Genomic DNA, 72,089 nt, shown 5'->3' with positions numbered 1-72,089 from the left:
ACATGCACACACATCACAGCACATAAAAACAGCATCACAGCACATAAAACAACATATAAAGGCAATAAATATGAAAATAAAATTTTCAACGATTATGGCCTCATCCAACGTTGTCCTCCAATATGCCGCCAATGGATCACTGTCCTCTAATATGTGGCCAATGGATCAAGCTGTCGCGTCTATCTCGCTTCCTTCTCCGCCGCGCCTTCGGTCCTCAAAATAGCATCACGCATAGCAAGGATACAAGCTGCAATAAAAAAAATAAAATTTATGTTTATCGATCCTATATTCCACAAAGGAATTTATATGTAATCTAGATCGAACAAAATGTAAAAAAAATAATACGACAACCGATCATATTTAATTATTACAATCATGCACACACAAACAACCTCGACATGCCCGAGGGTTCAAATTATACAAAAACACACAAAGCCATAATAGTTGGATCTAGGATGCCTGCAACCACAGAGTTAATCTTTCTTGCACATCCTACTATTATCCGGCCTAAACTTATATATGAGCAGTGCATAATTTAACCGAAAACCAATCACACCGAACCAGAAAACTTGCTCTGATACCACTTGAAGGGCGCTGAAATTCCGTTCTATTTAAATTTTCCTGTACAAAAATTGTACAAGTACAGAACTTTTCCTAGCAACCCGCATGTTTGATCAGATATGTGTTTGATCAATCAAGCAAGTTCTTGACGGATCAAAGCATACCTTGATCAAAGTACAAGATCGCTGGCCTCTTGTGTTGGTATTCCAAAAATAATACAAAGAAAGCTAACTAATTACGCTGCGGAATTAAAGAACTAGTTGTACCTTTTCTTTGTAGCTAAAGACCTCTTGATCTTCTGCTGTATTCCTCTCCTCTTCTTGGACATCGTGTGGGTGATGATCTACCAAGACAACATCACCCTCCTTCTCTTCTCGGTTTCCAAACTGCCGGCTACAAAAGGAGACTTTAGGATGGGCACCTTCTAATCTTCTTCCTTCTCTTCTTCTTCCTCTTCTTCAAGCTGCCACCCACCAAGGGAGAAGGGGCACTGGCCTTAAGCAAAGAGGAGGGGAGGGGCGTCAGCCCTAGGTAGAGAAGGGGCGCCGGCCACAGGCAAGGAGGAGGAAAAGGGGGGGGGGAAAGGGGGAGGTGCCGGCCCTAGGTGAAAGGGAGGGGCGCCAGCCCTGAGTAGGAGAAGAGAGAAATTGGAAAATTAGGTTTTAGGAGTCACCATCTACTCTTTTTTATAGATTTGCCGTCGGTTACAAAGAAAGAAAAAATAACAGAATTCTGTTAAGAAAAAATTTCTATTTCTATAACCAAGTTAAGTCAAACCAAGTTAAACCAAACCAAGTTAAGCCAAACCAAGTTAAGTTAAAGCAAACCAAGTTAAGGATGGGTGGATACGAGGCTTTATATAGAGGCTACAATAGGGACCTAGAGGAGGAATTGGTTTAGGCCTCCTAATGGGCTTGGGTTTCCTGTGTTCGGCCCGAACACCCAACCCAAGTTCATCAATAATAACTCATATCACTAAAGAGTTATTATTGAACTACCGCACCAATCCCATATTACAATATGGGCTCATTCTTATCATGAGCGTGTTAATCTCCCTGTGTTTAAGATATCGTATGTCCGTTAATTAATTGAGTTACTGACAACCCAATTAATTAACATCTGATTCCAAGAGTAGTACCACTCAATTTTATTATCATGCTAGACTAAGTCCACCTGCAGGGTTTACATAATAATCCTTATAAGCTCCTCAATGGGACATCATCAGCCTAAATAATTAGGACACGGATTCCTTCTATAATTAACAACACACCATATAAATAATACTATCTCCCAACTTATTGGGCCTATTGATTTAACTAATAAATCTCACCCATTGAAAAGTTAAAGAAATAAATACTAAGTATACGTGCTTGTTATTATATATGGATTAAGAGAGCGCACATCCATAATAACAGAGGTTCTATTCTTTTATGTAGTCAGTATAAATAGAACAACCTCAAATGGTCCTGCTCAATACACACATAGTATACTAGTGTAATTTTATAGTCAAGACAGACTAATACCAAATTACACTACAACAATTCTGATGGTTTGTCCCAATCCATCTTGGTTGTGAGCTACTATTTATAATTTATAAGGAACTGATAACATGATCTTTTGTGTGACACCACACACCATGTTATCTACAATATAAATTAAATGGGCAACTACATATATATAAATATAAAATGCAAACATTTGACCAAAATGATTCTCATTTCAAAAATATTTCAAAATAGATGTTCATACAAAAGCTAAGCTTATGGTATACATCCCAACATCAGCATTATAAAGCTCTATATGTGCCCGACCGGATAAATGACCAGCCGGGCCTAAATCAGTCAGCATCATAAATCTCTCCATGTGCGTCCGACCCAAATCTTTCCGTATATGTCCGAATGGATAAAAGGTCGGTCGGATTTGAGGCGGTTAATCTCATAAAGCTCTTCATGTATAGTCGATCATAAGGCCAACTAGAATTAAGAAACTTAGTTGCATACTTATTGTTGAATGGATTTTCAGTGCACACGGTTTATCAGAGGGTTACCTAAGCAGATTTCTAGCATGCTTAACGCATCATATGAATCTCTGACTAGATTTATGACAACATTCAATACATAATAGAGCAGTTTAATACAAAGATAAGCATAAGGACGGTCAACCTTAGCCTTGTTAGCTGGCCGAGAGATATCCAACAGACAAGTAGCAGACAACATTTTAATAATCTGTCAGAATTATCGGGGAATATTCCTTTGGGATCTCATTCGGAAGCTATCTTGTTTCCTATTGGGTAACTAGTTATAACATCATACTCTTGTAACGACTTCATCAAAGGTCTAAACCATAAGCGACAAAAGAGATACATATATGGGTAGATAAAAAATTCCTCGGATACTCATTATAAAATAAACTAATAAACTCCTATACACCATGTCACCTCATGTTTATAGAGGTTATAAGAGGTGGAATAAAAAGGAGATCCTCTCCATTGATGATGTACATAATCTACATATATTATTTAAGCTCTATTCTCACATAAGTATTCCTCTGTTTTTAATTTTTCTGTTTAAGACGTACTAACTTGAGCATCGGATAATCTTACCAAGATCTCTTTTTCTAATATTTGGTCATTAACTTTATGTTAAATCGTCGACGTGTATGTAACGTTACAAGAAAGTTTTGTAAAAAAAAAAAAAAAAAATCTTACTCCAGTTAAACATCTATTTATCGTCACTAGCACTTCACCTCTATGACTCTCATGGTGCTTACTGTGCACTTAGGCCGCCACCTCCATGAAATTATTAATCTCTTCCTAACCACGTTATACCTCGATTACTTCCCGTATCATCATTTTAAATTAATTTTGTTGAAAACGTTAGATTGCGCGCAAGCCAAAGATTGTCTTCTTCTTCCGGATTTTTCTGTCCATCAACATATTGCAACAGTTATATTTCTAATGTACAGATCTGTGAAACAGATTGAGGAAACACGATCTTAAACAAATCTAAGGCAAATATTAAGAAAACAGATTTAGCAGCGCGCAGTCTGTACGTAGAACAAACGCATATATAATTCGGGACTATATCTAGATTGTTGTTGCGGGATTTGCTGCTAATCTGGAGTAGAGAGCGGCGTCGAGCTGCTCCGCCGTGAATGGCCTGTTCGCCGCCATCTTCGCGGTGGTCTGCTGTATCATCAAGTCTTTCACCACCGACACACTCGAGGAGAGCACTTCCAGGTCCAGTTCCATCAGCGCCGCCGTCAGCCTCGCCGCTGGGTGGTTCCTCTTCTGGCACTGCATCCGGATCATCGCCTCCGAGCCTAGCACTTTCACCTCCAACTCCATGTCATAGCAGACGCCGTGCGTAAAGGCTGCAGAGTCGTACTTTTTTTTGGCGGTCGCCATCTGATCCCGGAGCGCCTCCTTCTCAGCCTCCGCCGACCGGAGCTTGGCGTGAAGCTCGTTGATGTATCCGATGGCGTCGCTGAGGAGGGACGTCTTGTCCATCTTCGACACGTTGGGCACCACCGAGCGCAGCGCGTAGAATCTCTGGTTCAGCTTCTGCCGCCTCTGCCGCTCGGCCTCCACGTGGTAATTGAACGGCTCCTCGCATCCTTTCACCGGCTTGTGCCCGCGCTTCCGCGGCGCCCGCTTCATCTCCCGAACTGAGTGCTCAAGCTGAGAATGGTCCGTGTTGGCCCTGCTGAGGAAGTCGCGACCGGAAGTCTTGCCCTGACGGCCGGCAGAAAGGGGAGCGGATGAGACTGAGAGCATCTTGTTGGTCGGGCGCGATGTGAACCCGCTGGACCTGTCGTCCTTCCTAGCGTCGTCGAGCGCCACGGCGGGGATCTCTATCAGGGACGGATCTTCTTCTCCCTGCTCCACAACCATCAACGGCGGCGAGAGCGAATATCCGGCACCGGAAGGAGCAGCCTGAGGCATCTCCACGGCCACGGGGTTAAGACCGAAGAGAACCTTAATTTTGGCCGTGATCTCGGTGTTGTGATAGATGAGCTGCGTGGATCCGAGCTCGACGACAGCAGATCCGACGGGGACGCAGGCCATGGTCCGGATGCCGAAGACCTTGGCCTGGCGAGCGCGGCTGCAGGGTGCGACCCCGAGGCTGTAGGCGCCGGTGAGCCAGGATACGTTTCCGGAGAACAGAGTTCGCCCCGGGAGCCCGGCGCCGTTCACGAAGGACTGCGTCATAGAAACTAAGAAAAACCACTCGGTGTCCCTCACCCCCACCTCCACCGTTTCGTCGGCGGAAGAGGACCCCTCTCCGCCGCCGGAGATGAGCGCGTTGAGCTCGTGGAGTACATGTTTGCGGAGCCCCTTCTCCTCCGGGGAGGCCGCCCGCTCTTTCCGCTTGTCCTCCTCGCAACCCTTGTAGTAGCCATCCCCCCATCTGAGGAGCGAGTCGCTGGTGTCGATGTCGATACACGATTGCCAAAAGATGGCATACGTCCAGCTCTCTAGCTGTGACCCCTCGATCAGCGCCTGCAGGCGCCGCTGCAGAGTGCCTTGGTTCGAGAAGTCCCCCGCCTGCAGCGTCGTCGGGGAGGAAGCAGCGGCGGGCGGCGGACTAGTCATCCAGGGGAAGGCCTCCATCATTCATGCAGATTGCAGAGGAGAGGAAGAAACAAAAAACAATTGCTGCCTTTATGGATAAGCCGAGTGAGTCGGATTATTAATTAGAGGAAGAACGTACAAGCCGCAGCTACCTACCTCTCTTCCCTCCCTCCTTACTGCCTTCCTTCCATTTACAATGAGTCGTCCGCATTTTGTCAGAACCATAACTGTCCTCGTCTGGTGATGTTTCAGTTTGGATTACTGATTGGACTTCCGATCAATCATTTTTCTTCTTTCCGTGCAAATTGCCGTTTGTTTCGGTAATGCATTTCAGCTTTAAATGGATTGAAACAAAACCAATCAGGCCAGTGATGCAATTTACATGTGTTGCAACAGTGTCGTGAAGGTCACCTTCACGTAGCATGTAGCGCACGCGATGCAATTTACATGTGTTGTAATATGATTTTATGAATTATTATTATTATTATTTTTATGTTAAAGTGAAATATATGACCGTTTGTCATTATCCATTTATCTCAATAATAAATCAGTACATATATGTATTATCAAAAATAAAATTATATATATATATATATATAATATTTTTAAATATTTTTTTTAAAGTTATATAGATAATTTAGTAAAATGTCGTGGTTTTACCTCCGGTTAATTGTAACATTACCAAAATTACTTTACGCCTATTTAAATTCTATCTATGTTATTGTAATATATTTATTGTTATGAACGGATCTGGTATAAAAGTTAAAAAAAATTTAATAGTTAAAGTTACGGTAAGATGACAGTTCAGTTTAGTTGCTCACATAGTGCTAAGACCCTCGCTCTGTACAAAGACGGCCAATCAAGAGGCCGGTTTGACCCCAAAGAGCCTAGTGTTTCCTGTCTATAGTAAGATACTGAGTATATACTCGACCAGCCATCATTCGTTTGAGTTAAAGAGAATCCTAACCGACCACAAGACCAACTTGAAGTAATATTCGGACAGGACCTACCATCCCTCTCTGGGCGACCGAATGTACAACTGACTAGAGTTACAAGGCTTAGTATTATTATCTTCGCCGAGCAAATATATAAGACAAATCTCAGAAGAAACCCGACTGGATATCACTTCAGGGACAAATCTCCTAATACAAGGATGATCGGCGAAAAGTACCGATCGGCTCTCTCGGGATTTATTTCTCCATTTTTTTAGAAACAAGTATTCCTGTGTATGATCGGTCAGTCATATAGCAGTCTAGACCTAGAGGGTTTGATTCTCTATTCATAATCAGAACTCTAACATTATGTAACATATATCCGAGCAGTCTGAAAGGTTGAACGTCCTACCATACTCAATACTCTGCTTTTATATATACACCTGGTCGGCTAAATATCCGGACGGGATACCTTCGGGATTATATTGTTAGAGAATCATAATAACCTGTCAGAAAATAATAACCGTTTGTTAGAGAATATCCTTTTGTTGTTACATGAGCATTCAATGGAACCTTCCTCGAAGGCGATTCTACACCTTCTATCAGCCGACACAGTGTGACAACATATTTCTTTAACCGCCACATTAAAGGCGTAAGTTATAAAAAAAAAAGTGCACAAGAGTAACAGAAGATTTCTCGGATAGTGACTATATGTCTTCTAGATTGTACATATTCCCTTACTCGACAGCTTCTGACACTCTCAACATTCTCTGCCACCTTATAATTGCGGAGGTTATTAAAGGTAGTATATAAAAGGGGATCCTCTTCATTGGCAAGGTATGCCTTTTACAGTAGTCTCATTTATATACACAGATTCTACGGTTCATCTCTCTAGTTTTCCACTCGGTCACTACACTGACTTTAGCATCGGAGGACCTTTGCCAAGGACCCCTTCCCTAGTTTTTTGCACTGACATTTTGTCTACTCATTTGAGTGTGTGCAGAGAGGATCTTCATTCCCGCTCGCAACCTTCTCTCTGATTAGAAGTCTTCCTCCAATCAATATTCCAGTCACTTACCTAGCGCGTCATCTCTCCAGCTTTCAGACAGAATCATATTTGGCTTCATCTGTGGGAATCTTCTCCTGAATCTGAAACGTAAGGATGGAAGAAACTGGATGACTCACCACTAATATCTTGATACAAGAAGAGTTAGAAATGTTGATCAATGCCCGAGCGCAGAAATTGATGCAGCAACAAGCAGTAGTAACCAGCGGTACTTTGTCGCATGACCCCACTACGTCAACAATAGTCCCTCATACTGAGCGAGGGGCCCTGGTGGGAGGTCTAATAGAGCGCCAGCGAATTCCTTCGGCGGTTGATTTGGTACCATCATATGTTCCACCAATCCATTCACTGTCCATGCCCCAATCACCTGCTATCATTGGGCGCTATTTCATATGCCACCTGAGTATATGGACCGAGAGGAATAACCCTAAGGATCACCTTCTGGGGATGCGCCCACTTAAGATTTACATAAAGGAAAACCCCCGATAGCTGGCGGCTCTCTCGAACATATTAGTACACCATTCTACCAGCGGGTGTTGGATGACAAACTACTCAAACACTACTATTCCCTAGTGATAGGGGAATATGTAGGGTCCACAGACCTAGAAGACCACCTCTTGAAATTTAAAAATGTCGCCCTCCTTCACCAATATACCGACGGTGTGAAATGTCGAGTGTTCCTCATGATCCTCTCAGGCTCGGTACAAAGGTGGTTCAAGCAATTGCTCGCTGAATCCATCTGTAACTTTAAGGATTTTCACAAGGCCTTTCTCCATCATTTCGTCAGCAATCGTCGTTACCATAAGACTCCCTTGAGTCTCCTTTCACTCAAGCAGGGGCCTAAGGAGACACTCAGAGCTTATATTAAAAAATTTTAATTAGGTGGTAATGGATATCCCCTCAGCCATCTCGGAAATTCTAGTGAGCGTCTTTTCCCAAAGGCTTATTAACAATGATTTCTTTCACTCTCTCATTAGGAGGCCTCCTAGAGATTTCGATCATCTACTTAGTCGAGCAACCGAATATATTAATGTGGAGGAAACACAGTTCGCTTAGAAGAAGGAAGTCTCTACGCCCGCTCCAGCCTCTACCACAGAGTGTCGAGCGCCTCTACCGCCTCTCCCGCATAAAGGCAGCTCTGTCAATATCATCTTCAAACAAGCATTTGAGCAGCTACTGATAGAGTCGAGTGAGCTTCGGCCTATGGTGATGCCCCTGAATGACTTCATAGGTAATGAAGTACAACCACTTAGCTAAATAAAGTTGATCATATCTCTAGTGGAGGAGCCCCTAATGAGGATGCATCAATCTACTTTTATAGTTGTGGGCGCGCCCTCTGTATACAACGTCATTTTAGGCCGACTGATTGCACCCTTGGACGACCAGGTCAGGAAAGTTAAAGGAAACCAACTGATTACACACAAGTACTATGTTGTCATAATAAAAATTGAAGCCAATACCACTCGGAAGATCTAGTAGAGGGAGGTCAATACCATATGTGAGGCGCCTCCTACACTTATTTATAAGGAGAAAGAGGAGGTATAGATTCAGCCCAGCCAGCCGGAAGTAACCACCCAGATAGTTGTCAACCTCACTCCAGAGCTTAAAACAAAGTTAGTCGCGTGTCTTACACACAATAATGATGTTTTTGTCTGGACGCCCAAGGAAATCAAAGGCATTTTACTAATAGTCATGGAGCATGCGCTCCACGTCTACCCAGCCTCTCGGCTAGTTAAGCAGAAGTAGAGGGACTTTGGAGCCTATCAAAATAAAATCATCTGGGCGAAAGTGGACATGTTAATGGAGGTCAGCTATGTTAGGACCAAAAGTAGCTAGGGGGGGTGAATAGCTCGTCGCGTGCCCGTTGTTTGGCGTTGATTGTTTCTTCGAAGATGTGCAGCGGAAAATACAGAAACAAATCACACAACGCTAACACGGTTGGTTTACTTGGTATCCACCTCACAAGAGGTGACTAGTCCAAGGATCCACACCAACACACACACCCTCCACTAAAGAAACTCTCCTTTATGGTAACTACCAAGGGCGGAGAAGCCCTACAAGACTCAATACAAAAAGAAGAAAGGGTAGTAAAGAAATACAAGCTTACAAGCTTACAATGAGTGCACAAACCCTAACCCTAGTTTCTTCTTCTTGCTTTGATCCGCCTCTTGACTTGGAAGAGCCTCCAAGAACCTTCAAGAACTGGCGATCTCGAGCTTGACAAGAGCTGTGGAGGAGCTAGTGAAGATCTGAGATGAATCTGAGAAGAGATTCCGAAGACAACGTTCGCCTGCGGCTATAAACACGACACAACGGTCGAATCCCGATCGATTCGAATGTTCCCAATCGATCGGGGAGGCTTTGGATTGATCCACGGATCGATCCAGAGCGCCTCTGTGCTCTGGGAAAAAAACGCCTGGATCGATCCACGGATCGATCCAGCGCTTATCGCGCGAAGCAGCCGCGTCCCAATCGATCCACTGATCGATTGGGACATCTGGATCGATCCACGGATCGATCCAGAGGCTCTCTATTCGCTGGGAAAGGCCTGGATCGATCCACTGATCGATCCAGCTCCTGGTTTTTGCCCAAAACCAAGTCCCAAGCCTCTCCAACCAACATCCGGTCAACCTTGACCTGTTGGTACATCATGCCTAGCATCTGGTCACTCCTTTGACCGGCTAGGTCTTCCCACCAAGTGTCTGGTCAGTCTCTTTGACCCACTTGGACTTTTCTTTTCGTGCCAAGTATCCGGTCACTCCCTTGACCTACTTGGACTTCCAAACACCAGATGTCCGATCATCCTTGATCCATCTGGATTTTCCCTTGCCTGGCTTCACTCACCAGGACTTTCACCTAACTTCACTCACTAGGGTTTTCTATCTGCCTAGCTTCACTCACTAGGACTTTCACCTGGCTTCACTCACCAGGATTTCCCATCTGCCTAACCTTCCAGTTAGGACTTCCCAGTCAGGTATCCGGTCACTCTTAACCTACTTGACTCCTCTTCATTCACACTGATCAGTCCCTGATCAGAATCTCCTCACATGACCAACTGCACCTGCATTGTCCATGTGTTTACCTATATTGTCAAACATCGAAACTATGACCAGGCTCAAGCTTGGTCAACTCAGTCAACCTTGACCTAAGGGATATTGCACCAACAATCTCCCCCTTTTTGATGTTTGACAATACCTTTAAGTTTGGCCCACTTTGAACCATTCTGAGTTAAGCTAATCCCATAGCCTTAACTCCATTCATGCCAAAGTATGAATGTTGGTTCCCTTCATTCTCCCCCTATGACCTCCCCCATAGGTAATGAAGGTCTAACTTAAACCACACATTCTCCCCCTATTGGCACACATCAAACCATCTTTGAGCACACATCAACCCGTGCCTCAATTTTGGGCACATTTCAACAAATGCCCCATTGTAGAAAACTTTCCCCCTGAAGAGTTGCTCATCGTTGTTCACAACTTCACTCGATGTGACCAACACGATAATGAAGATCCCATACCCTTCATTATCCCTAACCCTACATTCTCCCCCAATGTAGGCAAATGTCCATCCTTGAGCATTATCCACTTAACGGAAGGTTAACCACCTTCCAAGGTTTATGAAAAATAATTTTCATGCCTTTAAAGAGTCCCTCCCCCTAAAAACATGATGGTAACTTCTGTCATTGTACCAACAACGACTTGGAATCCCCAAAACTTTAGAAAACCCAATTTTAGAAGTTTTGAGGTTCAAATATTCAAAATTTGAAACAAACCTCAAACTAAACTTCAACTTAGCCTTCCTTAACCAATCCATCCTTGTTTTCCACACGAAAACACCCTTTTTATGTATACAAATGTATTTTCAGGGGTTTGGAAAAGTTACCTAGACTAAAATAGATTCAAAATGCTGAAAATAAGCTTTCCCAGCCAAAATCAGCATCTTCAATCGATTGGAGTTGGGTTCCAATCGATTGAACCCTGCTGAATCGATCCACTGATCGATTCAGTATTCTTGGATCGATCGGCTGATCGATCCAGCGAGCTTCTGCTCGCGAGAAATGCCTTCTCAATCGATCGGCTGATCGATTGAGGCACTCCAATCGATCCACTGATCGATTGGAGGCCTGAAATTGTTGAAATTCAATTTCAGCCAATTTCAGAAACCCCTAGAAAATTCTACAAAAATTCAAAAATCATGAAATTTCGTGTAGGCATTATTTAGGCCATATACTATCAAGGAAAAATAGTTTTCTATGAAAATACTTCATATTTTCAAAGATTGACACAAACTTGAAAACTTGCAAAAACTTTAGTGTTTTCTTCAAGATTGTGTCTAACTATTCAATGGTGATTACTATCAAAAGATAGCCTTCACCAAGATTCTCAAAAATCATTTTGAAATCATTTTCAAACCAATATCGCACCATGTTCCTTGGGCTTAATGCACATGACTTGTACATTAGCTTTCCCAATGATGGGAAAACAATAACTATGTGTTTTGATGAACTTAAAACTCAAGGAAATGCACTAACTCAGCATGTTGAGTTTTGTTCATCATCCTAACATCTCACTTGTATCTATTGTGCACAAAACACATACAAGTCATCTTATAGGTCTTTGTGAGATGTAAATTTTGGTTTTGCCATAATCTAGGGATCATGCATATCTATCTAGGCATTTTAGAGATATTAGACATCCACCTAGGATGTCACTTGTTAATAAGTGTTGTTAAATGTCATTTGTCCTTAATTACAAGGAATTAAACTTAATGCATGATTATGTTATGGCATACATCAAAATGAAATATTTTTCAAAAGAAAATATCCTATAACTACATGATGTATGAATGTCATGACATGGTATTTTTGGATTTTTCATAATAAAACATGAATGCAACAATAGACATGATGTCATGGCATATGATGGGCAAACAATAATGGCAAGATTTAGCATAAATAAAATATACCTAGATTATCTATCTAAGTATCCTTAACCACTTAGCTAACTCAAAATACCACTAGTTTTAACTTAAACCGTTAAACCTAGATTGCCCTAAATGCTTCAAAGAAATGCCAAAACCTAACTTGACATTTCTTTAATCTCTTGATTTGTTTATGCCACTTAAAAATTAAGCATATCCTCAAATGTTGGCATATTCCATTTTTCCTCAAGAGTAAAAAACGTAAATCAAGGCCCGGATTGCCTTAAATTTCTAAGAGAATACCAAAATCCCAACTTGGTATTTCTCTAGGTTCTTTCAATTTATGTCATTTAAGATAAAATCAATTTTTCCACCATTAGGCACATTTTACTCTTCCAAAGAGTAAATAATAATTCCATTTCATTTTCAAAGGTTAACAAAAACCTTGAAAATGCTCCTTGAGTGTTAATTTCCTCAAAGTTGGGTTAACTATCCTTCTAATCGGAGTTGACACTCTCTAACCCATCTATGGGGTAGAGAAGATGCTCCTAGGAACCCAAAACCTATTGGTGCTCCTTGGATGCTCTAGGTATTCACTAGGGATAACTTCCCTAGATACCTTCCTAGTGACCTTGTTTGGCTTCTTAGAGACCTTGGTTACCTTTTCTAGGTTAACTCTAGGGATTGCTTCCCTTGTAACCTTCTTTGTGACTTTCTTAGACTTCTTAGAAGTCTTAGTCACATTTGTTGCAAAAATACTCTTAGGGATAACTTTCCTTGTATTTTTGGCTTGACCACTAGACCTAGGGCTGGTTCCATAACTATATGGAACCCTATGGTAAGAGATTACATCCTTCTTAGCCTTTGGTTTGTATCCCAAACCCCTATGGCCAATAGATGACCTTTGTGCTCTTAGACCTAGGCTATGCTCATTTTGCCCTTTTAGGATATTTTCCATCCTTTTTAGGGTCTTTTCCATTTTATCAAGCCTTGACCTCAAGACTTGATTTTCTATCACTAAATCCTTAGTTTTTGGTTTTCCATTAAATTTATGAGCATTTTTATTTCTAGGCTTGTAGCTAAAGTCCTTAGTGTGATTGCCTAGATTTTTATCTACCTTCCTAATCCTAGGTGTGGTAGTTTTAGCATGGTAAGCTACATTATTTTCCTTAATTTTACCATGCTCTCTATTTTTATGGTAAATAGCATTAAAATGATAAAAATTAGACCTATCATGCTTTTTACCATAACTTAAAGGGATATGCTCAATAAAAGTTACCTTCCTTTTTACCTTAGAGGCTCCCCCTTGACTTGAGCTTCCTCCTTGAGCCTTGACCATCTTCTTCCCCTTAGGGCATTGACTCCGGTAATGCCCCTTTTGATTGCAAGAGAAGCACACAATGTGCTCCTTGCTCTTCTTTGTTCCGGGGATGGTCTCCTTTGGCTTCTCCTTGCCCTTAGGTGCCACTTGGCCCTTCTTCTTGGCCAATTTAGGGCACTTGCTTTTGTAGTGCCCATGTTCCCTACATTCAAAACATATAATATGATTCTTATTATTGATTGAACTATTTATACCTTCTTGTATAGGGGTGGCACTTGCTCCTCCATTTGATATGAATGTAGAGGCTTCCTCTTGATCCGAAATCGATTTCCCTCCAATTGATTTATCTTGACTTGTGGAGGTGGAAGCTTCTACATCCTCTTCTTCTCTTGACCCGGATGTGGAGGATTCTCCTTCTTCTTGATCCGGTGTCACCAAGAGTTGCTCCCCCTCAATCCTAGAGGTGGAGGCTTCACCTTCTTCTTCATCCTCTTGTACATGAAACAAGGAATATGCTACTTCCTTGCTCTTTTGATTGCACTCCTTTGAGGATGAAGCTTCCTCTTGGACTTCTTCTTCGGAAGTTGAGCATCTCTCAACTTCGGAGTCCTCCTCTTGATCTTGATCTATTGAGTCGCCCTCTTTGGATTCCTCTTGATTCGGTACAGTGGAGGGGATCTCATGGATTAATGCCAACTTGCTCCAAAGCTCCTTGGCATCCTTGAATTCTCCAACTTGAGCCAAAATATTGCTTGGCAATAAGTTGACCAAAAGCTTGGTCACTTTATCATTTGCCTTGCTCCTTTGAACTTGCTCTTGACTCCATTTGCTCTTCTTGAGAGGCTTGCCCTTGGAGTTTGTTGGAGCTTCAAATCCTTCCATGAGAGCAAACCATTGCTCTATCTCCATCATCAAGAAATTTTCGATTCTTAATCTCCAAGAATCGAAGCTTGTGGATGTGTATGGTGGAGCCACCCTTGTGTCAAATCCAAGTTCATCTTGGAATTGCATCTTAAAGTTGAGCCTTTTGATTTCTTTGACTTTGATGAATTTGCTCCAACTTCTTTGCCCTCTAGCTTTGCTTGTTTTGTTTGCCCCTTCCGGCGATGATTCCGGTGAAGAGCAGCCTTGCTCTGATACCACTTGTTAGAACCAAAAGTAGCTAAAGGGGGGTGAATAGCTCGTCGCGTGCTCGTTGTTCGGCGTTGCTTGTTTCTTCGAAGATGTGCAGCGGAAAATACAGAAACAAATCACACAACGCTAACACGGTTGGTTTACTTGGTATCCACCTCACAAGAGGTGACTAGTCCAAAGATCCACACCAACACACACACCCTCCACTAAAGAAACTCTCCTTTATGGTAACTACCAAGGGCGGAGAAGCCCTACAAGACTCAATACAAAAAGAAGAAAGGGTAGTAAAGAAATACAAGCTTACAAGCTTACAATGAGTGCACAAACCCTAACCCTAGTTTCTTCTTCTTGCTTTGATCCGCCTCTTGACTTGGAAGAGCCTCCAAGAACCTTCAAGAACTGGCGATCTCGAGCTTGACAAGAGATGTGGAGGAGCTAGTGAAGATCTGAGATGAATCTGAGAAGAGATTCCGAAGACAACGTTCGCCTGCGGCTATAAACACGACACAACGGTCGGATCCCGATCGATTCGAATGTTCCCAATCGATCGGGGAGGCTTTGGATCGATCCACGGATCGATCCAGAGCGCCTCTGTGCTCTGGGAAAAAAACGCCTGGATCGATCCACGGATCGATCCAGCGCTTATCGCGCGAAGCAGCCGCGTCCCAATCGATCCACTGATCGATTGGGACATTTGGATCGATCCACGGATCGATCCAGAGGCTCTCTATTCGCTGGGAAAGGCCTGGATCGATCCACTGATCGATCCAGCTCCTGGTTTTTGCCCAAAACCAAGTCCCAAGCCTCTCCAACCAACATCCGGTCAACCTTGACCTGTTGGTACATCATGCCTAGCATCTGGTCACTCCTTTGACCTGCTAGGTCTTCCCACCAAGTGTCTGGTCAGTCTCTTTGACCCACTTGGACTTTTCTCTTCGTGCCAAGTATCCGGTCACTCCCTTGACCTACTTGGACTTCCAAACACCAGATGTCCGATCATCCTTGATCCATCTGGATTTTCCCTTGCCTGGCTTCACTCACCAGGACTTTCACCTAGCTTCACTCACTAGGGTTTTCTATCTGCCTAGCTTCACTCACTAGGACTTTCACCTGGCTTCACTCACCAGGATTTCCGATCTGCCTAACCTTTCAGTTAGGACTTCCCAGTCAGGTATCCGGTCACTCTTGACCTACTTGACTCCTCTTCATTCACATTGATCAGTCCCTGATCAGAATCTCCTCACATGACCAACTGCACCTGCATTGTCCATGTGTCTACCTGTATTGTCAAACATCGAAACTATGACCAGGCTCAAGCTTGGTCAACTCAGTCAACCTTGACCTAAGGGATATTGCACCAACAAGCTACATCCATGAAATATAATTCCTGAGCTGGTTTGCTAATGTGGTCATGATGTTTAAGCTAGAGAACAAGTGACGAGTTTATATTGACTTCAAAGACCTCAACAAGGCGTGTCCTAATGATTATTATCCTTTGTCGCACATTGACTAGGTGTTGGACTTAACTTCCAGCTGTGAACTTATATGTATGTTGGATACATACCAGGGCTACCATCAGATCTTGCTTGTTAAAGATGATTAAAAAAAGATTAGCTTCATACTGCTGAAGGAATTTATTATTATAATGTCATGTCATTTGGACTAAAGAATATAGGAGTAACTTACCAATGGCTCATGAACAAAGTATTCCGAAAGAAAATTAGGCGGAACATGGAGGTATATGTCGACAACATTCTTATTAAGTCTCTCTGAGCGCCAAATTTAAGTGTCAATATAGAAGAAACATTCTCGACTTTAAGGCAGTATGGACTGAAGCTCAACCCCAGTAAATGTCTATTTAGAACAAATAGTGGGCATTTCCTGGGTTATATTGTGATCGAGTGAAGAATCGAAGCCAACCCTGGCAAAGTACAGGCTCTTCAACACATGGCTCCCCCACTCAATTTAAAGGAAGTGTAAAGATTGACCAGCCGGATCACAACATTATCTCGCTTCATTTCATGATCGGGCGACCGGAGCTTGCCCTTCTTCAAGATACTTCATCGGGCAACTAAGTTCCAATGGGATGTCGACTGCGACAAAGCCTTTGAAGAATTGAAGAGTTATTTATCCACCCTGCTCATACTTGCTAAACTAGTAGTAGGCGAGCCTATGTGGGTTTACTTGTCTACTAATGAACATGCAGTCGGATCAGTATTGGTATGACAAGGGAAGAAAGATCAACAACATGTATATTTTTAAGTCATTTATTGAAAGGTGCTGAGTGTCGCTACACTATACTTTAGAAGTTGGCATGTGGAATGGTTTTAGCTGCTCAGAGGTTATGCCCTTATTTTTTATCTCATCCAATCATCATACTAACCAATAGCACCTTTGATCGAGTGCTTATCAACTCGGAGGCTTCAAGTAGGTTGATTAAGTTGACCAAGAAGCTTCATGAGTATGATATATAGTATTAACCCCGAGTGGTGATCAAAACTCAAGCCTTAGCTTATTTTATAACGGAAATACAAAGCCTTGAGCAAGAAGAAACTTGAAAGATATATGTGGATGACTCATCTACCTGGCAAGGTAGTGGGATAGAAATTCTTATGATATCACCAAGGGAGGATAGGATCAATTGTTCGTCCGACTAAACTACCAGACTACTAATAACGGAGCTAAATATGAAGCACTGATAGCTGACCTGTAGGCCGCCCGGCATGTAGGGGCCGCTCGGGTTTTAATTTATTCAGATTTCTAGTTGGTCGCTCAACAATTATTAGGCAATTTCGAGATTAACAATGAATGGTTCAAACTTTATGCAGAAGCATTCGACAAATTGAAGGTCGAGTCCAAGAGGTAATTATGCAAAAGATTTCCCGATCGGAGAATCAAATAGTGGATGATCTAGCCAAATTGGCCTATGCTATAGTTCCATGGACCCTAGATAAGCCGGTAGAACAAACTCTGATGGTAGCTCACCTTGAAAGACAGACCGAGCTAGAGCTACAGACTGACTGGAGAACGTCGTTAATTATTTTTCTCCAGCAAGGTGTCTTGCAAGTCAACCGGGAACAAACACGTCTGATTAAGAAGAAGGCCGATCGATTTACTCTAATTAGAGACCATCTATAAAAAGGGATTTCTCCTAACCACTGCTCAAGTGCATCGGTCCTAAAGATGTGTAATACATCCTACAAGAGGTGCATTAAGGTTCTTATAGAAGCCACCCGATGACACCCACTCAGAAAAGATTTTTACTGGTAGCAATGGATTATTTTTCTAAATGGATGGAGACTGAGCTATTGGCTAAGAGTACCGAGCGGATGGTTATCAAATTCCTCTAGCAAATCACTGTGTGTCGATTTAGGATCCCATACAAGCTCATCTTAGATAATGAAAGATAATACCAGGGCAGAGAGATTAAAGAATGATGTTCAAGTTATGGTATTACGCAGACCTTTACCTCAGTAGCATATCCTCAAAACAATGACCAAGTTGAAGTCACTAATAGAGAAATTATTATAGGCTTCAAAACTAAGCTTGATTATGTCGGAGGAAGTTATGTTGATGAATTACTAAGTGTGCTATGGGCTTACCACACTACTCCCAGTGAAGCAACAGGTATAACACCTTTTCATCTTATTTATGGTGGTGAAGCAGTACTTGTCCCGATCGAAGTTGGTGTTAAATTGGATCGGAGAAAATTATATAATGAATATAACGACAGCTAGCACCTTATGGAGCTCAACTTGATAAAGGAAGTCAGAGACAAGGCCGCAATCCAGTTGATGACCTACTACCAAAAAATGAAGTAAAATTACAATAGAAAAGCTATTCCAAGGTTTTTTAAGGTAAGCCACCTAATCTGAAAGCTAATCAAGTCGGTCGGTGATGTTGCCAAATTGGAGTCACAATGAGACAGACCATACAAAATAGTGGAGAAGTTGGCCTCGAGCTCCTATTATCTTCAGGACACAAATGAAAAAAGGTTGGAATGGCCATATAGTGTGAATCATCTACAGCCCTACAGGGCTTGAGAGTACACTTGTAATGAATTAATGTAACATGTTAAATTTTTGCTCTTAATGAGAAATGCAGATGACTTTATCAAAAAATCTCTATATCCCAGACTCTTGAGTGCTATGTCGGGATATAAGCGAGTATGCTCTCATGCCAAGTCCCAGACTCCCGAGCGCTAAGCTAGGTTATAAGCAAATATGCTCTCGCGCCAAGTCCTAGACTCCTGAGCATTAGGTCGGGTTATGAGCGAGCATGCTCTCGCACCTCTATATATCCTAGACTTCCGAGCACTAGGTCGGGTTATAAGCGAGCATGCTCTTGCACCAAGTCCTAGAGTTCCCATCACTAGGTTGGATTATAAGTAAGCATGTTCTCATGCCATATCCCAACCTCCCGAGTTTCAAGCCGGGTTATAAGTGAACATGCTCTCGCGTCAAATCCCAGATTATCGAACACCAGGCAGGGTTATAAGTGAATATGCTCGCGCATCTCTATATATCCCAGACTCCCAAACACTAAGCTGAGTTATAAGGGATCATGCTCTCGCGCCAAGTCCTAAACTCCCGAGCTTTAAGCCGGGTTACAGGCGAGCATGCTCTCGCGCTAAGTCCCAGACTCCTGAGCACCAGGTTGGGTTATAAGCGAGCATACTCTCACGCCTCTATATATCCCACACCCCTAAGTACCAGACCTGGTTATAAGCGAGTTTATTCTCGTACATATATCTTTTCAGATGCTCGGATAGCCAATCAAAATATAAATGAGCTTGCCCTCATGTACATCTTATTCATATTTCACCCAGGTCGATTTCTCACTTGGCTTAATAGTGTCACTCGAGAGACAATAAATTTATTTCTCCTGGCTTACATTATTTGATAGAAATTACAAGAAGGCAGACTCATACAACTAAATATTGTTTGCGTGGTTCGCACTAACGGTCTAACCTAAGTTTTGATAAATGACAAGTAAATTAAATTAGGTTCCGTCATGATCTAACTACTTGATTGAATGTGCAGGAAATTCATCTAGGTCGACAGGCCGACCGGATAGCTAGTACAAAATTCAACTAAGTCGACGGACTAACCGGATAGCTGGTATAAAATCCAGCTAGGTCGACGAGCCGACCAAATAGCTGGTACAAAATCTAGCTAGGTTGACGGGTTGACCGGATAGCTGGTATAAAATCTAGCTAGGTTGACGGGTTGACCGGATAGCTGGTACGAAGTCCAGCTAGGTCAACGGGCCGACCAGATAGTTAGCACAAAGTCCAGACAGGTCGACGGGTTGACCAGATGTCTAACAAACTGGTAAGTTAAGGTAAGTCACTGGAGAAGAGTGACCAAGTGAGGACGCGTCCCGGTTGAAGGGACAGTAGGCGTTGGTCCTGTTTAGGTCCATTTGGGATCCCTAAGCTGAGACCTTGACCAGTTCCTGGTCCTTAAAGGATAGGAACTAATTACTACTCTATATTATTATTAAATTATCCTAATACTTATTTTGCAGGGTATTTCTGGACTAATATTGTTTTGCAGGGAAGAAAATTACTTTCGGATGAACAGTGTCCGAAGGCGCCTTCAAGCAATGAAGGTGCCTTCGTACTGTTTATAGAAGGTGGCTTCCATGACTATGGAAGACACCTTCCATAGGATAAACTTTTGGTGTCGCAGCAGATAAATGTCGGGTTGTTCGGGATCAAACTTGCCTCATTGGATGCGCCTTCCATGCCTTTTATAAGGTCATCTCGAGAAGGCATTGAATAACAACTCATATACAAGCTATCGCGCATCCGATTGAACTTCCGACTGCTCCAGGCTTCTGCTACGACTCTACTGTAAAGTTGTTGCTCCAGACGACTGCTCAAAGGACTTCCAATCGTGGTTGGCAGACCGATATTGACACGAGCACTCCCACTTCGATCTTTAATTTGTCGGTATTTTTTAATTAATTACTGCAAAAGGACAAGTGCTGTGTGTTGTACTTGTTCAATATTCTTTGTACTCGATTTTCTCTTCCGGAGGTACCGGAAGAGGTTTTTAGTAGATTACCATCGATAGGTCCATGAGACCTGGATCTTGGAGTAGAAGTCGCCGAAGGCTCCGAACCAAGTAAAACCGCCCGTGTTTTTCTTGTGTTCTTTATTTTCATTTTTTTTTTCCGCTGCATTCGTATACTTTGATTTTAAAATGACAAAATGAATTTTTAAAACCACATGATTCACACTCCCCCTCTCACGTGCGTCTCGATCCAATAAATATTACAATCCTGCCTTGATTGGAATAATTCTTCCACTCGGTCTTCTCAGTATTACTAGCCGGATTATTTCATTCGATGGCATTATTATTCCCGGATTATCATTTAGCTTGGCATGATTATAATGACACTTATATGTTTAATGCTTGGATTTCCGCATTATTGGCCCTTTCCTAAGAGGAGGTGCTTTTCCGAATTTCATCTCATGAGGGAAGTATTAACAAATGGCAAGAATGTACAAAAATAGATATGATTCCATAATGATCTACATGTTTTGCATTAAGCTCCATTATTTACAACAAGTAAAAGGTACCTAGATAAGTATAGCATACATTTAATAAAATTTCTCAAGAGATCTTTCAGGAACTCCTTGAGTAGTCAGTGATAATTTATGAATCATGGAAGAGGCTCCGTTGATAGGTAGTCATTTTTCCACAATTGTTGAAGCACCCCTTCAACTCCAAAAGTGAGCATCTGCACAATTTGATCGTCGAAACCACGCTGAATTCCCGAGATTCCAAATAATCTTTCCTCTTAAGCTCAAAACACTTGTCCGCCCTAGCCTTATAAGCAGCCAGCTCAAACTTAGTAGAATCGAGCTCGACCTACAAGGATTCCAGTCAGGCCTCCTATGTATCTAAGTTTTTTTGTTGTTCCAACATTAGTAGATTCTTGGATGATAGTTCCTTGACTTGCTCAATGGAACTGGAATGGGAAACTCTTAATTCCTCTAATAGGACGGTCTTCTATGCCAAGTCTGATAAGGCTTTCACTTTTATGACAACCTCCGCTCAAAGCTTGAACTCATTTGTGTTCAACAGAATTTCTAATTTCATTTTGTCCTCTTATTGTACTCCTTCTAGCCTCCTAGTACAAGGACAATTGGCGGAAAGTACTGGTCGGGCATCTCAAGGCGTATTTCTCCATTTTCCAAAAACAAATATCCCTACATATGGTCGGTCGGTCATATAGTTGTCCGGACCTAGGGAACTTGATTCTCTATTCACAATCAGAACTCCAATATTACATAATATATATTCGAATAGTCTTAAGGGCTGAACATCCTATCATACTCAATACTCTACTTTTATATATATATTCATTCGGATAAACATCCAGACAAGATACCTTGGGGGGAACAAATTATCAAAGAATCGTAACGGACTATCAGAGAATAATAATCGTTTGTTAGAGAATATCCTTTTGTTGTTACATGAGCATTCAATGGAACATTCCTGAAGGCGATTCTACACCTTCTATCAGTCGACACCATGTGACAACATATCCATTCAACTGTCACATTAATGACATAAATTATAAAAAGGGTGCACATGGGTAACGAAAGATTCCTCGGACTATGATTATATATTTTCTAGATTGTACATATTCCTTTACTTGACAGCTTCTGAGGTCTAACATTTTCTACCACCTCATAATTATAGAGATTATTAGAGATAGTATATAGAAGAGGGTCCTTTCTATTAACAAGATACACTTTTTACAATAGTCTTATTTACGTACATAAATTCTATGATTCATCTCTTCATTTCACTAATTTAAATATTGAAGGATCTTTACTAGAAACCTCTTCCTTCATTTTCGGACACTGACACTTGATCTACTCATTTGAATTTGTAGAGAGAAAATTTTCATCCCCGCTCATAGCTTTCTCTCTGATGAAAAGTTTTCCTCCGGTTAACATTCCAACAATTTATTCAAGGTACCATCTTTTCAACTTTTTAGACCGGATCAATTAGAAAATGTTATAAAATTTTGGAGTTATCTCCGATCAAATCCTATCCGATACCACAGATAAATCACTGATAGAAAGTCATAGAGAAATTAGACACCAACGTTGAAAATTTACTTATTTATTTATTTACGGATTAATTTTGATTATTGTTTCATGTCGAACACAATCAAAATAAGACAAAAAAAAAAAATATATTTGGACCTTCAAAATTTACAAATCAGGGAAAGCGCGTCATTTAAAAATAAATAAATAAACTCCCCTTCTTTATTCTAAAATTACCCTTTAACTTTCTAAACTCTAAACTTACCGAACATGAGCACAACACTCCTGGATCATTTTTTTTATGGTTCAGGAGATGTGCCACTCATATTTACGATCGGATCATGGTTACGATCCGATCTCAAATGATTGCGATTCCTTTTTGGGTTCATCGTCCCCATCAAATTATAATTTTTCTTCAAAACAGGCGGCCGGAGGTCGTCCGAAGGCCTCCGGTGGTGGATAAGTGGTCAGATTACTGGGCGTCGAGTGAGGGTGTCCTCCGGACGACCTCCGACCGCCCGTTCCGAACAAAAACTATAACCTGGTAGGGACAATAAACCCAGAAAGGGATCACAACCATCTGCAACCGGATCACGTCCGTGATCCGATCGCAAATACGAGTGACACATCCCCTGAACCACAAAAAATAATTCAAGAGATCCTGCCTCCCCTTAACATAGTGTAACAATTACTAAATAACAATTACTAAATATCAAATGCAGAAATTATCCGATAACTATTATACATTATAGAATTATACGGTAACTTTTACAACAACACTGAGTCAGAGAATAATTTTAAAATAAAATCATAAAAACATCATCCATTTTTTCAAAAAATTTTGCCAAAAAAATACATATTGAGCGATGTAACTCACTTAATTTGAAGTGTCCTTACAATTTTTACCCATAAAAATACATATTATGCGATGGATCTAAATATTGACCGAGCCGAGCTGATAGTGATCCATCATTGTTTTCGTTAGATTTCTTATTTCTAAATGCTGCTAGTCGGTAACGTTGACGTGCCCACTTTCTAATCAATTTATTATTATCAATAATTTGTCGTACATTGCTATTTCATAGGGAAATCATTATGTTCCCTACAAAGTAGTTAAATGTGATCTCAATGAGTTATTAAGCAATTGACAATTAATTAATTAATTAACTAATTGTCTCTCCCTCATAATAAATAGGTTCGTGAAAAGTTTAAGTTGTGCAATCGATAAGTAGTTATGAATTGATGAATAGTTCATGAAAATTTAATTAAGAATATTTTATGATTTTAGGAGTTCTAATCATTGCTTTTTGAGTTTTATAAAAAAATAAAAATAAAACATTTTAATTAAAATAGACTTAAATTTACAGTTTCCGAATAAAGGGAAAAAAAACTTATTTTTCATATTTTCTTACGAGTAAGTATCTTCTTTCCTTTATCTTCAGCTGCTGCCGTGGGCTAGGCCCAACACAACAATGGTTCCACCGTTTCCTTTGATCTTATGGCTCCAATTAAGGGCTACCCATCTAGGCCTCTTATACCATAAGGGATAGTACAGAGAAATATAAGAGAAAAAGAATTGACATATAGAAAATAATTTAAATTTTTAAGTATTATCTTTACTTTTATTTTTTTAATAAGGTAAAATTTGAATATTTTTATACACCACTTGGGGTACGTAAAAAAAATTAAAGTGGGATAATTACCTTACCAAAGTTATATGCGGCTCCGTCCCTCTATATATTAGATATTAAACTGATGAGAATAAATATTACATTTAATTTTAGCCAAAAGACCATCTAGACTCCTCTTATAAAAAATTAATTTAATATCATATTTTATCTTAGACAAAAAGTCGAGAAAAATATGTTTTTTAATATCATAAGGTATTTATAGAAACTTCTTTACTCGCAGTATTAGCAATTCTAAGATGTGGAACTAAAAAAAACTCTAAATTTCTAATTAATCAAATTTCTAATTGATTAATGAGAAAAATTCTCAATAATACGTCATAGCTGAGTCTTGAACTCTAGATCCTTGATTGATTCATGAGAAAATTTCCCAATAATATGTCGCAGTTGAGTCTCAAACTTTAGATCACTGATTGATTAATGAGAAAAATTTCTAAAAATACATTACAACTGAGTGTTGAACTCTAGATCGCTGATTGATAGGTTTGTGGAAATTATTAATAAATCTTGAAATTATTTTTGGTGCGAAAAGAAAAAAGAAAATAACGTAATTTTATTTTAGATTTTACCAAAATTAGTTAGTAAAGAGGACATATGCTATATTTACATTAAGTGACCCTGCATCCTTACTCTGCACACTCCTAGACGGCCCTCATAGGTTTGAACACCCGGATGCCTGCCTAGGCACCTGGACTCTCAAAAGTGAATCGAGATGCCCGGGGAGGATATCCAGGTGCCCGAACCTATGAGGGTCACCCAAGAATGTGTGGGGTAAGAATGTGCAGGGTATCATCTGGGAGAGAGAGAGAGAGAGAGAGAGAGAGATCACCATGAGGTATGAGATCAAACCCTGGCTAGTAGTGAGATGTCTGCCCTCCCCTATGCACTATTCAACTGTCCAAAACTAGTATTCATCCGTGATTTATCTCTTCCGTGTTGGCTTAGAAACGGGCTGGTAGAGACTTAGGACGAGCAAATCACCTTTTGCCACCATATATACATGTGAGCATTTAAATTTTTTTTTACTCACTACTATAACCTAATCTTAAATCCTAAAGATAAAATCTTATTAGCATAACTGGTAGCTTTAAAAAAATAATAAAAAATAATTTTGAAAAAAATACCATGGACGCTTAACGTTGCCATGCTGGCCGCCCAAGATAAAAATGCGCTATATATATAGTGAAATTATATTACAGACGACGTGTTGTGGACCGTCGTCCATGACAGTTCATTTTAATTTTTTTTAAAAAAATATTGGCTTACCGATATATCATTTATGATTTTATCTTTAAGATTTAAGACTTTAATTATAATAATAAGAATAAAAAAAATCAATTCGATTTTTTTTTAAGTTGACTTGTTACTCCTCTATTTTTAAGCACTTTAAGCATCCAAACTCAGCACAACTCAGTTTGACACTATTTGTTTTCTAATTGTCACCTAAAATATAATTACTTAATAATACACATATACAATAAAACTAAATGGCATATGTGATATGATATAATTTAATAATTGTAGATCGAAAGCGCTAGAGGAGAGAAGGTGAGGGTAAATAATACTCGTGGCTTTTTCATATTTTTCATAAATCAATCGAAAGTAAACGCAGTGGAAATAAAGAAAGAAAACAAACATCCAAGCTAACCCTTTTGGTTTTATTTGGTTTGGAGTATGTGATGACTCCTACTCCAAAGCCCACGATCGACGATCATTTTCGTTGGACAATTCTTTATCAATTCACAAATTACAATTACAAATGACGAGTACAGGAAGAATATAATTTAAGTACTAAAAAGAATTATACTGACGACTTAAGATTTGAAGAGTCACACTTTTGGTCATCAGGGTCGTGTCGCGGAGTCTTAGGTGTTGGATCGAGTCACACATGAGAGGGGGTGAATCACGTGGTTTTGAAAAACTTTGCTTTCATTTTGAGATCAAAGTAAATGCAGTGGAAAGATACAAAAAATCAAAAGTAAGTAAGAAACCAGAAGCAGACACGATCGGTTTACTTGGTTCGGAGCCTTCAGCGACTCCTACTCCAAGACCCAGGTCCCACAAACCTGTTGGAACCCCAAGGTTGTTTTGGTGTGATCAACAAGTTAAGTTAGGTCCTGTGTGTTTCTAACCTTGTGTCTAAGTGTGCAGGAGCTTAGGAGCACAGGTAGTCGAGCGGAAGACACAGCTAGCGAGAAGGACGGCAATCCGAGGGACGAGGTGCTGCGGAAGAGTACACCGGCGGACGAGAAGGAAGCGTGCGGTGGTTCTGAGGGACGAAAGCTGGAGCGGAAGATTGCTCGGGGAGCAAGAGACGCAGCTAGCAAGAAGGACGGCACGCGGTGCGTCCGAGGGACGAAGACTGCGGATGAGTACGCCGGCGGACGAGAAGGGAACACGCGACGATTCCGAGGGACGAGAAGCCGGAGGGAAGCCCGCTCGAGAAGACCGGAAGTTGGGTTTGGGTGAGCTCTTTTCCGGATGGCAGAGATCACCCAATCAAGCGGATCCGGAACAGAGGACCCGAACGAAAGTCAACCAGAGTTGACTCAGCATCCGGGGCGCCCTGAGCAGCCCGGGGCGCCCGGAACTTGAATTTTGACCAGATCGAGTTTTGACTCGATCTGAACGTTGGGGGATAAAATTTATCACCCCCAGGGCGCCCGGAACCCTTCCAGGCGCCCGACCAAGGCTATAAATATAGCCTTGGTCCAGAAGCTTAAAATCAACTCAGAAATTTACATTCCAAACACTTATGCGCTTCTATTCTAGTTTAGCTTCTGTCTTTTGTGCTTTCACTGCTGTAAGAGGCTTCTCCGCCTGAAGGAGATATTTTAGTGCACGTTCATTCCTTGGATTAACAACCTTCTTGGTTGTAACCAAGTCAAATTGTGAGCCTCTTCTTTCTGCTTTTTATTTATTGCTAATTTACTTTATGCAAGTGTTCTGTTGAAAGTTCGAGAAGGGTCTTTTCTGTTTTTTTTATGCTATTCAACCCCCCTTCTAGCCGGCCCAACGGTCCTACAAGTGGTATCAGAGCCGAGACGCTTCAGGAGGACTAACCGCCGAACGAAGCAACGAGATGGCCGGATCTAACATCCACCCGCCAAAATTCGAGGGGGACTTTGCAAGCTGGAAGAAGCACATGGAGGTATTTTTCGGTACCGATTTCGATTTATTACTTACAATGGAATTTGGTTTTGAAGCTCCCGATGGCAAAGCAAAAAATTCATGGACAAAGAAAGAGTAGGCCGAGTACGTGGCAAACAAGAAAGCAGAATTCCATCTGCTAAGCATACTTTCGCCACAAGAAGTCAACCGTGTCGGCACTTACAACTCGGCAAAGGAGCATTGGGAGAAGTTCCTTGAACTACACGAAGGAACATCCGAAGCCAAGCTTGCGAGACGGGACTTAATTCGCAACCAGCTCACCAACCTCCGTCTTGAAGAAGGTGAAACAATTGCACATCTACACTCAAGGATACAGGAGCTCATCACCGGACTTTCGAATCTCGGAGAAGAGGTAAGTAACCGAGATTCGCTCAGGTACGCTTTAAATTCCTTTCCAAGAAATTCAAAATGGGCATCACTAGTAGATGCCTTTTATATTTCAAAAGACCTAGAAAAAGTTTCTTTAGAAGAATTTTTTTCGACATTTGAAGTGCACGAATCAAGATGTCCAGGTTCGAAGGAGCCCAAGAACAACATCGCCCTCAAAACATTGAGAGACGAGCCTGAGTCGGAATCTTCTCTCGATGACGAGGAAATGGTAATGATGGTAAGACGATTTAAGAAGTTATATAATTCTAGAAAAACTAACCATCCACAAGGTAGAAAGAAAAGAACAATCCGCTGCTACCATTGCGACGAAGAAGGGCACGTCAAGGACAACTGCCCCAAGCTAAAGAACAAGGATAAAGATAAAGGGAAAAAGCCTATTCAAAAGCGCAAAGCCCTAAAAGCGACGTGGGACGATACATCGTCCGAATCGAAAGTCGAAGCATTCTCCGGACTCGCACTGATGGCGAGTCATCAAGACGACGATTGCGATTCAAGTTCCTCCGAGATGAGCATCGAAAGCATCGATGAAGGGGGAGCTTCGTCGGAAGAAAGCAGCAGCCCAGGGGGAGAAACGGATAACGAGATCGACAAGGTAAGTCAGGTACGATCTCTTCCTCTCGATAAAATGTTTAAGTTCGTTAAACTTTTAACAAAAGATTGCTACAAATTAGAAAGTGAAAATAAAATTTTAAAAGTAATTATAGCCAAGTCTTATCCCTTAGAAGAATTAGATAAATTAAAACTAGCAAATGAAAAATTGAAACTTGAAAATGATGATTTGAAAATTCAAGTAGATAACTTGAAAAACTATGCATGTTCATCTAAAACCAATGTTAAAAGATTTAATAATTTAAATTGGTATTACAGATATCACCAGGGACAAATTATGAATATCTCTAGAAAATATGTCCCTAAGAAATTTTTAATCAACCAGTAGGATGGAACCTTTATTGGGTTCCTAAATCTTGCTTAATCTAAATATTAATAAAAGTTAGCACTTTCAGTGAGAAAATTAAACAATAAATTTCTTTATGAGGCTTTGTCTAAGGAAGTGGTTGTTGCTCCAATAACCAAGAAGGCCTAGTGCCTCGCCACGACCTGAAAGCCAAAATATTGAAATAAATGTTTAATTAACTTTCTGTCAAAGCATTAAAATTAGAAGTAATTAATGCTTTCAAAGTTTTTCAAACATTTTTTTAAAATTGTTTTTACTTAGAATTTTTTTTAAAAATTCTCTTTAACATTTAGAAAAATTCTCAGAAGATTTCTTGAGTTAAAGGTTATAATGAAATTGAAAATTTTTGCTTCAAGTTTCTTTTAGAAAATATTTTTTTTATAAATGCCTAAGTTAGAATTTTTTTTATATAATTTCCCTTAGAAAATTTTACTTATTTTTTTTCCTCTTCAGAAATTCTTTGTGTGAAAATTATTGCAAATTTTTAAAGATCTCAACCCTTAGATTTTTTTTGAAACCCCATTTTTTTGTGATCAAAGGGGGAGAAGGATTAGTATAAGTCTAGGGGGAGGTAGACTAATAGCAAATTAAGTTAATTTACTTAATTTTATTTAATGCCTATTTTACCCTAGCTTAACTTGGCTTGATCACACCAAAAAAGGGGAGATTGTTGGAACCCCAAGGTTGTTTTGGTGTGATCAACAAGTTAAGTTAGGTCCTGTGTGTTTCTAACCTTGTGTCTAAGTGTGCAGGAGTTTAGGAGCACAGGTAGTCAAGCGGAAGACGCAGCTAGCGAGAAGGACGGCAGTCCGAGCGACGAGGTGCTGCGGAAGAGTACACCGGCGGACGAGAAGGAAGCGTGCGGTGGTTCCGAGGGACGAAAGCCGGAGCGGAAGATTGCTTGGGGAGCAAGAGACGCAGCTCCCTCGTGTGCCCAAACTTCTTGGCCTTTCTCTTTGGTTCTCCGATGTACCCAAACTGCACTCCTGCTTCAGGTTGGAATACAACTTTCTGTTTACGGCACTCTATGGAGGCACCGTACTTGATCAGGAAGTCCATTCCCAAGATGACATCATAATCAGTCATATCTAGCACGATCAGATCACCAAAGATTTCTCTATCCGCTATAATGACTGGCACTGCTCGGAGCGAGTGCGTGGATCCAATGATTTCTCCGGAAGGTAGTGTTGTCAAAAACTGGCCACTGAGTATATCTGGAGATATTGCTAACTTTTCGGCAAATGTCCTGGATATATAAGAATGGGTTGCCCCAGTATCGATTAAGACAATTGCACTTTGCTGTAAAATACTGATCTGACCTGTAACAACTGTCGAGGCATTCGCTATGTCCTCTATGGTGAGTGAGTAGATTCTCACGTTCGTCGTGGCTGAGGGGGCTTCTAGTCTGCCTTAGTAGATGTGTGGACCATCTAAAGTGTTAGGATCCTTCGTACGGAGGCTAGAGAGGGGGGTGTGAATAGCCGACCCCAAATTCGCTTTCTTTCTACAAATCGAGTTAGCAGCGGAAATAAAACAGTAGAAAGGAAACGGTGAGAAGATCAAACCTCAAACTCGATGGATGTAACGAGGTTCGGAGATGAACTCCTACTCCTCGGCGTGTCCGTAAGGTGGACGAAGCTTACCAATCCGTCGGTGGATGAGTCCCCGGAGAACCGGCTAATACAATATACTCCTTCTGGGTGGAGAAACCTCGCCACAATGTTTCTTGAACAAGCAAGATAGGAGTACAACAGATACAAGAAAGCAAAATACAATATGAAACACTTGCTTGCCTTTCTTTTTGACTGGAGTGAGGAAGCAGCCAGCAGCAGCTGACGAGAATCTAGTCGAGAAGCTCACGCGAAGCTTCAGTGCGAAGAGCTCAGCAAAGCTCAGAGCAGAAGCTCTAGAGCACAAGAACAGAAGTTCTAAGGAGGAAGCAGCGGCAGCAACTCTTTTATACCTGCGAAGAAAAACACGAAGAAATCTGGCCGTTGCGTCGCGGCTGATCGGTCCGCGAGGCCGATCGAGTGTGCCTGATCGGTCCACAGATCGATCAACGCTTTCTCCCGAACTCCGTTAGCTACTGATCGTGCTCTGATCGGTCGTGGGGACCAATCAGGGTATGGCCTGATCGGTCTGCTGACCGATCAGGGCTTATTGAGTGCGGTTCCTCACACTCCTCAAGATCGTCACCTGATCGGTCGGCAGACCGATCAGGATATCGCCTGATCGGTCTTGCAGACCGATCAGGCTCCATGTTGATCGGTCCCCAGACCGATCAGTAAGCTCACAGAATCGATGCGTGCCTTCTGTTTGTTATCTGATCGGTCACCAGACCGATCAAATACACAAGCGTATCACTGGATCGGTCTGGTGACCGATCCAGAGCTTGGTTTTTGCCCAAACCAAGTCCCAAGTCTCCCAAACCAACATCCGGCCAACCTTGACCTGTTGGTACATCATGCTTAGCATCCGGTCACTCCCTTGACCTGCTAAGACTCTCCACCAAGTGTCCGGTCAATCCCTTTGACCCACTTGGACTTTTCTCTTCGTGTCAAGTATCCGGTCACTCCCTTGACCTACTTGACCTTCTCAACACCAGATGTCCGATCATCCTTGATCCATCTGGATTTTCCCTTGCCCGGCTTCACTTACCAGGACTTTCACCTAGTTTCACTCACTAGGGTTTTCACCTGGCTTCACTTACCAGGATTTCCACAACTGCCTGGCTTCACTCACCAGGACTTTCCCTTGCCTGGCCTCACTCACCAGGACTTTCCTGAATGCCTGGCTTCACTCACCAGGACTTTCACATTCACCTAGCTTCACTCACTAGGACTTCCCGACTGCCTGACTTCACTCACCAGGACTTTTCCCCGCGCCAAACTCCCTGTTTGGACTTTTCTCGTGCCAAGTCTCCATACTTGGACTTTTCGCGTGCCAAGCTATCTGCTTGGACTTTTCCCGTGCCAAGTCTCCATACTTGGACTTTTCGCATGCCAAGCTACCTGCTTGGACTTTTCCCCGTGCCAAGTCTCCGTACTTGGATTTTTCCAGTGCCAAGTCTCCATACTTGGACTTTTCACCGAATCAGGTCAACCAGGTCAACCTTGACCTACGGTTGCACCAACAATCTCCCAAACATCTATTCTTGTCAAACATCAAGAATAGAACTTCTCTTCTCGTCAAAACATCGTCAAACATCAAAATACAACTCGAGTCAGGTCAACTCGAGTCGGGTCAACCAGGTCAACCTTGACCTAAGGTTGCACCAACATAAAGCAGCCTGCATCTGGTGCAACTGTGTTGGCTTGCCTCCGTACTGAATCGGCTGTAGTGCGGGGAAAGCTGGCCTTGTTCGGGCATTGTTTAGTCATATCCCATTCCTGGACACATTCGAAGCATCCTCGTGTGCCCTTGCGACAAACTCCTGGGTAGAATTTCCCACAAGTGGAACACTTGGGATAGCTAGGCTGTTTACTAGCTGGTCCTCCTTTTGGGTAACTCCCTGGTTTACGTTTGTTACTGGAGTTCCCTTTCCAGTTAGAGTTGTGGCCCTGGTATTTCTGAGTACCTAAGCCTCCTTGGCCTTTGTACTCTGAGAAGGCTTGCTTCTGCTGCTTGATGTTGTTCTGGTAGTGCTCGGTGATCAGAGCACTACTTACCAGTTGTTCAGTGGTTTGCGGCCTATGGACGCCGCTGGCCACATTTAGTGCTATTTCCGACCTTAACATTTTGAGCATCAGTCGGACTCGTTCTCTTTTGGTTCTGACTAGTTCGAGGCACAGACGAGCCAACCTGTTGAATTTCTTCACGGCCTCCTCAACTGAAAGGTCGCCCTGACGAAACTCAGTGAACTCGTCGTAGTGGCGGTTTGTGACCCGCATGTGAAAGAACTCCTTAAAGAATTCTCTTTCGAAGTTGGCCCATGTCATCTGGTTAACTGGGCGCTTCGCTTTAATCCTCTCCCACCACATACGTGCATCTCCTGTCAGGCAGAAGGAGGCGCATTTCACCTTTTCATGTTCTGGCCAGTCCAGAAGCTCCATCGTACTCTCCAGTGTTTTGAACCAGGCTTAGGCATCCCATGGTTCACTGGTGCCTGAGAAGTTCCCTGGCTTGATTTTCTGCCACTGGATCAGATAGGCTTCTCTCCTTGCCCCCGCTGCTGGGGCTACTGGTGTTGTAGGTTGGACTGGTGGAACCTCTATAACTACTGGGGTTCCTATGTTAGGTTCCGGAGTGGCAGTGGGAGTGTTCTGCTGATTAGCCCTTAGGGTGGTTATCTCTTGTTACTGTTCAGTTAGTTGTTTCTGTAACTGATCCACTATTGCTGTAAGGTCTGAGGGAGACACTGAGCTATCTGCCTCATACTGGGGCTCAGTAGCTGGTGCCCTTTTAGCTGGGCGTCCTCGTACCATTTTCTAGAGGGATAGAGGACATACATAACTAATACAATCATGTTTATATAACTACTACTATCATGTTAGATGCTATCATATATAAGCATGCTTTAGTTATCTATAAACATGAAAGCAAGAAACATAAATAAGGTGAGAGGTATTTTTACTTGGAAGCTGCAGGTTCAATGCTGATGTGTGTGTGGAGGAAGTATGGAACTTGCTCTGATACCATTCTGTAACGACCCGCCTCCTACTGACTAAGTTGTGAGGCCGGGGGTTACATTTTGCTAAACTATTTTGTGAGGAAAGTTGAACTAATTAAAAATTCTGCTATTTGCTATAAAATCTGGAATTTAATGTTCACAATACATTTTTCACTTTCATTGTTGTACATATGCTAAAGGGTGGAATTTGAACTTTTCATGCAATATCATACCATAGGACTCATGCTAAGCTATTTAATACAAGTCTCTAGGAAATTCAACATGCTTTGGTAATTTCTAAGCATATGAATGGAACCATGGCTTTGCATCATCTTCATGCTAAAACTAGGCATTTATGCAAGCTAAACATGCCATTAACACTACCCCAATAACTCATATGATTAAGGAGCTGAAATCAGGTGTTTCCAGCCGAAATCCGACCTCCCAATCGATTGGAATTGGGATTCAATCGATTGGAATCATCTCAATCGATCCACGGATCGATTCAACGTGCTTCTGTGCACGAAGATCCCTTCTGAATCGATCGGCTGATCGATCCAGCCTGGGCCAATCGATCGGCTGATCGATTCAGCAGCTCTCTGTTCGCGGGAATTACTTCCCGATCGATCAACTGATCGATCCATGGCCAATCGATCAGCTGATCGATTCATCAACTCTCTGTACGCGGCAAATCACTTCCCCAATCGATCGGCTGATCGATTGGAGCTCTGATTTCTACTGCATTTCAGTAATTTTGTGTACAACATGAATGTATCAACCAATAAACATTGGAATAATACTGAGCATGCCATTATTCATAGTTTACCGACTAACATCAAGGTAACTAGAAGTCTAGGCATAGCATAGTGCATACTTTCACAATTCATAACATTTAAACATTCAAAAGGTGCGGAAAAATAAAATATAAGGAGTTCTAATCCTTTAAACTTACTAGTCCCCAAGGGTCTTTATTCCAAGTTCCTTCTCACACACATCTTGACGCATTGTCCTCCAGCCTCCGCTAGTCCATCTTCCCTTTACCTTTATCTGCAGTACAAGGAAAAAGGAAACTATAAGCTTGGGAGCTTAGTAAGAACCATCTACCTCACAAAACATGCATTCGATGAAATCACGCTTTTAAATGATGCTCTTTGAAAAAAAAACACATGCTTGTATTCATGCTGAGAACTGCTAAAACATGGCATACTGAAATATGAGTCATGACAATCAAATACTAATCATAGAACTATCTTGTTATATCAATAAGAAGAACTGAACTGATATATAAGCTGAGTTAAACTGATGCTAGACTAATGCTGAATCTGAACTACATTCACATAGCTAATTTGTGAAGTTTGAAAACTATTTCATAATAGATAAAAATAATAATCATGCTGCTGATGGGCCCGGCAACTGTACTTGCTATGCGCATATCCCTAACTAAACCCGAGGTAGCTAGTTCCGAATCTAGTAGGGTTTACTAGATTATCTAAACCTAGGGACGACTATGGGAGCCCAACCCAAGGACAATTAAGAGTCCGGCACAGTGCCACTGATAAAGTAAAATACTGATTCATAAGCTAATTTATCTTATCTTGCTCTTACTAGGTTATCTGAACCTAGAGCTAGGTTATCTGAACCTAGAGGCGACTATGGGAGCTCACCCATTGGACCGTAGTCCCATATAAACTGAAGCAAGATTAAGCATGCTATTTAAAATGCATCTATGACATTTAACTGAGCTATTAAAATGCCTACGGTAGCATTTAATTGTACTAGTCATTTTATCGAACACTTGATGTGCTCTAACTCTCCTCGACTTAATAATCATGCATATGGCTGAACTAAAAGCATATGTGATTAACTACTTATACTGCAGGTGAGGGGTTACTTACTTCCTGCGCTAGATTTCTTACAATTCTGATCGCTAGGTTTTCCAGATAAAAGATCTCTTCGGCGATCTTCTTACGTCTACACGTTCTTCTCGCGACGAAGAGCGTTCTCGTATCGGAGTCGTCGCCGGAAGGTGCTCCTACGACCCTAAGGGTGGAACCCTAGTTCTCTTGGGGGCTTGGTGTGCTGAGAGGGTGAGGAAGAGGGAGGGGCGGCGGGTGAGGGTGAGGGAGAAGAGAAGTTGCCGATCCCAAAAATAATAAACCCCCACTTAAATTCTCTATTTATATTAAGTGATTAATATAACCCAACTAAATCATAAATATAATTTCTCTCCTCTTGTTTCAGCAAATCCCTGTTGGGGCCACCTGGTTACTAAAGTCATTTATAAGTCGTAGGGTCCGATAGGTCGCGGGTTAAATTCCTGCTTAGGTTAGTTTTTGTTTCTATTTATTTTTGCTACTTCTGCTACTCAAAAACTTCCATAAAAATATTCATAAATTCTAGAAAAATGATAGAATATTTCTAAAATTTATTTGAGAATTTTCGGGCATTACATGATTGGCGAAGACAGTAAAGGGTGACACGAGGGATCTCAAAGGAGGAGGGTTTGGAGGATTCGAAATGTTTAGATTTTTAAGAGGAAAAGAGGAAAAAAATGGACTATCTTTTAAATTATGATGGGATATATTAATTCTGATGAGATGCTACTATAGTAGAAACAAAATTACTGATATGTTGTGTAACTTTATGTCCACGCGTGCTATAGTGAAGGGTGATGTGAGGGAGCTCGATCGAGGAGGGTTTGGAGGGTTCGAAATGTTTAAATTTTGAGAGAAAAAAGAGAAAAAAATGGATTATCTTTTAAATTCTGAGAGGATTAATTCTGACGAGAAGTTTTTATAGTAGAAAAAAAATGACTGATATATTGTATGACTCTCACACACACTCTTTTTATATATATATATATATATATATATATATATATATATATATATATATATATATATATATAATGAAAATTAACAAAGGATATTTTGTTTCATTAAAATTTACATTTTTTAATATATATATATATATATATATATATATATAATATTTTTTAAAAAAAATAAATTTTAATGAAACAAAATATCCTTTGTTAATTTTCATTATTATTATTATTATATATTAAGCGTGTTATTATTGCGACTTGGCCGTAAATTGTAAACAGGCGGAGGTGAAAATACCGAAATACCCACCCTTTCCTAACCTCCTTCCCCCAATTCTTTCCCCTGGCTCATGGCCTCCGCTTCTTCCCCATGCCGTCGCCTCCTTCCCACTTCCTCCGCCCCCTCCCTTGGCCCCCGCGCTGCCCTTGTACCCGCCTTGCCGCAGCCCGATCTCGCCTTTTCTACCCTCTCGGTCCCTGCCATGCCCGACGATCCGCCTGCCGCGCCGTCCCCCGCTGCTGGCGGATCCTCGTCCCCGCCGGACAACCCTCGTCCCCCTCCTGCCCTCACTGAATCCTCTCCCCGAAAGACCCGCTTACCCCGCGCCTGTACCTCCCGCATCCCCGCCGCCGCTGCTCGCCCACCGCAGCCTGAGCGCCGCCTCACGCGCCGGGAGAAGGAAGAGCAGCAGCGAGCCGGGAGGGTGATCACGCCGCTCGTCGAGCCGCCTTCTCCTCCTCAACTTCCCCTCCGGGAACTCCGGTCTATGTGGGAGCTCGCCTCCATCCTCAACTTCCTCCATGTGAGTACCATCTTCCTTCCGTTTTGGTTTTTCTTCTTGACAATCTTGCCTTTTCTTGATAGGTTTCTGAGAGCTGACATTTTTTTGTCCTGTGTATGTTTCCTAGGTTTTTAGACCTCTGCTGAACATTGTTGCGGAGTTCTCTGCAGAAGAGCTTGAGACGGCGCTTTTGACACCCAACAACACGCTGGATGACGTGCACATACCTCTGCTAAAGGTTCGCTCTTTCTGATAAAAACTGTAACTTCGTTATTGGATGTTCCTGCTCTGAACTGCATTGCATCATATCTTTGGAAGAACTGTGAAGTTTTGACAAAAGAAAGTAGTTGCAGTCTGTATTTTGTCTCCATTTTTGCAATCATTTTTTTTTCTCAACTAGACCTTGATTATGTGTCTGCTTTTTAAACCTTGTATATGTTTCCTTCAATTGCATCTCCCGTTGATCTTCTAACAAAATTTTTAAAAGTTCAATGTTTAACTGACGTGACTGATGGTAGATTTTGCATCTTCAGTCGTTATTTTTTATAGCACTACTTTGAATATCTTGTTTTTGTGAAAATTGTTTGCCTGTAATTGCCGATAAAACATTGATTCATTGTAATCTTGGTCTGGTAATGGTAGATAGTACGTTGTTTTAGGAGACCTGAATCTCTCATTGGTTTATGATGTCACTTTTATCTTGTTCTTTCATGAGATGCAGCTCATTTTATGTGATTTAGAGCACTTGCTCACTTAATTAGTTAGTAACTATTTTGTTCCTTTTTTTTACCTAATTGGTGGCTTAAACTTTTAATCAATGAAATGCTAGTTGTAGACCTCCAATTTGACCGAGTGTCAGCGATCTGGTGTTGCTATTCCACATTGATGGAAGTGCAATCTTTTGGATATTTTTTAAATTGGCATTATATATACTATCATCTCTTGATTCTTTTGGTTTTTACACTGTAGAACAAAGTTTTGCTCCAACTTTATGATGTACACTTTATGTTGGACCATTGACATAGGCTACTCTTACCTTGGTTATCATGATTAGCTCTGGATTTTGTGTTACAGTCTTACAGATACGAAAGTCAAAATCAACGGTCAATACTTTCGCTATCTTACTATACTGCTGAAACAAATGTTTACTGATACTTATTAGAAGAGTGATTCATGGAGGTGCTTCAATGTTAGCAATGCTCATCATTCAGCAGCTATCGGATTTCTGGGCTAAACTGTATTGCGCTGACATTGACACATTGCAAAAGTGATTAAACTTGCTATTATGAAGTTTCTAACAGTTCAACTACATGGAGTCATTTACTGATGGGTCATGCATCTAGCCAATTATTATCTCACACAGGTCACTATTCCTAAGGAAGTAGTCTCTAAAGACAGCAAGTATAGTCCTAAAGCAGTAAAATAAATTTATTTCAGTGAAAAATGAACATCACAAATGGAATTCAAAGAGAATTTGTTATTGATTTGGCCTTAGAAAGTCTTGTTATTGGATATTTTTAATTTGGCCTGAAAAGATTATGTATAAAATATTATAGAAAGTTCCTCATAATGGATAGAGTAGAGTTCCAAGCACAGATATTGGTGTCACAAGATTTGCTACAGTTTTTCAATTGATGTGGGATGCATAAGAAGAAAAAAAATATCTTGATGTCACGTTTTAATTTCATTTAGATTGTGATGATAGATAATATAATACATGTCGGTGACCTTTATGTTCTTGAAGTGGACGATGTAACCACTTAGAGTTGTTTAAACCTATGGATCCTAGGGGCCACGATGTTATTAATATTATACTTGTTAGAGGATGTAACCACTTAGCATTTTGCTGGATCAGTCTTGTTTTTTTATCATTTTCTTTTTGTCATTTTAGCACGATAAATGTATAATAGAAGTGATTCTTGTTTTCAATGAGAATCGAATCTCAATTCCAATTTGTAAATCATTATCAAATATTGGTCCCACTCACTATGATTTTGCTAATCCCATGTCTCATTGACTGCCTACAATTTTCTTTTAAAATCTGTTGGCTCGAGATTGAAGGGGAGTCTTGGCGCAACGGTAAAGTTGATATCGTGTGACCTAGAGGTCATGGGTTCAAGTATCGGAAATAGTCTCTTGCAAAACTGGGTAAGATTGTGAATAGACCCTTCCCGGGACCCCGCATTGGCGGGAGATTCATGCACCGCTGCCCTTTTTTTTATTTGTTGGCTTGAGATTCACAACTTGCATCGTTCGTTAACCTCACTGCATTAAAGTTCGCTCACTACACTTGCCTTTTTTTATTTGCATTGTGGTCACAATTATAGCTTTTTTATTACCATATAGTATAAGATATAAAGATAAAGATGGAAAATAAAAGATAGTTATTCAATTCAAGATTGCTTAAGTACTCTAACCGTATGCCAAATCAAAAAAATAGGGAAAAGATACCAGCGCAATCTTTTATCAAACTATAACAGTTGGGTTTGCAAATGACTAATCAATTTACTAGTGTTGTTTTGGTCGATGGTTCAAGTTAATTGAGTGCGCATGCACAGAAATTTTTTTTTCAACAAATTACCATTTTTATTGCTGTTATTGTTGGGAATTATTTTAGTTGTTTCCTTCATGTATGGATAATAATCTCAAACCAACCTTGTTGTTTAGTGTCTCAATCAAATCTAATTGGGATGAGTTGAGTCATGTTGATAAGTTGATTGAGTGAAGTCAGTATTACTTGTACTTTGTCTCAGCCGATCCACAAAGAATATGCTACTTATATAATCAAAGTGGCATATGTTTGATTAAAAAGACTTTGTTCTTGTTTTTATCAACAAACATATTCTTTTTATTATTAGTATATGTTGCAAAAGACACTTATTACTATTCTCTTTGTTTATATGGTAAATGTCATGTATTCTTAATGTAGTAAATTTATTTTCTAGGTTTGTGCTTGAGATGATTATCTAAATAATGTGATATGTCATAAACAATATCTTCACTCTAAGTTAATTTTTTGTAAGAGAAAATCATTGTTGTAATTCATCTTTGTATGATATCCAAGCTCAATACAAAGTCAGTAAGGATGGATGTGGATCTGAGGAGGCATGAAAATTAAATTGGTTGATTTCTAGTCAGACAGAGATTATGTAATGTTGGATAAAGCTACGGCAGGGGTGGGGGAAGGGGCAGGGACAAAGATGAGTAATGGGCTACCACCATAGGATTAGTTCAGCTAATGATGATAATATACAGAAATATATCATTAATCTTATTTTTTGTTCCATTTCATAGCAGAATAATTGGAATTTTTTTATTGAGCTTCGGTAATTACTCAAGGCAATGTTTCATTGAAGAGATACAAATTGGAATATAAGAGAAGAGATGAAAAGATAAATGAAAGGGAAGAGAAATAGTATTTTTCTAACTTGTTTTGTTGAAGAAATAAATCTACTCCTGTAGAAGGAGGTCATCCAGTTGAAATAATGAGCCGATCTCAATTACAGTGTTCTCAGTGACCAAGGAGGTGAGGGAAGTAGCTGAGAACTGAAACAAAGGTTAGCTTTCTGTCCATTTTGGTCAAGAACCAAATGACTAAAAGAGGGATCTTTTCCCTCATCTCTCTCTCTTATGTTGTGTCTACATTGGAGGACGAAAGCTAAAGGGGAATGAGGAAGGGAGGGGAGAAGATGTGGGAAAAGAAGAGAAGGAATTGTCTACTTGGATTGGGGGAAAAGCTATATATGTGGTGTCCATCCTATAGTGCTTCAGTTAGACGTGATTATTAAGATTAATGCTGGAAACTGGAAATGTATTGTTTTATTTTCCATGCCTACTAATTGTTTGGGTAGAGGTTTATTGCCTTAGATTTAATGTTGGTTTTGTCTTTTATATACTCCCAGTGAAGCTAGTTTTAGATGATTGCCTATAATCACTCTTTTCCTAGTTTAATTTTGGGTTCCACCTAACTCAGTGAAACTATTTCATTCTATTGTGGTATCTGGAGTCAGTTCCATCTTAAAGTGACTAGCTTCTGAGAAATTGAAATTTTAGAAAATAGCTTTATTAAAGGTTTCATCTGGTGTTCATATCTCCCTGATTGTGTGCTAACAGGCAATTCCTCCAGTAACTCGCATGGCTCTAGGGCGTGCAACTTGGGTGACCGTGCTCTGTCGAAAGTTAAGAGATTGGTGGTACTGGGTACTGTAATATTTTAAATCATCTGCTTAGAATATTGCAGTGAAGATAATATAATGGAATAATTTAGTCAAGGTTTTCTGGTGCAGGTTGCTGATGGTGAGGTCCCAATTGTTGCATCTCATGGGTGAGCTTATACACCATACAAAAATATAGTGTTTCTCGAAGTTTTTCCAGCTAATAACTACTTGAAATCTATATTCCCCAGGTCAGAGATTGAGAAATATAAAACTCTTGAGCCCAGCACAAGAGTGCTGATTCTGAAAGCACTTTGTGACATACGTGTGGAGGTACCTTTTGACAGAATGATTAGATTCAATTACTAAATTAATGTTTGATAGCTATCTATAAACCAACTTTTCGAATTTTTGTTTGGTGTGGATTTCTTATTCTGAAGTGAACCTTGAAATGGTATAATACAGTTGGTGCCTTCTATCAATAAGTGCCATAGTTCCAATTCAGATAACTTATGTTCTATAAAAGCTGTTCCTTTAGTGTCATTTTTTGGATGCCTTTGGAAAATAATACAACTTCATTGTTTCGACTTATAGTGGGGGTTTTCCAATAAGTTACTGTAGGTATTCTAGACATTAATCAATACCATGGGTAAACTTCTAAATCATCTTCATTCTCCTATTTTCAACCCAAGTAACAAGACCACGCTGAAATTCATTCTCTCCCTATTTCCTTTTTGTGTATGTAATTTGTACTTTACAGTAAATCTAAAGCGAAGCCATAGTATTGAAATAATTGCTTGTTTATGCAGTATTTAGATAGCTTGCGCTGATAACTTGCATAGGAATATTGTGGACATATAACTTGCGCTGATTCGAAAATCAATCCAAAGATTTCATAAGGCATCATTGAAGGCATAATGACCTTCAAAATTCAATTTTTGCCTCCATCATCATTTGCCATCAATCCTTCATGACACCACCTTCAACATTGACTATTATTCGTATTTGATATTCTGGTAATAACAACTTTGCCTTGTTTGAGTGAGCAGAATAAGCAGACATATATTATTAAGTAATTAAAACATATAACTTTTTGTCATTTTGATTTTGCTGTATGCTTTTGAGTGATTGTTTTTCCAACCAAACATCTTGGCTATTATTAGTAGACTTGATATTCTGGTACAACAACTTAGCCTTGTTTGAGTGAGTAGAATAAGCGAAGACCTATATTAGTAAGTAAATAAAATGTTCACAACATTTTTGCCGTTTAGGTTCTGCTGTATACTTTTGAGTGATTGTTTTGCCAACCAAACATTTATAACTGTATAACTTAACTAAGAGCCTTAGTTTTCTGCTGACCACTCCAAATGACTATTTTTAGGGTCCACATTCTATTTAACATTATTTTTCCACTTTGCAGCAAGAAGACATTCGGAATTTTATTGATAATTCTTTGAAACATGGTATCCAACTTTCAGTTTTTCGCAAAGAAAGGATTGGCGGTGATTCACATGGGATTTCCTATTGGTATGGTGATCATTTTAGAGTTTGAATATCTAGGCAATTTATTTCTGAATCCTTCTTAGAACAACATATTATTTCACGCTCGACATTGCGATAATTTTTTCATTTCTTTATTTTTTTCAGGTATGAGGATGATCCTAGTGTTGGTCACAGATTATACCGTGAAATTAGACGAATTGAGACGAAAAACACCAGGGCAAAAGGATCATCATCTACTCCCTCTATATGTTTGCAGTGGGAAACTGTTGCAACTAACTTAAGTGAATTTCAAGAAGTTTCTGTGAGTTTCTCCATGTTTATTGCCACTTTTTAGAATGTCATCTGTTTTCTGGAGGTTAGGCTGCGTTATGCTTATACCAATGCAGCTAAAAATAAAAGGTATAACCAATTAAAGTCGATGGAACTATATAAATTCTAAATTCATCTTCCCTTGATTTTGCAATTGCTAGTCTTGTTACAACTTACTAAATACTAGAAGTGCACTGCTTCCCTTGATTCCGTTCAATGATACAAGTTCAATGTCCTAACTCCTAAGTTTTCAATATTATGTATTTGCACTTTTATAAGATCATATGATATTGCTCCTTTGTACTATGTTATATTTTACTTTGCTCTGCTGTCATTTATCAGTAGGAATCCTACAAGAGAAGTGTTAATTTGGGTTGCTAGGTCATCCCATCATACGTTGTGAATCTATATTTAGATCTTGTGATGCATGCTACTAATCTTCTGTAGTAGGTCGTGTAACACTAGTTTTTCTTTCTCCGGGAAGCCACCAAACCTTTCAACTTGATTCCTTGTGACAATAATCCCAAATTGGGTTGGTTCTGCTTCCCTGGGTGCATATAATACTTAATTGTCTTACTTTGACTGATCTGTGTAATCTCATGGTCATTATTTCCTTCCTCTTTTTCTAGTTTTAGATTAATTTTTATTTTTCTCATTAATTTAAAAATTTTGTTGCAGGAGAAACTGTTTTCAAGTAAAAACAGAACAGAGACCTCTCTCGGGAAGAAACTAAAAATTGACTGTCTGCCAGAGATTGAGAAAATTCATAAAGTATTTATTCTTTTTACTTACCAATTGCTATTATAGGTTTTCTGGTTACCTACTGTTTGTATTCTGTAATGCCTGTGATTAACAAATATTGGCAAATATTACTGCAAAAGATATATTTAACTTGCTCTTTGTTATGGACCATGGGAAATCCCATGCAACAAAAAAAAATCTGGAGCCCATCAAATACAAGAGATACATACATGACAGATTTAGAAAGAAGAGTACATATCAAGATAGTTGATTCAGCTATAGTAATTGATTTTTATTTAAATTGAGTATCTTTTATTTTCATAGGATTGAGTCTAGTATCTTTATTTTTAGTAAGAATAAAATCTTTATTCAGTGTTCGTTTTCTTCCTTTGTTGGGAAGGAACGTAGTAGTTGTATTTAAATGGCTAGAATAATGCAATAAAGATTACGACTAAGCTTACAAAAAGAAATCAAACCCTCTAGATCGAGAGGTTCTCTAATCTCAACGAGTCTCAAATTATTCCTATCACCATAGGCTGTTAAGGTCATAAAACCAAGAAGACAAAGATTGATTCCACCAATTAGCCGATAAACCGTACCATTATGACGAGCTCTGCTACCAATTTGTTATGGCCTTTGGATATGGAACGCGTAATGGGACGATTTATCGACGGATCGGTGGAATCAATCTTTGTCTTGGTTTTACGACTTTGACGGCCGATGGTGGTAGGGATAATTTGAGGCTCGTTGAGATTAGAGAACCTCTCGATCTAGGGGGTTTGATTTCTTTTTATAAACTCAATCATAATCTTTATTACTATAAACACTGAATAAGAAAAGTTTTATTCTTACTAAAAATAAAGATACTAGACTCAATCCTGAAAATAAAAGATACTCGAATTAAATAAAAATCAATTACTCTAAGCTGAATCAATTCTCTTAATATGCACCCTTCTGTCTAAATTTGTCACGCGTGTATCTCTTATATTTGATGAGCTCCAGATTCTTTTTTGTTACATGGGCTTGCCCATGCTCCATAACACTCGTTGGTTGCTTGCAAATGCAATTCCAGTTTCTAGTAGTCCTTACAAATGCAAGTAAATCACTATAATTCTAGGTACTTGATTTTTTTGTAAAAGAAAAGATATTTGGTAATTAATACATTTTAATTAGTTACAATATTGTGATAGTGTAATTGTTGTTTTTTTTTTTTGAAATGGAGTAGGAAATAATTTAAAGATATCTTACATCATATTCATAAAATTAACTGAAATAGCATTTTTTTAATTTCATAATTTTGTTATAATATTAAATCAATATCTTGCTATTATTATTATTTCTAACAAATTCTTAAAATAAAAAATGGTCAATAAGTATATTGTTTTCTTCTGTATAATATTTAATATTTTTTATTTTTGTATTCCATTTATTTTTGATATACAGATTGCAAATGCAAACCGTGGTTTCAAGTTCTAGTTATATTTGCAGCTTTTATGGCCTACTTTTAAATAAATTTTCTGCTTACATTTTTTAAGCAATGAAAATTTGCAACTTGATTAACTGCTGGAACACGCTATTTACAAACAACTCACCCTTAGTGGATTTATTGGATTGTAAATTTTCATGAATGTAGTGTTCTCTACTCTTGTATAATTCCTAATATTATGAGATTTTTGACCATTCTCCGCAGAAAAAAGATAGGTTGTGGAAAAAGCAACACAGAGAAGCGCTCCTCCTTGATAGCTTTTTGACTGCAGATGGGATTTCATCAGGTCGCTCCCTTCGAGATAGAAAACCTGTCACATATACATTTGGTAAGACCATTCAAACTTTCATAGTATAATTTGTATCATAATGTTTTGACGTGTAATATTTATTCTTCAAGAAAATGGCCTAGCTATGCTGCTTTGTTATTGCACTATTATCATTTTATCCCAATATTATTGGCCTAAATTATTTCTCCTCCCGAAATGGTCAACCGCCAAGTTAGTAAAAACTTTGAAAGTTGTTGATAAGGGCTTGGGTTAGAAATCTGCCCGTTCCATGCAAATAGGGGATTGTTTCTGTCTATGTATATGCAGAAATATCTTTTCCATCACATTCATTTCTTTCCTTGTTTATGAGTTGACTAGTTCATAATAACCAGTACTATACTGGTTTATCATCTCCCACCTTCAAGTTTGCTTATTTGCAGGGAATGCTATTAGAAACCTTTGTTGAAACTTGAAAGTAAACGTTATGGGAGATCATATTGTGGCGATCATTATTGACTGATTATAAGTGAAATAGTCTAAATAAAAGGATTATGTACTGGTATTTTTCTAGTCAACCTCTCATATAGATTGTGTGAAGATGAGTTAGACATTCTTGCCTAGGTCTAGCCATTAGCGATGTCAAGATATTTTGTCGTGTAGGAAGTGTACTTTTCAATTACTAAATAGAAAAGGTTGATAAAAATTCTAAAACTTGTTTTTTTGTTTGCTTCAATCTGAATTGGAACAACATCCTATCATGTGATTTCAAGCTTTTGTTACATTCTGGGAATAATTCTTGCATGTGTGTGATCTGGTGTAAAATAGACTAAGGGGGTGTTTGGTTGATGAGTTTGGGAATGAGGGAATGGAATGATAGTAAAGATAGTATTTGGATTATGGGTTTGGGAATGATTTCTAGATTTATGGGAATCAATAAAACTCATATAACTAGGTGGGTTTCATTTCCATTCCCATTCCATCTTACTATCAAACTCATACCCATAGTCATTCCCATCATTTAACCAAACGCCACCTAAGTTTTCTTTCCTGAAAACCATTTTATCATAAATCCTTGTTACTTTAAGGGACACTTCTTTGTGATTATTTTGATCTATAACCGTTTTCTTTTGTTTTTTCTGTTTCGAAATTGAAATTAAATTGATAATACTTTTTTGTTGAACTATTTTCAGATGATTATGACCGCTCAATCAGTGAAGCTATCAAAATAACCAAGTGTGTATACCATCTCTTCTTTACATATATGTCCCACATTATTGTTCATAAATGAACAAATGCATGCAATTTTCCATAACAGTACCAGTTTTTCATGTTTTTTCTAAGCAGGAAAAGACAAAGCTCACCAGAAAACATTGTCAGAAAAGCTGTTGCTGGGAGGCCTGAGTTATATGCAAATGGTGATTGGAATGGACCTTCACAAATAGATCCAGCTGACAATGACGATGCACAGACGCCACGATCAATTGACAATGAAGAAACTGACATTGACAGGCAGGATGAGACTCTGGACCGCAGGTACCATCACTTCTTTTTATTTGGTGAAAAGGTAACATTACTTTGGTGGTTCTTTCAAATTGTTTTATTGTGCCAACTAACTTTGCACTTTTATAACTTAGTAATAGGCGAAGAAAAAGACCTCAACGATATTCAGAGAAAGATTTTGTGGATACTGTTTCAGATATTGATGCAGATTATGGCAGTGATGATGACATAGTAGGAGAAGCAGTGTACGATGATGAATATTTGAGAAAAATAAAAAAGAGAAAGATGTCCAGTGGTTCAGAGGAGGATGAGGAGTACCGATGGGAGGAGGAAAATGCGGAAGATGAGGAAGAAGAGGAATATTCTCTCAGTGCTAGTGAAGATAATGAAGAGAAACAGCATAATAAGAAGTTTCTAACTCGAACTAGGCGAGAAAAGAAGTTGAGATTAGTCGATGAACTGCAGACAGGCCTAAGACGAAGCAAGAGAGCGATGCGATCACGTATAAATTACCGACAATATGAGCAATCTGATACAGATACAGATTCAGCCAGGCCAGACAAGTCAAATGCAACAGCTGAAAATTCTGCTGCATCGGGTGATCAAGAACTTTCAACAGCAAGTCAAGATTCCGAGGGAGGAGGCACTAAAGAAATGGCAGATAGAGAAATGGCCGTGGATCATATCAATCATGGACACAATGAACAGCAACTAGCAGTAGAAAAGACAAATGACAATAGGCAGGAGGAGAATGGTGTCCAAAGTATAAGGTTTCTAGACCTTAATGAACTAGCCCCAGGGACTGGTTTCGATGATGGCCCTAGCACCAAAGACGAGGAAGGGCACAACTCCTAGACATGATGTTGAACTGCTTGATTGTCTTTGACTTGGCCAGCTCAAAAATTTTTGTTAAAGTATCGGCGTGTGATTGTTGATTCATACGAGAAAAAAAGAATGGCAGTTAAGATCAGACACAGCTCGCTTTCGATGCTCAGCCTCGTCGAAGAGTTGCCAACTGTATTAGTTGATAGAAATTTATGAGGAAGAAATTCATTGGACCCTGTTCGACATGTTTCGTGTACAATACACGTTAGCAGATGAGCTCCCGATTGTTGATTTAATTGTTGCTTCTTTGCCATGTAGAGGCAAGAATGTTATAAACCTTAGTTTAGAGGATATATTCCACGTAGCATTTTTAGTGAGAAAACAGTCCTATTGCGACTAGATCTCAACATGGTTCGTACAATTGAGTAATGTTCTCATGTCTTTATTCTGCAGCCTCTTGAGCAATGAGCAAATGTTGATTATACTGTTTATTTGTTCCTTTTGATTTGCTTGTGACATTAGTTTTTTTTTTCCCTGTGCAACAGAAAGTTCATTCATAAGAAAGTTATGTGCCTTTCTAACCCAATCAAACAAAGATCACAATTCAAGATCTATCAACTTCTACAGCCTTTGTTTTTTTTTTCCAGAAAATCATTCATGTGATTGTATATGCATTTTTGTATGCTTGCTAGGATGATTGTTGCCAAAATGGCAATCTTTTCTAGTCGGCGAAAGGAGCCGTCTCAACGGCATTATCGTGGAGATTGTGCCCCCGAGGAACCAACCAACCTATCTCTTTGTTTACTGACAGTAGGTTCTCTCTTTCTATTTTATTCGTCTCTATTTTTCATTAAACTATGACTCTGAAGTTACCTGGGCTTCTACCTTGCTGGCTGATGTGGTAAGAAAAGCTGATTAACAATCACAAATGGCAGTGGCTGATCGATGGAAATCTCAAACCTTGCTTCATGTCACATTGCTGTTTATCATCTTTATGTCTTAGTGTATATTGGTTTCAAGTGACAGAGCAAGTTCTTTCCGAACTCAAAACACCGTCAAGCCTCACAATGTAGCATTAAAATAAGCCTAAACACTGAGCAGTGCGATGTCTTTTTAGCAATCAAAGTTTGCTTATCATAGTTCAAGCAATCATGGAGAACCATATAGCATCCAAGACAACAGAGTTCATCATGCCCAGTAGAAAACTGAGGTTAGACAGGGGCCACAATTTCCTTTCATGTGCTTAGTTAGGCAGTGTTAAATACATGAGTAGGAATACAGTTGATAGCTCAATTTTATGCATGTTTTGGCGAGCAACCACTAAACCTGAAGAGCTCGACCATAAAAAAAAATAAACATGGTCAGCGCCATGTGCCTTTACAATGCATTCAAATGGATTTGAGTAGTGGTCTAGCAATCAAGGGCACCAAGGGCTTTCATGTCCTCCAGGAAGGCCATATATGAGTCATCAATACTCTGTGACTTGGCACCTGATGAAGTAGCTGTTTCAGGTTTCCCAGTAAATGTCAGACCAGAAGGCTTGGAAATTGCAGGAGTGGTGGTGAGCTGTGATTTCGCTTTCAGTTTTGGGGCCACAGTTTCTCTCCTCACACGCACTGAAGCAGGAACCTGAAGCAAGAGAAGATACCCACACAAAGCAGCCATCAATAACTCGTGATTAAATATTATCCATAAGAAGATTCTAGTCGCACAATTGTGTTTGATCAATTCTAAGAATGCTTGAAGTAATCAATCCCTGATATTTTGGGATAATCAGGATATAATAAAGGATGTTCATTATGGTGTTTGCTCCGCCATGATAATAATCTGCTGTAAAGTATGTCTGATGATATAATAAGAGATAGAGCTCATACAGCCGACCCCACCTAGTGGGAAAAGAATTGGTTGTTATTGTTGTTGTAAAGTATGTCTGATATCATTCATTCATTTTGGACAACATACTTCAATCAAATAAATCCTAAATAAATGTAACAGAAATGTTCAAGAATATAATATGATTTTCATCTTTTGAATATGTTTTTCCTTTTTCTAAAACAATATAATCAGTCAGGTAGCTTTTATTCTCAAATTTATCATATATCTAGTGTATTATCTGACTACCATCCAATTGATCAAAGCTACATAAAATAGGAGAAGATATTTGGGGGCGTCTTAGTAATTGATTTCATATAATCATTTTTCATGTGTACATACAATTTAATATTAAGAATGAAAGGTTAGAACATACCATCGCTGTTAATTCTGGATTATGTTGTGCTAAAGGACGCTTGACAACTGTTGATGCTGCTGATTTGACATAAGATGGCTTCTGAGGTGCAGAGGGCCTAAAAGCATCAAAATCATCCTCGTGCGGAATTGGGAACCCTGAAGGTCTTGGAAATGGCAGAGGTCCTGGAGGTGCAGCAAACATTGGCCTCAGCATTTGTGGTGGAACAATTCCTGGGGGTGGGGGCGGTGGGGGTCTTGCGGCAAAACCAGGAACCATCAGAGATGGCCTCATGTCAGTAGGAAAATGTACCATGCCAGGAGGCATCATGTCAAGTGGCAAAGAATTTATTAAAGGAATATTGTGAACCACTGGTGGAGGCTGTCTCAGAGGTGGTGGCATCAACCGAGTTGTTGAATTATCATTTGAGCTTGGAGCATTGCCTGGGACAAATTCAGATGTCATGGGATCTGATTGTTGATTAGCTGATTTAGGTGGCAACCCAGGAGGCGGTGGAGGTGGTGGATGCATTGGTGTTGTAACCTACAAATTAAAGAGAATACATACTACTTAAATCTAATTATAAAAATAAAAAAATAAGATGCATTCTGTGTAGTAAGTATAGCTTAATGGAGGAAAAGATTCATGTGACTAAATAGTATCCACAAAGACAGCTTGATGATGATGAATGCACTTCATCAAAAGACAATTTTTGCTAACTCATAACAAATTGAGATGCTTGACGAATAAGCATATTTATACCTTATTTGGTTCTTTTAAAGCTGGCCCGTCTGATCCTGTGGTTTTATCAGCTTCCTTCGCAGATGTGCCTGGTGGAGGAGGTTGCAAAAGAGGCTGAGGGGGAGGTGGAGGAAGTATAGGCAATGGAGTAGGAACTGCAGCTTGATCTTTAGGAGGTGGTCCTGGAGGTGGCGGCGGAGGCAATGATGCACCCACATTGGCAATATGCTTTGGAGGAATTGGTGGAGGAGGAGGTAAAGGTATTGATGGTGGTACAACAGAATCATCATGTGAAGTTACTCCATCAGCACTTGGCAAAGGTGGTGGTGGAGGAGGGGGTAGAACTGTTAAAGCTTCATCTGTTTCTGTTGCAGAAGATGAAGCTGCAGTACCTGAAGCAGCAGATGAAATCCTAGGCCCTGCATATCTAAAGAATTAGATTCAAAACAAATGCATGAGAAAACATAGACGGATCATGATGCTAACCTATTGATGATTTGTACATTGGAGGTTTCCCAGGAGGTGGTGCCCCTGTTGGGTTTAGAGTAGGGTGATAATATACAGAATCCTGCATCAACAATATTTGTTAACAATCCAACAGTTGCAGTTCATTCAACTAAGAAATTTATCCAGAACCATACCTCAGGCCTTGGATTTCTAGCCCTTTCCTCTTCCTCTGTCGCTGCTCTTCTTCGAGGGGGGCCCAAGTGACTGGTAGAAGCAATACAAATGCATGAGACACCAAGATAAAGAAATTACTACACAGAGGTCCTGAGATAACCCCCCACCTGAACATCACTGGAGTTTCACCCTTTTCCCGCATTTTATCTTCATATTCCTGTTCATAAGATAGATAATAAGTATATGGAATCCTTAAGTTCTGGAGGCAGCATACGAGCATTAGAAACAATATACTAGAGTTGCTAGTTTAAGGTTCAACTTCAGTCATTTAACCAAGTGGTTTCCAATCATCCAAGTATCATTTTGATTCAAATCTCTTCTCACTAAACAGAAATTTTTATTATTTTACAATTATCTTATCAAATTGCAACTTGAACAGACGATTATCTGTAGTGTCCAGTACTATTCTACTACCACAGGTTCTTAGTTATGCAGACACAAGTATGAACATCCAACATGAGCAGGATGTTAGTGTTTGACATCTAATTATCTAGAAGTTTTTATACAAGGTCATTGACTCAATCGAGGCATCATCATCCTCGCGACAAGCACGAAACAGGGATAGAGGTGGATGAAGTCTGAGAAATGACGCCCTTGATTCCTTATAAGTTACAATACCTACCCCAGCTTTATATGTGGCAAATCCAAATAGAGATCACATTTCATTAATGAACTTGTCCATTCACGCTTCAAATTTAAAGATAAGTCATTTTTTCCTCAAATTTAGATCTACTTGAAAAGGAGCATAAAAACTCATTTGGATATCTATTGAACAAACTATGAGAATAAAATTTCTCACCCACCTCTAGAAAATCAATAGGCATTCAAAAATAGCGAGTCAAACACAGACAGGGAACCTTGTCTCCTAACATCATGTCATTTTCATCAGTTTCGCTCATGTATACCTGATTGATTATCTTATTTCTCAAAGAAGCATAACTCTTATGATATATTATAAGCTCAAATAAGTCACAGCCTTTTTTTGTGTGTGGATAAACAGATATATTAGTCTTGTATAAGTTTGAATACCTTTCCTAGCAACCTGACAGTTGTATTAACCTAGAACCCATGATAAGTTTACCATGAAAGAAGAATCCAGACAAATCATATGTTTTGGAATATTCATATCCTTTAGAAGACACCTTTGAAGTTAACAAATGGGATAATGGCTGATAAGGTGTATTAAAAAAAAATCAAGCAAGTTGGGCATCCTCTAAAATTGTTTTGATAATAATAAATGTCAACTGTACTGGCATCCTGAAGACTTTCTGTCTACAAAACAATAGAAAGGAGCATGGCAATAAGCAAAATGCTTTCCTCCATCATGAATGCATCTATTGATCTTGGCTGGTCGGGATTGAGGGAATTTAACTTTCTCAAACAAATTTCTGACTATCCATTAATTTTTAGGCATTGAGGAGAATCATCTTAGACATGTGATTCCTAAATGTATAAGTAAAGGGTATAACACTGGGGCATGGGGAAGAAGATTAGTTAAATATATAGTTCTTACAAAATGGCTTACTATGACTACCATGAATATACACACACATATGCGCGCGCATAAAATATCTATCAAAAAGTGACTGATCTAAAGACCATTGTCGGTAATATGATTATTTTGCTCAGTACTTGTATTTTTCTGAGTGCTGAAGTTCTTAATTTCTTTGGAATTTGAAATGAACAGAAGGTAGTCTTGAATCTTCACAAGAAGTTATCTTTGATTATTAAAGCTTGCATGAAAACTCACTTTTGGTTGATTACACTGTATTATGGCAATATTATTTTGTTGCCAACTTCCTTCAGTCTTAGAGAAACAGCAAATAACTGTAAATAAATAAAACAGAATACCTTTCTTTTTTTCATCACAAGATTCAAGGTGTCCTCAAGTTGTCTCTTCTTATGCTTCCTTGCCTTATCAAGGGCACCATCAGCCTCTGCAACATAAGAGTCCAATAAAAATGCAAAATGCTGAAGGTTGAGATGAGATAGAATAAACAAGGATGCATTTTGTTTAAATTGCATGCAAGCCTACATATAAGAGCTGATAAGCAAAGCAGATAGCCAGACACTCAGACAACTTCAGGTTAGTTGCACTCTCGTTCCAAAGGCATCTTTACTAGAACTTAGGCACCAATTGCATGAAGAGAATACTGGTGTCAAAAAAAGGGGATATTGAATGTCAAATCACATAATTAGTAAGTGAAAGATAGCTTTCTATTTTAAATAGGTTGTTCCTAAAAGCACTCTTCCATAAAACTGCTCTTGACTATTGACAATTTAAAAAGTTTCACCTTAGGCATCCCAAGTTTTTATATCTAATCACAGCTAATTGTTCAACTTAACATGAAAAATTAACCAACTCAACAGAACCTGATCAAACATTCAAAATCCAAGTCACAGCAAACAAAGATAAAGAGCAACAAATCACAACCCAATCAATGAGAAGATTTAATTACCACCTTGGCACCAAAAGATGCAACAAAGTCAACATACACCAAAACCATACTAAACACAGTAAAAGGATGAGCAGATCAATCAAAAGCCACTCCATTATCTCAGAAGACCCACTAGAAGTGATGTAAAGGATCAAATTTCCCACAAGTCAGAGCAGATTGGACTCAGAAGATACTTATAAAGTAACAAACCAACATAACAAAAGGATGATCACCATTCCAAAACCATCTCATTACCTCAGAAGTGCTAGCGGTGATGAAAAGAATCAAATGTCCCACAAAACAGAGTTGATGACCAACATACATAAGTAACTCATGCTCCAAGCAGTGCAGCATGGGCACTCCAAAAAATATTTTTTTGGAAGTGTCAGACACAAACACGACACGCAAATACGCATGTCAGGCATTGCAAAAAACGTGTTGTTGACTTTTTAAAAGTTTAACAAGTCAAATACAGCTAGGACACGGATGGGACAAGTTTGGGCTCAATTGCAAAAAAATTTAAAATTTAGAGGGTAAAATTGAAAAAAAAAAAAAATCTGAGGACAACTTATTAAAATTAAAAAAAACCTAAATTACTCCCTGCTCCCGATTCTTTCTTCATCGCGACGCGACTAAACGCTGCTCTCCGCCATCGCCTGCGCTTGCCGCCGTCGCTTGCCTAGCCTGAGCTCGCCGCTGCCGCCACTCGCCTACATTCTTTACCTCTCTCCGTCACTCGTCGCTGCTCGCAGCAGCCCGCTGTCGCTGCCCTCTTTCTGGTAAGTTTACTTTCCTAAGGGTGTTGCTATCATTGAAATTGCCAATTTGTCTCCTGATGAACCTGAATTGGAGTCGGTCTTATTTACTGACGAAGGCGGTGTTGGTGATGAGACTGATATGGATGTTTGATTTTTTTTACTTGTTTAAGATGTATTTGCTGTGTTGCATTTTATTATGTTTACTTTTTGTTTGTAATGAATATTATGGTTGATGTAATATGAACATGGTTTTCAATTCTAGAATTTTTAATTTTTAATACTATATATATATATTTATTTATTTATTTTAATAATCATCGTATCCTAGCTGTATCGTGTCTTATATTTTCAAAATTTTCCGTATCACCGTATCCTTGTCGTATCTGATGTGATACCCGTATCCGTATCCATGCAACATAGGTTCCAAGGCTTCCTTCTCTTAGAAACCTCTCAAGCTTGTCAGTATGTCTTGTTATTGCTTCTTGATTTTTTGTTATTGTTTTTCTGTTGGATGATGCTAGATTGGAAATTTGCACATAAATTAATAATCACGTAACAAAGTAATTTATTAGTTATCTAATTAAATGTACCTTTTGGTACACTGGAGGAATTTCTTTGAGGTTTCTTCAAATGCCAATTTTTTTCAACCCTTGATAGCAAGGCCTGTTTAGGCAAGTTTGTCTCTTTCTATGCTGACTAGAGGTTGCAGTTGCTTGCAAATGCTTTTCCCATGGAGGGTTGCTCCCAGGTGTCACTGATTATAGATATTATTGAATGATTGAATGGCTTTTTACGTTTTGATGCTTTGGATGTCTTTGATTATGTTTGAGTTGGACAAATATTTCTTATTGTGTAATTCAGCTTGGCTTGAATTTTGGGTTTCTTTATTAAATTTGATTGGATTTATATACATTGTACTGTTTGGCATTGGATCCAAGTTCACTTGACTAGCATTGGGCTTTCTCTTCTTTTTTGAAAAAGGTCAGTGAATCATGGTTCATCAGAATGCTATTAATCTAGAAGTAAATAATGAATTACAACATCTGGAATACAGAAGCAAAGTAAGGCAAAAATCATTATATAAATGACAAGCTTTTCAAACATATTATAGTGTGAACACAAAGAATTAGATGGGGGCAAGGAAAACAACATAATGATCCTCTATCGATGTATCATTCTAGAAGCATCAAATTTCAATCTCGAAAGAAGAGGACTATAAGAATGCCTAGAAAAAAGTAAAAACAAAACTGTTACGTTGAAGACCAATGAGATCAAAAGACCACATTCAATATCAGTGAAAAAAAAAGAATTTTAAGGGGATCTTGGCCAAATTACTTACTCATTCTTTCCAGCTTCTCAATTTGCTCTCGAATAGCCTCAGGATCCTTTTTCAAGATGCCAACCTCACGAACCTTCTTCCTTTCTTTCTTGTTCTATCATAGAAAATATGTTAACGTTAGAACAGTAAATACAATCATAGGATTTAAAAGATGACTGTTTCTCACAGTCCACACTACTATAAAGTCAAATGAAACAAAATGACAAAGTTGACAGAGGACTCAACCACAGAGAAATCACATATATAGACATGTACATATAAATCTACATGTATACTAGGTAGGAATAACCATGTAAGTAAAGATATTAAACTCATTTGATAAAGTTATAATATTAATTAACAGAAATTTGAGCCTTAGAAGAAAACAACATGAGAAATAACCAACATGATTATTTGTGGCGGCTTAATGTCAGGGCAAAAAACTAGTACTGAAAACAATAAATAAAAACATATCATCAGATAATTTTTAGTTTTTCTTTCTATAATCTTTTATGATATTTCTCTTATAATCAGTATTTATCCCATGCACCTAAATGACTATGCAATTTCAAACAGCAGGCTGTCATCACTTTTTCCCATTTTATCTATTAGTTAACGTGCACAAATCATATTCGATATCACAGAGTTAAACAATATAACTGGCCTCTCTCTGCAAAGCAATTAATGACTGACAATGCAAGTGGTGTTAGCCATCAGACACCTTCATCATGAAGTATCCCATAACCAATCAGAACTTAAGTAAGCAGCTGAGACACTCCTCTAGATTCTAGACTAAGTCAACTTCGCCTGTTACCCAAAGCCTACATCGCCCTTGTTGGGGCCCCATGACCTTACCTACTAACAAGGGACAAGAGATTCTGAGAAAACTAAATGACTAGTCACTTAAGCGTGGTTTCCCTCCAACACATTACAATATATCGTCACCCTTTGACCAACGTAGAACTAGAGAAAACCTTATCTACTTCAAGTTTACCAAATTTTGGGTGATTGGCATAAGTTGTATTATGACAAACCGGTAAATCCCTCCTCAAATAAACAATCACCAGTTCACCACCTATTTGCTTCATGCAAATCCCAAGTCTTTTGTCTTGTTTCTGTCATGTAAATTCTGATAACCTTGTTAATCCTCACAAAGAATAATGCAATGACTGCAAACCAAACCTAGACCACAAAGTACAAGCAATAATAATGATCCAAAGTTTGAATGCTTATAAGCGAGAGGAAAATAACATCGATACTACCCAGGGAAAAGATGGCATCGACAACCTAACAGCTTTATATGTGAAACTAAGTAACAACTCAATTTCGAAACCAGTCCCCAAAATATAACCACAAATAAAATCGAACATCTCATCATACAACACCATCATCCATAAAGCAGAAAAAAAATCCGACACAACAAGGGCATAAAAAAAACGCAAAGTAAAACTTCGGAAAGGATAAGCTAGATCCGATGGCACTAAAAGGAGGGGAGACCCTGAGGTCGAGAATGAACCAGCGGAAACGGAACCGAAGAGTTCGTGTTTCTTACCCGTTTGAGCTCCTTCTTCCGTATCTCCTTCCGGTAGGCATCGGTGGGGTTCATCACCTTTCCCCCTTTGGTCGTCTTCATCTTGCCTCTCTCCGCCGCTACTGCTCCGAGATCCGACGACAACGAAACCCTAGAAAGGAAGACCAACTCGTCGCCTCTCCTTTCTCGAAATCGTTCGCCAAGTTATCGGCAGTTTTTGGTTGGGTCGGCTACTTTGTTTTGATAGCTTGGGAGATGGTTCGGCTCGGCCATAATTTCGATTAACCCCCTCGAACAATTATATATTCCGTGAGTAGTATTAAATGAATTAATCGAACCCAACCTTTTTTTTTAATTAACACGATTAATTTTTTAATAAAAAATTAATGATAAAATATTTTCGATTGAAAATTAAATTAATTTAAAATTTTTAATTATGGTCTAAAATTCAGTTTTATTTAATAAAAATTTAATTTCAATCTAAAAATTAAGATAAAAATATTCGGTCTAAAAATTATATATTCAATTTAATCGAATATGAAATTTTTAAAATTGAACCAAATTAATTATCTTTATAGAAAAAAATAATTGAAATTCTAAAAAGAAAAAAAATAGAACTTAATTTTTAATTTGGTCGGTTTGTTTAATTTAATCAAACTTTTACTCTTACAAAACCAAATATTAAATTTGTTCATAAAATTCAATTCATTTTTAACCCTATTTATACTTGATCCGACGGTAAGAACAGGGACCCACCTCTAGGGGAAGTCAACGCCACATGAAAGTCAAAGGGTCGAACGACCGACCGGAGAAGGGGAGACCGGTCGGCCGAACGGGGTCTCATCAGAGTCAAAGGCACCCCGCGAGGAGGCAGGGTTCCGACGCTCATGGAACAGGGTTGACTGGCCGATCGAGGAGCCCGCTCGGCCAGGCAGAAAACAGCAATACTGTGAACAGTCAGTAGAGCACGCGATCAGGAAACTCCCGAGCGGACCAGTATCGTAGATCGGCCGGAAGCTCGGCATAGAAACAGAAGATACAAAAGGACAAGGGAAACATCTTTTTCTGACAGCGGACATGTTCTACGACCAGGCCATACTCAGAATCTTACGACAGAAGGATCCGCTGTCCCATCATAGACGTGCTCAGACTGTAGCAGTATGGTGTCAGGTAAGCTCCTCTGACAAACACATACTACGGTATGGGAAAGGACACGTGTACACCTTGGTGGGTGTGCACTCGCTTCTCCACAGCCCTATATAAAGGGTTTCACACTTCGCCTGAGGTACATTTTTTCCGATTCTGGGAGCCACCCCTTTGTTGTCCACTTGCCTGACTTGAGCGTCGGAGGATCGTCGCCGGGAACCCCTTCCCGGCCCAATTTCTTTGCAGGTTCGCCGGAGGTCCATACGACCAGTCGGGGATCTACGTCAGCAACGCGGAGAGCGCCACGTGCCCAGCGTCCGTTGATTCAGCGTCCGGACAGGATCAATTTGGCGCCGTCTGTGGGAACGCTCCTGCATCCGATCGGAAGCAATGGACGAAGCTGGACGACAGCACTCGGTGATGCTCTCCACAGAGGCGCTCGACACTCTGATCGAGACACGAGCAGCTAAGCTCGTAGAACAGAGGCAGAAGTCGCAAGCCGAGCGGATTGAGCAACAAGCGACATCAGCATCAGGGGGCCGAGCGGAAGCACCGCCTGCCACAGTTCCATTTCCCTCAAAAGCAGATACTTCATCTCCCGAATTCAACTTATAGCAAGCCCCTCCTTCTGGAACCTCAAGAGCGGGAGTTTGATGTCAGGCGATGGATCGACCAAATAGGAGGAAGCTGGGTGGACGAGCTGCCGAGCAGATGAAGATGGATTGGGACTTGGATCAACCATGAAGCGCAAATTATTTCCAGCCTTTCCGGGGCAGGGTGAAAGGTGCGCCAATGTAATGTATGCTGTGTATTTTCCGTTTGACTGTATATTCGAAATGCAGGAAGCAAAATGTTAAAAAACGCAATTGGCATTATCGGCCGAGCGGCCTATCTCCATGATGTATAAGATCCGAGCCACCGACTCGATGGCGAAGACCCCGTGCCGATCGGTCGGGCGTAAAAATTATCCAAGCCAAGTCATCGAAGACGAAGACCCCTCGCCGCTCGGTAGGGCGTATACCATCAGCGTTAAAATTAGCCTTAAAGGCCGTCGAGCTCCGATGTTAAAAATCGAGAGATGAGCCGGCGTCTATAAATCTTCCGAGCGGAAGACCGTCGAGCTCCGACGTTAAAAATCGAGAGACGAACCGGCGTCTATAAACCCTCCGGCCGGAAGACCGTCGAGCTCCGACGTTAAAAATCGAGAGACACACCGGCGTCTATAAACCCTCCGGCCGGAAGACCGTCGAGATCCGACGTTAAAAATCGAGAGACGAACCGGCGTCTATAAACCCTCCGGACGGAAGACCATCGAGCTCCGACGTTAAAAATCGAGAGACGAGTCGGCGTCTATAAATCTTCCGAGCGGAAGGCCGTCGAGCTCCGACGTTAAAAATCGAGAGACGAGCCGGCGTCTATAAACCCCCCGGCCGGAAGATCGTCGAGCTCCGACGTTAAAAATCGAGAGACGAGCCAGCGTCTATAAATCATCCGAGCGGAAGACCATCGAGCTCCGACGTTAAAAATCGAGAGACGAGCCGGCGTCTATAAACCCCCCGAGCGGAAGACCGTCGAGCTCCGACGTTAAAAATCGAGAGACGAACCGGCGTCTATAAACCCTCCGGACGGAAGACCGTCGAGCTCCGACGTTAAAAATCGAGAGACGAACCGGCGTCTATAAATCTTCCGAGCGGAAGACCGTCGAGCTCCGATGTTAAAAATCGAGAGACGAGCCGGCGTCTATAAACCCCCCGGCCGGAAGACCGTCGAGCTCCGATGTTAAAAATCGAGAGACGAGCCGGCGTCTATAAATCATCCGAGAGGAAGACCGTCGAGCTCCGACGTTAAAAATCGAGGGACGAGCCGACGTCTATAAATCTTCCGAGCGGAATGCCGAAAAAGTTACAGACGTCAACGATGAAAGGATGAATGGGAAATCGCAGACCGGCTGTGAACTGGTCGCGGAAAACACAAAAGGCTCCGCGCGGCGGTTTATGAGGCCGAGCGGAGGGACCGGGTAAAATGACTTTGAAATCAGAAGGGATGTCAAAATTTTCTATCAAAAGATCGGCGTCGCGCCGATCGAAGCGCGACTCCATGGTAGTATACCATGGGCCGAGGGCTTGGTCTTGTGGTTGGGAAGAGCTAGCCATGGTCCGAGCGGATGAAGTCAAAGAAGGCGAAGAAAGAAAGTGGATAAGAGGAAGAAGATGGCAACGAAACAGTACTTCGCGGGCGAAAACTTGGGAAAGAAATGCAAAGAAAACGCTAGAACCAAAGAGGGAAAGAAGAAGAACCTTACAACGAAGAGGAGGATTGAGGGAAGAGCACGGAAACAGAAGCGCAAGATCGTCGGAAGTCTGGAACGCAAGAGGAATCGAGAGGCACGCGACAGCAAATGTGAGGCGAAGGAAAGAAAACGAAGCTTTTATAGGGTGGAGCCCGAGCGGCCTCCACCGTTGGATCCAGGTCGCGAGAATCGAAGCATGCATCGCGCCGTTCATTTCGAACCGCCTCGATCCCATCAGAACACCACGCCGCCGCCGTACGATGACGGCAGCACTGCCACGTGGCATTCAACCACTGTAACGCATTTAATGAGCGCGTGCTAGACCTTAATGATGGAGATTGGCGGAAAATTCGAAGAGATGCTGAGTAATGGTGGCGTTGACTGGCATTTTGGCTGCCCCTGGTTTCCGAGCGGATGGTAGTTGCAGCATGCCGCTCGGCCCAACTGACGGTCCAGTCAGTCGGACTAATCGCCTCCTTTGACTAGACTTGAAGGGGAGGCAAGTAATCCGGCGGTAAGAACAGGGACCCACCTTTGGGGGAAGTCAACGCCACATGGAAGTCAAAGGGTCAAACGACTGACCGGAGAAGGGGAGACCGGTCGGCCGAACGGGGTCTCATCAGAGTCAAAGGCACCCGGCGAGGAGGCAGGGTTCCGACGCTCATGGAACAGGGTCGACTGGCCAATCGGGGAGCCCGCTCGGCCAGGTAGAAAACAGCAATACTGTGAACAGTCAGTAGAGCACGCGATCAGGAAACTCCCGAGCGGACCAGTATCGTAGACCGGCCGGAAGCTCGGCATAGAAACAGAAGATACAAAAGGACAAGGGAAACATCTTTCTCTGACAGCGGGCATGTTCTACGACCAGACCATACTCAGAATCTTACGACAGAGGGATCCGCTGTCCCATCAGAGACGTGCTCAAACTGTAGCAGTATGGTGTTAGGTAAGCTCCTCTGATAAGCCCATACTACGGTATGGGAAAGGACACGTGTACACCTTGGTGGGTGTGCACTCGCTTCTCCACAGCCCTATATAAAGGGTCTCACACTTCGCTTGAGGTACATTTTTTCCGATTCTGGGAGCCACCCCTTTGTTGTCCACTTGCCTGACTTGAGCGTCGGAGGATCGTCGCCGGGAACCCCTTCCCGGCCCGATTTCTTTGCAGGTTCGCCGTAGATCCATAAGACCAATCGGGGATCTACGTTAGCAACGCGGAAAGCGCCACGTCCCTAGTGTCCGTTGATTCAGCGTTCGGACAGGATCAATACCTATTTTACTACCCTGCTTAGATAATAAATAAGAATTTATTCATAAAATTAGGAAGCAAATCATAAATATATTCAGTTCTCCCATTTTTACAATAAAGTTTTTATACAAGTTATAAATGTTGTCTTAGGTGACCTGTAAGAGGGGAAGATGAATTATCCTGTTAAAGAATGTAAATCTTTCTTTTACTTTCTCATTTTACAAAGACAACACAAGTTAGTTAAATAAAAAGTTAATCAAAATAAATATAAAAAGAATAATAAGAGATAAGATTGATTTACTTGATTTGTAATCAGAAGATTGTTGGTCCAAGACTTTGAAAACTTCATTGAAAATCTCCTTCTAACAGAGTAGTCTCTTATAACAATTAAGTACAAAGAAAGAAACTATAAAAGCATTAAACAAAATTTGAAAGTTTGAATTCTAATGTTGTACTGAATCTCGAGCTCAAGCCTCCTTTTATAGTTTCACTGATTGAAGTGACCATTTGATGACATGGTGCATTGCAGGCCCCCAAACCTGGTCCGGGAGCCTCCAGCTAGTCTCCTCAATTTGCTTCGCAACGGCTAAGTGATAAAAGTCGTTTATCCACTCCCCAGTGCCTAGACTAGTCTGGGCGATCATATCAATGATGACGTGGACTCGAAAGTGATCGCAACAATGTTTCTATGAAGAGGCGCCTGATCGGCACCAAGGTGGTATGTGCACTTGAACAAGTCAACACTGTGTTGATTTGTTCGGTCTTCCGCTCTGATCACTTAGGTGATTCTCCAGCCTATCCATAGTTGAGCTCACTCGAACCTAACTCTGACCTTCTCCTCGAGTAGTCTTCCACTTCGGCTTCTCGCCCCTCGAAAGTGCTGCACGTGTCTTTCTCGTTCAATCGATGTACTCTTCCGTAGCTTCTCATCCCTCGGATGCACTGAGCCCGTCAGCTCGATTGTTGTGTCATCTTTCTTGTCTACTGCGTCTTTCACTAGATTTCTTGCTTTCCTAAGTCCCTACGCACTCAGACGCAAGACATTAAATACGCAGAGCCTAATTTGACTTAGTTGATCACATCAAAACTCTTGGGTATTTACAATCTTCCCCTTTTTGATGTGAATCAACTCAAGTTAAGTTAGGGTTTAAACAAAATAGTAAAATAAATAAATATGCAAAATTAAGTATGATTAATAATTCAGAAATCCTCCTCCTAGACTTAATCTTATTTCTCCTTCTTTGATCGCATTAAAAGAAATAGGGGTAATTATTAAAAAAAAAAATCTTAGAAAAATTCTAAGGGTGGCTGAGACAATGATCTATTTTTAGAAAGATTACGGTAATCATTGTTCAATAATTTGAATTTCTAAAAATGAAAGACTCATTTTGCCAAAAAAAAAATAATTTCAAATTTTTTTTAATCTTCTAACAATTTTGAAGATTTCATTGTTAAACACACTTATCCAAAGTTGAGATAAAGTTTTCACGAAAAATAAAATTAATATTAGTACAAATTAATTATTTTATGCAGACCGATGTATTTTTAAAGGAAAAAAGATTGAGCTCAAAAAATCGTTTTTTCTAAGTATGTAAAATAGAATGTATACATGCATAAAAATAAAATTTTCAAAAATTGAATGTATGAGAAGTTTTAATATTAAAAATTAATATTTTGATAAAAAAATTTATAGAAAAATTATTAATAGTCAAAAAATTTTAAAAAATTTTATTCTAACAGAGGATTTGCTCTCTTATCAGTGTAAAAATCTTGAACAATAAATTTGAATAGAAAGTTTGCACAAAAAATATTTTTCTAAGGTAATTCTAATATAGTAAAATAATTAAATTAAAGAAAATCTACTTTAAACATGATTTAAGAATCCAATATAGGTTCTTGCGACCGCATTAATAAGATATTTTCTAGAAATGTATTTTTATAATACTTTTATAATTTGACCCTTGTGATATCTGAAATACTAATTTAGTTCTTAAATTTTTTTAAAATTTTGAACATGTGAACACAGTTCTAAAAATACCAATTTAGTTCTAAAAATTTCTAAAATACCAATTCACCCTTTTGCAATTGTTCTAATTTCCCTTTTAACTTAGCAATTTTTTATTTTTAGTTTGTCGAATTCTTCTATGGGCGTGCTTTAGCTAAAACTACTCTAGTTCTATATTTTCCTTTTTCAATTATTCATTTTTTGTTGTAAGCTTACATAGAGACTTAGACAGAGATTTTATACCTGAATACAATTGATCAGGAGGTAAAAGACATACCTCACTTATCTTATCAGATCTGAAACTTAATTCTCCCCTTTTATCGTTGTTGTCTTCTGAGGTGGCTCCCATTTCATCAATGTTTGCTTCTGAGTTACTTGATTTTTCATGACTCGTTATCAGTGCAGTCCAATGTAAGCTTTTAACTAGGATTCTGAGGAGCTTTTATCCTAGGTAGCCTTGAAATTCTTGTGTTTGGTTCGCCTTGGCCCTTTGTCTTTCTCTTTCTTGAGCTATGGGCAGTCATTCTTGGCGTGCCCTTCTTTTTGACAATTGTAGCATTGGACCTTTCATTTACTTTTTGGATTTTTTTTAGTTTGCATCTCTTTAAATTTGTTAGATTTATTTTTTTTTAACTTTCTTACCATATATGATTGTTGATCCTCGTCAGGGGTTGAGTCCGACTCGGGTTCGTCCTTCTTGTTGGCTCTCAGTACCAAGTTATGTCTTATATATCTTTGCTTCTTGTGTCATTCCTGCACATCTAGATTAATGTAATTCGAAAGTTGAAAAAAAATCTTCTAAGGTACTTACCTCCAAGTCCTTAGAGTATGGTTTGCAGACTTAAGAAGTCCATCTATGGGTTAAAACAAGTATCTCATCAATGATACCACAAATTTCATCAAATAATAATCTCATTTGGTTTTGAGGTAAATATGATAAATGATTGTGTATATCATAAGTTTAGTGGGAGTGAATATATCTTCCTGGTTCTATATGTTGACGACGTATTGCTTGCCACAAACGTTATAGGTATGTTAAATGATACTAAGATATTTCTATCTGGATATTTTGAAATGAAAGATCTTGGTAATGCATCCTTTGTACTTGGAATCCAAATACACCGAGATCATTCTCAAGGTATTCTTAGATTATCGCAAAGGAACTATATCGATAAGGTGCTTAAAATATTTGGCATGCAAGATTGTAAACCAGGTAACACCCCCGTCGCTAAAGGAGACAAGTTTAGTCTTAAACAATACCCTAAAGGAAGCCTCGAGACTCAAGAAATACAAAAGATTCCTTATTCATCGGTAGTAGGAAGTCATATGTATGCTCAAGTTTGTACGTGTTCAAATATTGCGTACATTGTTGGAGTATTAGGCAGATATTTAAGCAACCCGGGAATGGATCATTGGAAAGCAGCAAAGAGAGTAATGAGATATTTAAAAAGAATAATTAATTACATGCCCACAATAAGAGGTTAGATACCCTTGAGATCATAGGATATTCTGACTCTAATTTTACGAGATGCCAAGATAGCATGAAATCCACTTAAAGCTATGTTTTCCTGTTGGCCGACGGAGCTATTTCTTGGAGAAGTGCCAAACAGGCACTGACAGCTTCTTCACCATGGCAGTAGAGTTTATAGCATATTACGAGGCATCTAATCATGGAATATGGTTGAAAATTTTATTACTGGGTTGCGTATTTTAGGAAGCGTTGAGAGACCACTAAAGTTATTTTGTGGCAATCGATCAGTTGTATTGTATTCTAACAATAATAGGAGCTCAACAAAATAGAAGCACATAGATATTAGGTTCCTTGTTGTGAAAAAAAGAGTACAAAGTGGATAGATTTCGATAGAACACATAGACACAAACTCCATGATAGCATATCATTTTACGAAGGGTTTACCACCCAATGTCTTTTATGAGTATACCACTCATATGGGTATTATTCAATTTGTTTAAATATAGACCTAGTGGGAGTTTGTACTATGTATGTTTTCTATATATGTTTGGTTTTGTTGCTAAAACTTATGTATTTAGAGATTTTCTGATTAAATATAAAGTTCAATGTTTATTTCGTTATACTTTGTATAACTTAAATTAAAGTTTTGATCTCACTTTAGTCAAAAAGGACCAATTGAAAATTGATATGAATAGATCACCTTGCATGTAGTTTTCATGCTACACATTCATAATTGATCTATGTTATTTGATTGTATTAATGTACGTGACCATTAATGGTTTAGTTGTGATAGATACAATAAAAAATTATATTGATCCTATGTCTATATAATTAATGGGCGAGATTGTTAAGAAAGTCCAACGACTTTGATGACAAATGTTATGAGCTCATTAAGGTTAATATTTATAAGTTTGCACTATGACCGATAGAAGATTATTAAAATTTTGCATAATTATAATTATAAATGTTTGATGTCATTAATTAAATAAATCATAATTTAATGTGATCAAATTTATGATTAAGAAATATGACTTAAGGGTCTAATTGTTATGAATATATTAATGTGGATATTATGTGTAATTTCTAATTTGTTGAGGGGCCAAATTAGAAATATGCAAACTTATGCTTCTATAAATGGGGTTGATCCTGTCCGAATGCTGAATCAACGGACGCTAGGCACGGGGCGCTCTTCGACTGCTGTTGTGGATCTTCGACTGGTGGCACGAAGCTCCGGCGAACCTGCACAGAAGTCGGGCCGGGAAGGGGTTCCCGGCGGCGACCCTCTGACGCTCAAGTCAGGCGAAGCTCAAGAGAGAAAAAGTGGCTCCAAAACTCGTAGAATGCGTACCTCCGGCGAAGAATGAGGGCCTTTATATAGGGCAGCGAATAAGTGAGTGTACACCTACCGAGGTGTACACGTGTCCATGGCCCATACCTCAGTAAGGACTTGTCAGTGAGCTTCCCTAACCCATACCGCTACAGTCTCAGCATGTCCTCGATGGGACAGCGGAATCCCCTGTCACAAGATTTGGAGCATGGCCTACACGTGAAACATACCTGCTGTCAGAAAAAGGCGTCCCTTGTCCTTTTCCCCTTTGCTCCAGATATGGCGTCCGGGCGGACAGCTCCCTCAACATCCGGCCGGATATATGCGGTGGTTTACTTGTGCTTTGCGGAGACTATTAGCAGTGTTACCTTATGGCTTTGGCCGAGCGTGCAGTCCGCTCGGCCCTGCGACCTTTTCCACTGAGCTCCGGAACCCTGATTTCGACAGGGCGCCTTTCTCCATCAGCCGAATATCGTCCGGTCGGCCAGCCGATCGGACCCATCCCTCTCCGGACGTTCGATTCCACCGGACGGCCGGCCGGCCGTCCGGTCGGACCCGGCCCTCTCCGGACGGACAACTGCCACTGTGACTTCCACGTGGCGTTGACTCCACAGGGCGGGGTCCCCTGTTCTTACTACCGGATCAGGGGTTATGATCTCAGTTTGCAGATATAACTTTTGTTTTGTTTCCTCATTAACAAAACTCTTTGGATTTTTAAGGAAAATTTATAAATTGAAGATCTTGTCCAAAATCAACTGCATGTTATGTGATCCTGTCCGAAAGCGGGAATGTGGGAAGCTGGGGATGTGGCGGTTTCGTTGACCGACTATAGACCTCGCTCTGCTCTGTAAAATAAGTAACGTCAGTGTCGAGCCAAGGAAGGGGTCCCTGGCGTTGACTCTTCGACGGTCAAGTCAGTCACCGAAATTGTAAAAGAAGTGGAGTAACAGTAGAACTAGCGCAAACCACGAATAACACGTACCTCCGTCGGTGATGGATCCCCTTTATATAGAGCCTTGGTGGGTGATATGCACGCTTCTCGAGGCATGTACACGTTCTCCAATATATATGTTCTTGTCCGGAATTTGAGAAAATGGGGCTACCAGAATGACGTATCTGGATTGTTGATCGCGTCTCCATGACCCGGATGGTGAGCTGTCTTCTGCGTTGACCAAGTCATCGGAAGACCTTCGGTCAACAGTACCTGCAGCCAGCGATCGGGTTGCGCCGGTCCCCTGGCCCCGGGGGCGCCCTCGGATGGATCAATGAGCTGGTCACGTTGCTGATCGAGTCGTCATGACCCTGAAGGATAGATGAATGTGTCAGCTGTGGAGCTGGATCTGCCCGCCGGGAGCCGAGCGTAACCTGAATCCGGCAACCAACAGGGCGACCGATAGATACTAGCGGCAAGCTGACCGAGAGATGACGTCGACACGTAGGCCGGGATATAATATCGGCACGTAGGCCGAACACACCACAACGGCTCGTAGGCCGAAATACAACGGTGGCTCACAGGCCAGCACAACACAAAATCAGAGGATGACAACTGCTGTGAAATCAGTGGTGGTCATGGATCGGCTGGTGACTGTCGTTGTATGTGGCATCGGGGGGCGGTAGCGACCACTATAAGTAGTCGCGGTGACTACTGGACTCGACAGTGACAGAGGCTACTAGACGCGGCAGAGGTGGCCGCTGGACTCGGCGACAAAGGCTGTTGGACGCGGCGGCGGTGGCCGCTGGAGGGAGAAGGTGAGCGGCGACCGGTCTGTTCGAGGGTAGCGTTGCGAGGAGGAGTGGGAGAGGAGAAGAGGTGGTGCCCGGCAGCCGACGTCGACATTAGCGAGGAGCGTGGGAAGGAGGAAGAAAGGCCTCCTCGTTCCTGTTGGCGGCGGTCCAAGCAAAACAAGGCAGCCACCTAGTGGCTGCGGCCCAAACACAAAAGGAAAAAAGGGGGCGGCGCTGGTGTCGTCGGCGTGATGGGCAAGGAGATGGGCGGCGATGACGACGTGCAAAAACGCAGAAGAGAGAGAGAGAGGGAGAGACCGCATGACGACGAAGGCAAGATCCTCCGGCGAGGCAGCGTCGAATGAGGGTGATGGCGGCGACGTCCCTCACGGCTGCTGTGGTGGCAGCGAAGAAGGGGAGAAGAACTCTCCTCTTCTCTGTTTTTGGCGGACCACTATAACACCAACCCCCCCGCCTTCCAACGTGATGAACAGTGGCCTAAAAGGGCTACCGTCGAATGACCAAAACGCTCTCCTTTTTCCCCTTAATTACCCCTATGCCATCCAATATATCCACATCAATATCCTATGAAAGGACATGTCAGGAAAGTACTCTGACATCATACCTTAACAGGGCATGCATATCCCTGACAAGACAATAAAATATTTCGTCGTACGATTCGCCTGTTAACCATGCCTCGTGTCAGCGGCACTATCTCCCAAAAGGATGTCGAGAGATACTACGGTGGTCCCGTTGCTTGGCCGAGCGGGGTAGCCGCTCGGCCGGGACTCCTCCACCCCGTCCATGGCCAAGTCCCACTACTTGGCCGAGCGAGGTAGCCGTTCGGCTGGGACTCCTTCGCTCTGTCGACCCCAGTTGCTCTTCCCTGCGATAACTATGTAGTAACATGTCATCCCCCCGTTCAGACAAGCTATCCGGTCTCCTTTAGCGTCCTTCTGCTCCGTACTAAGCGTCGGTTGTCTTACGTATTATCCTGAGCTGGACAGGTGGTCCGCTCGGATATGTCTCTCACCGGTCGGGCGCTGACTGTCCCAACCGACCGTTGCAATTGTCCTCCGCTCAACCCTTTGACACCCGGGCGTTGACCATTATCCCTGACTTTAACCTCCACTTTGGCAGTTGATCTCATGCTAGGTGGATCTTTTTATATCACCGCATTACTATAGATTTAGGTATACTTTTATAATTTTATCTTTTCAGTTTATAATTTTTTAAGAATGGAGTAGAATACATAAGTTTTGTATTGAACTTTTCAACTCATTTTGCTATCATATTCTGTTGGTGCGGGAAGCATCCGACGATCGAACCTTAGTTTTGATAATGGCAAAGGATTCAAAGTTAAGTTAGTGTGTGATCTAACATGTTTGAATGAGTGTTTCAGGAAAGTCCTAGCTGCGGTTAGGCAGGTGAAAAACCTTAAGGGGAGGTAACCTTAGGTCCTAGGGGGCGGTAACCCTAGGTGAAGGAAAACCCTAAGGGGCGGTAACCTTAGGTCCTAGGGTGCGGTAACCCTAGGTGGAGAAAAACCCTAAGGGGCGGTAACCTTAGGTCCTAGGGGGTGGTAACCCTAGGCGAAAAGTCCAGTCGGTCTGGAGGACCGGACTGGCATCAGGTAAATCTCCTGAGTGGAGTAGGTGAGGACGCGTTCCCCGTAGAGGGAACAGTAGGCGTCGAGTCGACCTAGGGTTTCCGGTTGGGAATCCGAAGTCAGACTCGGACAGTCCGAAGACTGTCAGCTCTTTTTCACTTATGAATTATCAGATTCTAACATTGTCTTGCAGGGTATGAAATTGCTCAGACTAACCTTGTTTTGCAGGAGAAGCGGCTCCTGGAAAAAGGAGGTCCGGGCGCCCGGAGGTCCGGGCGCTCGGGACCAAATTTTATCCCCTGCGCTACTTCACCACGTGGAGCAACCTAGTTGGCTGGCCACGTCACACTCCAGGCGCCCGGAAAGGTCCCAGGCGCCCGGAACCTCATATAAAAAGAGAATTGAGGTGCAGCTTCAAATACAACCATCTTCTAAGCATTCTCCGTGCGACAAGCTGCTAACGTCTCGACTCAGAAGTGCTGCAACGACAATTCGGAGCTTCAGCTTTATTCTTTTTATTGTCGGTACAATATTCTTTTCTGCTTGAATTGTACTTAGCGTGTAATAGATTTTACGAATTATAGTTGTTGCCCACCGGAAGCGATCAAGGATCGCGGGCATTCGAGTAGGAGTCGTCACAGGCTCCGAACGAAGTAAATCCTTCGTGTCTACTTTATTTACTTTTCCGCTGCGTTATTTCTGAACAAGCTTTTACGATTTCGAAAAACGAAATAGCCACGAGCGCTATTCACCCCCCCCTCTAGCGCTTTCGATCCATCAATTGGTATCAGAGCGGGATCATTTTGAATCGGTGCAACCACCATTCAAAATATTTTTTCGTGGTATTTTTTTTATTTTCGGAGTGGATTAGAATTTAGCCTCATAGCTATATTCTAAATCTTTTTCCCTCGAATCGGTCTTTCTCGGAATTGGTGCAACACCACCCGAGTTCGTGATCCATTCTTTTTTCCTACCGCACTACTAAGCCAGGACCAAGTCCTGGAACATTTTTTTTTTGTTGTTTTTCTCTTTAGGTAAAACTGAAATGGCCCTTCAAGAAGGCTATAGTACTGCCCGCCCTCCGCTATTCACCGGAGACGACTTCGGGTACTGGAAAGGTCGGATGGAGGCATATCTCCAGACTCACTTTGAAGTCTGGATGATTGTCAAAACCGGATTCGAACGACCATCTGACAGCGCCGGCAAACCACTACCGTACGAGGACTGGGATGCATCTTTGATCAAGAAAGTGGAAGCTAATGCCAAGGCAACCTGCACCCTCCAGTGTGGCCTATCAAAAGAAGAACTCAACCGCGTCGACCAGTGCCAAAGAGTTGTGGGAGAAACTAATTGAACTTCACGAAGGGACATCCGACACCAAAGTAAGTAAAAGAAACCTAATTTTTAATAAATTATTTAACATCAAATTGCAGGAAGGTGAAACAGCTGCCCAACTCCATGCCCGGATTCAAGACCTGCTCAATGGGCTTCATGCAATTGGACAGAAGGTAGACAACCGGGACATCATAAGGTATTCTCTAAACGCATTTCCAAGGAACACCTTGTGGGCATCCATGGTAGATGCCTACAAGGTCTCCAAGGACTTATCTACCATTAAATTAGATGAACTTTTTGCAGAACTCGAACTTCATGAACAGACTAATGCACGCCCGACCGAGAAAGGGTTGGCTTTGATTGCAGGAACAGGGAGATCGCGTGAGTAAAAAAGCAAGCGGAGAACCGAACCTGAGTCAGAAGAAGAATCAGATTCAGAAGATGACGATGAACTT

General features: G+C 40.6%; 3 protein-coding genes across 3 annotated transcripts; 1 reads left to right on the top strand and 2 right to left on the bottom strand.

The window, feature by feature from the left end:
* Nucleotides 1–3,491: 3,491 nt before the first annotated feature.
* LOC121983405 (transcription factor MYC2-like) lies at nt 3,492–5,233 on the bottom strand. The gene has a single exon (XM_042536339.1). It carries the CDS (start codon nt 5,174–5,176, stop codon nt 3,647–3,649), a length of 1,530 nt encoding a protein of 509 aa, XP_042392273.1. The 5' UTR covers nt 5,177–5,233; the 3' UTR covers nt 3,492–3,646.
* A 31,289-nt stretch (nt 5,234–36,522) lies between these two features.
* Nucleotides 36,523–48,274, top strand: LOC121982543 (DDT domain-containing protein DDR4-like). Its single transcript, XM_042535693.1, has 12 exons — nt 36,523–37,018; nt 37,125–37,235; nt 41,111–41,197; nt 41,284–41,321; nt 41,403–41,484; nt 42,572–42,678; nt 42,799–42,955; nt 43,642–43,734; nt 45,395–45,518; nt 46,649–46,691; nt 46,803–46,991; nt 47,093–48,274. The coding sequence occupies exons 1-12, from the start codon at nt 36,566–36,568 to the stop codon at nt 47,811–47,813; spliced, it is 2,205 nt and encodes a 734-aa protein (XP_042391627.1). The 5' UTR covers nt 36,523–36,565; the 3' UTR covers nt 47,814–48,274.
* A 720-nt stretch (nt 48,275–48,994) lies between these two features.
* On the bottom strand, nt 48,995–57,728 carry LOC121982542 (protein EARLY FLOWERING 5-like). Its single transcript, XM_042535692.1, has 9 exons — nt 57,499–57,728; nt 55,968–56,061; nt 53,284–53,369; nt 51,540–51,589; nt 51,393–51,462; nt 51,238–51,319; nt 50,773–51,170; nt 50,032–50,553; nt 48,995–49,412 (listed from the first exon to the last, which is right to left on the bottom strand). Exons 1-9 carry the CDS (start codon nt 57,577–57,579, stop codon nt 49,194–49,196), a joined length of 1,602 nt encoding a protein of 533 aa, XP_042391626.1. The 5' UTR covers nt 57,580–57,728; the 3' UTR covers nt 48,995–49,193.
* Between the last annotated feature and the right edge of the window lie 14,361 nt (nt 57,729–72,089).

Source organism: Zingiber officinale, chromosome 5A (assembly GCF_018446385.1).
Source record: "Zingiber officinale cultivar Zhangliang chromosome 5A, Zo_v1.1, whole genome shotgun sequence".
Taxonomy (NCBI): Eukaryota; Viridiplantae; Streptophyta; class Magnoliopsida; order Zingiberales; family Zingiberaceae; genus Zingiber; species Zingiber officinale.
Note: the sequence above shows the minus strand (reverse complement) of the source record. Positions and strands in the feature narration are given on the sequence as shown.

Coding starts and splice junctions, on each gene's coding strand:
- LOC121982543 (XM_042535693.1), top strand. CDS start 36,566: ATGGCCTCCGCTTCTTCCCCATGCCGTCGCCTCCTTCCCACTTCCTCC. Junction 37,019..37,124: donor CCATCCTCAACTTCCTCCAT/GTGAGTACCATC, acceptor TATGTTTCCTAG/GTTTTTAGACCTCTGCTGAA. Junction 46,992..47,092: donor GATGAGACTCTGGACCGCAG/GTACCATCACTT, acceptor TTTATAACTTAG/TAATAGGCGAAGAAAAAGAC.
- LOC121983405 (XM_042536339.1), bottom strand. CDS start 5,176: ATGATGGAGGCCTTCCCCTGGATGACTAGTCCGCCGCCCGCCGCTGCT.
- LOC121982542 (XM_042535692.1), bottom strand. CDS start 57,579: ATGAAGACGACCAAAGGGGGAAAGGTGATGAACCCCACCGATGCCTAC. Junction 56,062..57,498: donor GGAAGAAGGAGCTCAAACGG/GTAAGAAACACG, acceptor TTTCTATGATAG/AACAAGAAAGAAAGGAAGAA. Junction 49,413..50,031: donor ATCCAGAATTAACAGCGATG/GTATGTTCTAAC, acceptor CTCTTGCTTCAG/GTTCCTGCTTCAGTGCGTGT.